Source organism: Athene noctua, chromosome 14 (genome assembly GCF_965140245.1).
Source record: "Athene noctua chromosome 14, bAthNoc1.hap1.1, whole genome shotgun sequence".
NCBI classification, from domain to species: Eukaryota; Metazoa; Chordata; class Aves; order Strigiformes; family Strigidae; genus Athene; species Athene noctua.
The window spans coordinates 21,238,824-21,307,949 of NC_134050.1; the positions used below are offsets into that span (position 1 = coordinate 21,238,824).

General features: G+C 53.2%; 4 protein-coding genes and 2 pseudogenes across 4 annotated transcripts in view; all 6 read right to left on the bottom strand.

Annotated features, from left to right (window-relative positions):
• Positions 1–367: 367 nt before the first annotated feature.
• On the bottom strand, positions 368–7,229 carry LOC141966228 (protein SCO1 homolog, mitochondrial-like; annotated as a pseudogene).
• A 1,100-nt stretch (positions 7,230–8,329) lies between these two features.
• On the bottom strand, positions 8,330–15,018 carry LOC141965843 (fas-binding factor 1 homolog). The gene is made up of 14 exons (XM_074917963.1): positions 14,677–15,018; positions 14,398–14,498; positions 13,802–13,975; positions 13,178–13,285; positions 12,755–12,894; positions 12,341–12,456; positions 12,102–12,209; positions 11,525–11,704; positions 11,030–11,206; positions 10,698–10,835; positions 10,460–10,592; positions 9,988–10,100; positions 9,234–9,358; positions 8,330–8,501 (listed from the first exon to the last, which is right to left on the bottom strand). The coding sequence occupies exons 1-13, from the start codon at positions 14,839–14,841 to the stop codon at positions 9,275–9,277; spliced, it is 1,737 nt and encodes a 578-aa protein (XP_074774064.1). The 5' UTR covers positions 14,842–15,018; the 3' UTR covers positions 8,330–8,501; positions 9,234–9,274.
• A 733-nt stretch (positions 15,019–15,751) lies between these two features.
• Positions 15,752–17,799, bottom strand: LOC141966229 (fas-binding factor 1 homolog). The gene is made up of 4 exons (XM_074918660.1): positions 17,280–17,799; positions 16,925–17,055; positions 16,454–16,556; positions 15,752–16,334 (listed from the first exon to the last, which is right to left on the bottom strand). Exons 1-4 carry the CDS (start codon positions 17,333–17,335, stop codon positions 15,752–15,754), a joined length of 873 nt encoding a protein of 290 aa, XP_074774761.1. The 5' UTR covers positions 17,336–17,799.
• Positions 17,800–32,903: 15,104 nt separating this feature from the next.
• Positions 32,904–39,839, bottom strand: LOC141966230 (protein SCO1 homolog, mitochondrial-like; annotated as a pseudogene).
• Positions 39,840–40,939: 1,100 nt separating this feature from the next.
• LOC141966231 (fas-binding factor 1 homolog) lies at positions 40,940–50,044 on the bottom strand (the record flags this gene model as incomplete). The annotated part of the gene is made up of 19 exons (XM_074918661.1): positions 40,940–41,111; positions 41,844–41,968; positions 42,598–42,710; positions 43,070–43,202; positions 43,308–43,445; positions 43,640–43,816; positions 44,135–44,314; positions 44,712–44,819; positions 44,951–45,066; positions 45,365–45,504; positions 45,788–45,895; positions 46,412–46,585; positions 47,008–47,108; positions 47,287–47,412; positions 47,819–47,839; positions 48,503–48,947; positions 49,064–49,166; positions 49,535–49,668; positions 49,890–50,044. Coding segments are annotated over 18 exons (2,556 nt in total), but the record flags the coding sequence as incomplete, so codon positions are not given.
• Positions 50,045–65,577: 15,533 nt separating this feature from the next.
• LOC141966232 (protein SCO1 homolog, mitochondrial-like) overlaps positions 65,578–69,126 on the bottom strand; it is a 6,860-nt gene continuing 3,311 nt past the window's right edge. Inside the window, 2 exon segments of the mRNA XM_074918662.1 lie at positions 65,578–65,796; positions 65,798–65,878. Coding sequence (XP_074774763.1) covers positions 65,749–65,796; positions 65,798–65,878 — 129 coding nt within the window. The 3' untranslated portion in view covers positions 65,578–65,748.

The following is a 69,126-nucleotide window of genomic DNA, read 5'->3' on the forward strand; positions in this document are numbered from 1 at the left end:
GAAGCTGCTGACACTTTCAGTGCTCTCCACCTTCTCAGACTTGATGAAGAAGTCCTCTTAAGGCTCTCCTGCTTATAATGTTGTAACTGCCCCTCCCAGAAGGCAAAAAAGTGCAGAAAAAAAAAAGAAGGCAGAGGTCCTCTGAGAATGCCATGGTCCACATGACTTTTCATCAAGTAATCCTCCTCCTGCAGTGACTGTCCTTCGCTGATGTCTTGCCAAGAGACACCAATTAATTTTACCAGTGATACACACGTTCTTCTCAAATGAAAAGCGTTTTTTGCTGCCAACAATGTTTCTGAGAAGTCCCGAATTTCATTCTGTAGCCTACCCACTGCTGCACATAATATCCGTCAGGAAGGCTCTACAGAGATTCTTGATAATGGTATTTTGCAGAAGTATGGTTGCCTTTCTCATCTGGAAGAAAGGAAGCATGTGGTGACAGGATGTTACACTTTATGCTTCTGCTTTAACCCAACGCCCAATTACAGCCAAACCCGCAGGTGATGTTCACATCAATCTTTGAAGAATTTGTGTTTTAGGATCTGTACTTTCTCATGTGTGCAGCAACAGAAGCAGAAATCTCAAGCGCTCCTCTTATTCTGGCCGTAATAGTCCACAAAGTCACCATCTGGCCCCAGGAGGTACATTATTATTGTGTGATCCACCTGCAAGAAAGCACATTGTGGCTTGATAAAGGAGATCACAGAATCACAGAATATCAGGCTGAGAGGGACCTCAGGATCATCTAGTCCAACCTTTCCTGGCAAAAGCCCAGTCTAGACAAGATGGCCCAGCACCCCATCCAACCAAATCTAAGTGTCCAACGTTAGGGAACCCATCACTTCCCTGGGGAGATTATTCCAACAGCTGATTGTTCGCTTTGTGAAAAATTTTCCTCGGGTCCACTTGGAATCTCCCCAGGAGTAACTTCTACCCATTATCCCTCAGCTTTTCCATGTCACCCTTTGTAAAATGGGAGTGTCCATCTTCTTTGTAGCCACCCTTTAAATACTGCAACATCCTGCTCATCTCTAGTCAGCAGCACAGTGTCCCACTCAGCCTTTGGTTCAGCTGTCTGACAAGACTTCTCACCAAGCAGCTAAAGCAAGATAAGGAAAACCTCAGCATCACCTCAGCGATCTCTCCCTGTTTTACTCAGGAAAATAAACAGAGAAAACGAACTGCATACTCAGAATGTGAGAAGGAATACTTTAATCAGACAAGTCTTCCCTAAGCTGCAGGCACCCTTCCTGCAGCACACACAAGGCTGGGGCAAACTTGCAGGCTCGTAGTCTTTCCCCTTCACTTTTCCCAATTCCCCTCTACTTCTCATGATGCTCCATGGCCCCCACAAGGTCTTCAAGCTCCTGCTGCTAAAATGATGTAAATCCAATATAAAAAGAGGTAATTCATTAAATCGAGTTCACTGTCAGTGCAAACAATGGGACCGAGAGCATCACTGGGATACCGGAGTTGCACATCGAGGACCTGGTGCAGAGGGAATTACACGTGCTGGGAAGGGGCTCCCTCTACTGTCTGAACTGAAAGAACCTTAAAAAAGGTTCAAAGTCATGATTAACTCCACTGTAAATTTATTTAAAATGCCACTGCAAGTACTGTCTGCATCTAACTGTGACAACATCTTTATGAGCAAAGAGACAAAGTACTGAAAATGGAGGCCATGAATCTGTGATCGCTCAAGTGCCTACATCGTCTCACTGCCACTGGAGAAAAAGAACCGAAATGTACTTATGCACTGAGAGTACAACTGTGTTTGAAGTTAAAAAAAAAAGAAATCACATAAACATTTCCACAAGCTAAAAGGATGCATACAATTAATGGCACTTCTGCCACTGAAATAATGCTTCTCAAAATGTTATTGAAGCAGGTTTAACCCAAATATTTTACTCTAGTTTCCAACCTAGATGATTCTACGATTTTCAAGATAAGATCACAAAATCAAGTTGTAAGAGACATTTTAAGGAAGCTGAATCACAATTTAGAGCCTTCAACTGGAAACTATAAAAAAAAAAAAAAATGCTCTGAGCAGGCTACCTGATTAACTCCCCAGCCCACGGAAGATTAGATACAGTCAGGATGGAGTGCAGTTTGTGCAATGCAGAAGACCACTGTTTCTCAAGGTGTGTCTGAAGCCTGCACTGTTCCCACTGTATAAGATCCCCATTTGAGTGTCAATGCAATCGTGTAAACCACAGAATAAAACAAGTAAATTGGATATCCTGGTGTTGAGAAATATAAAATTGAGATTATTGAATAGGAACTAGTAACATTCAAGTATTACTTGAAAAATTCAGATGTTTAGAAATTATAATTTCCAAATGGTCATCTCAGTGCTCTTTTGAAATCAAAACAAGCAGTGAAGTTTAATGCTGTAGTGGACCTCTTCCTCTTCCCCACCTCCTACTGACAGAGCAGTAATTACCTGGGTAAGTCTCAGGCAGGCACAAACCCAGGCTCAAGCTCTCCCTCCCAGGTCTGTTGCTGGTATCCTCTTTCCATCTTGTTTCAGACATCTGTGTCCTCTGGCCTTCCTGCCTCGAACACAGAGCTCACAGCCTCTCGAAACCAAGAGCCTACGACAAATCCTGAGAGGTGCAAGTATACTCTTCCTCCTTGGTACCACGGCTGGGGCTCCCAGGCTGCTCTCCTGCTCCCAATTCCCTGGCCTGTCTTCCCTGCTGCCCTTCCCTTCTCAGACTCACAACCCTAGCACAGACCAGCAGTATTCTCCCTGGATCCTGAACCCCTTCTCCTACTTCCTTACACCTCTAGTCACATTCTGCAGTTCGGTTTCTCTCCCCAGCCTCCCTTGAAGCTGCCGTCATCTACAGAGTTATTTTCCATGGCTGAGCCCCTGTACTTTCCCTTCATGGCCATGCAGAACCCACATGTGGTTTGCCAGAATCCAGGCGTGGTTTACTCCCTCAGGAGCAGCACTCCTTCAGCTTTTCCAGCCTCCTTCCATCATCTCTCATCAACTTCAGTTCACTGACACAGTGTCAGATTCTACTGATGTTTTTCCCCGCTCCTGAGCGGGTATCCTTTGCCAATCCTGTTCCTGTAACACAGTCTTGCATTTCCACCAGCTCCCTTTTAGAAATCTGATTTTAAGTAGTACTTTTAGATTGATTTCAGATTGATGCTAGATGGATTTAAACTGGTGTTGAATTTCTCCAGCAAGCTTCTCTCCTCCACTCAAATACAGTATCTTAGACACAGACTTCTGTAGCTGCTGACTTGCCGCTTTAAGCCAAAACAGGTTCTTGGTCTCTCAATTCATACCCCTTTCAGTAATGTAGAGCAATGCATATCACCAGTGCGATTCCACCTTCTCTTTACCGAGATCATCTGCTGCTGCTCTCGCTCTTTCTACGCACCGCTTTTTTGTTCCACGTGCATAACTTATTCGCTGCAGTCAGGTGTTTTTCAAAACAGATTAATAACAGACAATACTGGACTAGACCAAAACGGATCTTCCTCAGCATCCTACCTCAAACAGTGGCCAGAAACGGTTGCTTTAAAGAGGAGTATAAAACCAAAATATCCTATCTTCCTCTGTTCCCAGTTTCCAAACACTTTTAGCCCACAGGCTTCCCGAACTAGGCAAAGATCTCTGTGCATTTTGTAATCCTCAACAGACTGCTTTTTCCAAAGACTAACAGGTGTCCCTGTGGACTCCCACAAACTTCTGTCATGGGCATCCATAGGAGGGATGCCACTTCTCACATGGCCACTGCAACAAGAACCATCATCACCTGTTCACTTTTGAACCTGTTTTTAGTCTTCTCTGATGCACTTAGTTCTTGTAATGAAGAAAAAAACCAAAAGATCAGACAACACGTATCCTCACTTGCTGTATCACTTGTACCTCCTTTACTCTTCCAGTCTGCTCAGGATGTGGCAAGTCAGAAAGGCCTTGGCAGCAGCTCTGAGCCCTATAACCAGTCCTATTCACTGCCAGAGGATAAGATTCTGACTGCCCAGTTTAGCCTCACTTAAACCTCCGTTTCCCCTTTCACGCTATTACTCCACATATTTTATGCTAACAATTTAGCATTAACATCCCTTCTCTTCGAGGTCATTTGACACAGGAGGAAGATCTCCACGGTATCTGCAGGCAGGCTTTGCATCACCCAAGTCTCTTGCCAAGATGACCCCGCTCCTTGGTAGGTTTGGCAGGGAAGGAATCGTGACCTGATTTGCCTCTCATTTCTCTCTCTTCCTATTGCCTTAATTTCCCAGTTCTGTTTTTACTTTGGAGCACAGAGGAAAAACAGATGGACAAAAACAGTACATGACAGAAAAAAGTTCAAACTACTGCCAGGCTTGCTAGCTCGTATGCTATTCTGTAGGCAGGCCTGGGATTCCACATTTTTAAAACAGGTTTCAGTGAGGTTCTAAGCTTGTAAGAAGGCATCTCGATCCCGACTGAGACCTCTAAAACAGAGCTCAACACATCAGTGCAACAGGGTTCTATCATGCAAGACTTCAGCACAGACTGCAACAGCTGTCTTCTGACTTTAACATCTAGACGTTGCTCTTATCCAAAGTCCTTCATTAGGCAAAGGCTCTACATTTACTTACTATGTAATCACTGTCTTCATCTTTGGGACCTTCACTGTAATACGCACGGTAAGCTTTGGCCACTTGGTCAATCTGTGCCTTGGTACCAGTCAATCCAATCAGCTTTGGAGAAAATTCTAGATAGAAAGAAGAGATGTACACGTTTTAGTGAAAAGAATCCCATCAAGAGCCTCCTTTTCAGTGCTCTGTATTACATGCTATAAGACATCAAGGAAGAAAAGAGTAATACCTTTAACATATCTGGCAATGGCTTCTTCATTGTCCCTCTCAGGATCAAGGGTGATGAAGGGTCCCGGGTCAGGTTAGGCAAAGATGGAATTCTATCTGTGACATTAACAATTATTGTTTTTCTTAGAGAACTAAAAATCGTTCGTCACCTCCCTTTAAACAAGCTCACAGCCAAACTATCATAACATCAATCCAAGTCCACCCTAAGGCCATTTTGTGCATCTTAATTTATGTGATTTGTGAATGAAGCAAATGCTGTGAAAGCCACCGGTCTGTGCTTGGGCTGGCTGCAGCTACACTTCCAGCCTCTCAGCTGGAGACCCTGCCCTGCTTCGGAGATGACAAATGGGCTCTGATGCAGAAAATACATGATGCATTTATCATTTCAAGACAACGAACGTACCCTTGTGATGGTGGAGTGGGAGGGTGAAGACACAGTTCAGGCTCTTCCCCTCACGTTCCAGCCACAGCTTTCACTCTATGTTCTTCCTATTAGCCCACCCTCCCACCTCCCTCGTTACTATTACCCCTGCTCTGTAACTCTTCAGGGCCTGCAGGCTGAGAAAACCACCTCTATCACACAGCCTTCCCCCAGCCTCTGTTCCACAGCACACTCTCAGAAGGGACTCTTGCAGAGAGTTGTTCTCAACATGAATAAAAGAAAGAAAAAAACCTTAACACACCCCACAACCACTTCTTGGCAAAACTCCAATGCAGTGGCACCGTTCCCTGTAACCTGTCACCATCACGTTTTATTACAAGGCCCCTGTTGCAGAAAGATCAGTACTGTCGTTCTCTACATGCCAGATCCTAGTGACAGGCAGATGGACGGATGTCAGTGTCACCTACCAATTAATTCAACTACTGAGCACCAGGCAAGCTTTTTTTTTAAAAAAACCCATCAGTTATTATTGTTTGAGGTATTTTACCACAACAAACCTGAAGCTCCCATAAAAAGCACCACTATTCCAACCAAATTCCCATACCAATTTCATCTACCACTTCAATCATCTTCTCCAGGTCATCAGGACAGATGTCAGGGCAGTGTGTGAAGCCAAAGTAGATCAGCACCCACTGGCCGATGTAGTCCTTGCTGGTCTTGGGCTGTCCCTCATGGTTAATGAGTGAGAAGGGACCTCCTGGAAGTAGTTTCCCAATGCCTCGGTTCCGTTCCTTCTCCAGGTCTACAAAAAACCAAGAGGGGATCAAACACATCCATGCCACAACCCACGCTGCTTCCAAAGAGAAGCTTCTGAAGCAGCTGAGATTCAGGAAACCTCTCCAAGTCACAGCCCGGGATGCTGAAATGTCAAGATCTACCAACACCCGTTGTGCAGAAGCTCCATGTGGACAAGACTTGCAAAAAGCACTCCATTTTAGTCAAAACTGTACGCATCACTAAACTCCTTTGAAACATAATAATCTCGTTCACTATCATCTGATAGTATTTTTATTTTTTTAGAAAAAAAGACAACAAGGAGAAAGCCAGGTACCTGGCTTGGTATGAAACAGAAGACTAATCATCCTTTGCAAACCGACCATATCGCAGAAGCTGTAGCAGTTCTGATTGGAAACACTAAAAACATGAAAATGAAACCCATGGGCAGCTCCTGCAGGAGAGTAAAATGGGCACACACAGTACCCTGAGTGAAACCAGCAGAAAGCCCCCGTGTGCTGCATCGACTGGCTGCAGCGTGCGTGACAAAAACCCAACCACTCCAACCGCGAACGTGCCTTTAAAAATTTGAGAACGCTTAACCTTGAAGGTTTTTTTGACTTTCTAAAAATTTTCTGCGGCACATCTATACACGTAGGCACAGAGCAGCACTGTGTAAAGCACACCGTGATGCAGTGGGGTGCCCGAGTAGATAAAAGACATCCGAACGCACAAAGTACATCATCTGAATGCAAACTACAACCCTGCGGAGGCTTCTCCCGCCTGGCCGCACGCCGGCAGCCCAGGCCGGGCCCCGCCGCGGCAGCGCGGCCTCCCCGCGGCGGGCCGGGTCCAGTCCCTCCCCGCCGCACTCACCCTCCTCCTTCCGCCGTTTCACCTTCTTCGTGGCGGCCAGCAGCCCCCCGCACAGCACGACGGTGGCCGCCAACGACCGCCACGACACCAGCAGCCGCGGAGAAGCTGTTCAGTGACTGAAAGGGGGGGACGGCGCGGCCCGTCGCGCCCGGCTCCGCCGCCGAGGAAGGACGCGGCTCGCTCCCTCCCTCCCTCCTTCACTCACCCTCCTCTGCCCGCCCGGCCTGGGGCCGCTTCCCGGCGGCAGACGGGACAGCGGGCGGCTGCCGGGCGCGGGCGGCGCGGCCCGGCCCCTCGGCGCGGCCGCCGGCAGCCGCCAGCACAGCCCCGGCCGCCCGCAGCGAAGCGCCGCCGCCGCCATCTTGTGTCCCCCGCGCTTCCCCCTCAGCGAGGGGCGGCCTCCCCAGTGCCGAGCCCAGGGCTCAGATCCCTTCCCTGGCCCCGCTGGCCCCGCCGGTGCTGACACAAGCCAGGATGCCATCGGCCTTCTTGGCCCCCTGGGCACGCTGCTGGCTCATTATCACCCCCCAGGTCCCTCTCTGACCGGCAGCTCTCCAGCCGCTCCTCCCCAGGCCTGTAGCGCTGCTGGGGGGCGTTGTGGCCCAAGGGCAGAACCCAGCCTCTGGCCTCAGTGAAACTCCTCCAGTTGGCCTCAGCCGGTTCTAGGATTTGATTTTCATCTGCACTTTATCGACGAAGCTTAGGAGCAGGGCATGGCACAGCTGAAAGGCTTCTCCCCACAGCACACGTGGAGGGTGATGGAGGCTGGGTGCTGTGTCTTACTGCAGGCCCTGGTATTGCCACACGAGCCCAGATGGACAGTAGCACAAGGCAGAACATAATTTAAAACAATCTATTTAGATCCTAGATTTGTCTTATTTTGCTCTCAAACGTTTCCTTCCTACGTGATCAAATGAAGCGTTTTGGTGAAATATTGAGTGACATCACTTACAAATAATATAAAATCCAACAAAGTGCTTTGGGAACAAAATACCCGAGAAAGTCTAAATTGAAAAATGTGAGAAGAAAAAAAAGGGCATTAGAAAATTTAGATGCACACGCACATAATTCACCGTAATGCCCTCTCTTCTTCAAACAGAATACAAATGATCTAGTCTTTCTTTAGTTTTCATGAGCAAGTGGAGAAGTTTTCCTTCTATCTTAACTTCAAATAATGTTTTTAAGTGTGAAGATCTTGCTCTGATCCCGTGCATCCCAAAGCAGTAGCAGGTTGGCTTCCACAATACAACAGCCCTAGTGCCTGGCTCAGCTTCACTGGCCTTGCACAGGAGGATATAGCACCAATTTTGAATGGAAACTCACAATTCCATTTGAAACATTCTGAAATAGGATTTTGAAAATAGAAGTATATTTAAATACATTAGACACTACTGGTTACAGCACCAGAGGATTTTATTCTGTTTTACATTTTCATGCAACAGCGATGAAAGCGATGGGGGTTTAGTTCATTATGACAACAGCCCCAATAACTCATGCAACTGCAGCAAAGTTCTGTGTTGCTCTAATCCTCCTCCAACATGTAGCCTCTTCAACCAGGCCCACAGAGTGTTTCTTTGTCCAACTTGTGGCAACACTATTTACATTAACTCTGCAGCAATGGAGCTGGGAAGCCCTGGAAATCCAAAGAGAAGAACACATTAACATTCTCACATCTGTGATTGCCGCCTTTGCTCTTTTTCAGCATCTCTTGCTGCATTAGTAATATCTTCTATCTCAGTTTGGACTTGTGCCATCTCAGGTTCGGGCTGCTGCTGCTTTGTATTGAAAAGGCTGCTGTTCTATAAAGGAGAAAAAGAGAGGCTCTGAGTCTCTTACACAGAGAGACTATGAATTACTATTTGTTCTTGCTCTGTGCATCTCTAGACCAAACACAGGTCTGTCTGAGCAAAGCAAACTCCCTGGCTGTGGAGGAGCCGCACACGTTCAGCGGCATCCAGGAGCTCCCGCTCAGCCACTTTCCTCGGCGGCTGGCAGTCAACAGCCGCAGGTCCCTCTCTGACTGGCAAGAGAAATGGAGGCCAAACAAACTGCGGCTCTTGACACAGGCCACTTCACATCTGCTCGTAGCCGTGGTGAAGGATCATGCCAGTGGCTACAGGTACCGCCCCCACGGGAACAAGTATGAGGGTGGGAAGCTCAGGCAAGTGGGACTTTGAAGCATGGTCAAGACAACCTGCACTAGTGACGAGAAATTCATCAAGGATAGACTTTGATCTCCAAACCCTAGAAAAGAAGTGGAACACCCTGGAACATAAAGAAAAGGTCTGGGATTGTGCTGACGATGAAATAGCGGACAACCTGGCACAGCGAACAACCGATTAATTAATGTGGCAATGAAACTAACTTTGGAGTGTCCTGGAAGGGAACCCAAGGGGCGTCACCACTTCAGCCTCGCACAGAAGCGGTGTTGTAGGGCGCTTTCTTCAGGGACTCCAGGAAGAGCTGCTCCTCGTCTAAGTAAGCGCGGTTCTGAGAGGGGAAGGGGGCAAAGGGGAAGGGAAGAGAAAAGAGAGGGATGGATGGAAGAGGTATCAGAGGGTGCCACAGAAGGGGGCTGACAGTCCTGGCTGTCACTCAGGAGGGAGGGAGGGAAGCATCCCAAACCCTCCCTCCTGCAGTCAGCAGTGGGCAGGTACCACCCGTGGCACCCCCTGGGGTGTGGGGGCTCCCCCCGCCCCGAGCCCACAACCTCACGCTCTGAGCAAGACCCACAGCGGAAGCCTCAAAGAGCAGCCCCGCCTGGGGAAGGACCCAGCAGGGAATCGGGGGGCCGACGGGAGAGGACAGGGACATCCTGAAGCCAGAGGCCAGCTGGCTCCTCCCAGCCAGGGACACGGCGAGGACAAGTGCGACCCCACAGTGCCGAGGACCTTGTCCATCAGCCTGAGACCAGCTGTGAGGAGCCACCCGTCCTTGCTTCTGCCATCCCTCCTCTAGGTGCCCGGGTCTTCTACAAGCCCGCCCAGCCCCACAGCTCAGTAATGATCTTAGCCACAGCCTGGGCTGTCTCCCACCAGGCTCAAATCAGGTTTCACCCAGCCCTGCTCCCACCCAGCACGTTTGAAGCCCCTTCCCACCCCAGTCGCCCACCACCTCACCTGCAGGACCCGGAACTTCATCATCGCCACCGTGGCACTGAGCTCGGCAGAGCTGGCAGTGGCCACGAGTTTCTCGAGAGCGGCCTGGAGCGCCTCGACACCTCCCAGGCTCCCTATGGAACAGAAGCCTGATTGTGTGGTGCTGCCACCATCAGAGGATCCGCAGATGGAGACAACACAGCATCCCTTCGGGTGCTGCCTGCGGGTCCCTGCAGCAGGGTCCTCCCCGCGCTCCCAGGGCAAACGGGCTTTAACCCACCACCAGCCTCTCCCTTCCTGGCCCCTCTGCCCTCTCCTGGCACTGCCCTGGCTCAGAGCTTCGCTGAGCTCCTTCACAAGACGAGGAGGCCAACTCCTCCCGTCTGAGGCTGATACGCAGGGGAACTAAAACAGCCCCCAGGAGCAGCCCAAGCCTCCCAAGAAGGGGAGTACAATACGTCCCTCCCCACCAGCAGCAAGCACGGAGCCTTACCCGGCACACTGGAGGAGCCTGTCAGAGGGGCACTCGAGTCCTGCCTTGCGGGCCGCACCATCGTGGGGCGGTTGGACACCTCCTGGCGCAGCTGCTCAAGTCGGCTCATCTGCTTAGCCATGCTCAGCCGACCCTGCCCCGTCCCGGGGAGAAAGGGAGAGAGAGAAGATGTCGGCAAAGGTTCGGGCCCTTGGCACGGCGGCCCCAGGCCCAGAAGGGAAGCCGAGGGGGTACTTGCCTGCTGCAGACACTCTTCCTGCTGCCTGAACTGCTCCAACTGCCACTGCAGGGCCTGCAGCCTGGACTGGTCCTGCGACTCGGCCCTGAGTGCCTCCTGCAGGGCCCGCTGCCCTTCCTCGTACTTCTGGGAGGAGAGCTGCAAGGCAGAGCGGCTGGGGAGGCTGGGGACAGGGACCCTCGCTGCCCTGGGCCCAGCAGGACTCCTTCAGGCGTCCCCTCCTTCCCCTTCCAGGACAGGCTTTCCCTCCCTGCTCTGGGAGGGCAGTGGAAGCCCAGCTTTGCTGCCAGCCCGTGCGCAGCTGGCAACGGCAGCGCAGACGCTCCGCTTACCTTGGTCATTCTTCTCATCTCCTCCTCCTGCAGCCGGATGCGCAGTGCAGCCTCGCTCACATTCTCCCTCTCTGCCTTCAGCTCCTGGCAGAGCTTGTCCTGCAGCTCCTTCTCCCTCGCCAGCTGCTCCTCCTGGGCTCTCAGCGTGTGGGCCCACATCTTCACCTTGGCCCACTCCTAGGATGGGCACAGGGGAAACCAGCGCATGACCTGATCCGTCCTGGATGCTCTCTCGTGTCTTTCCAAGAGATGGGAAACATCTGCCCCGGATGAGCTTCTCGTGTGTGCCCCTCTGGGGCGCAGAGCAACTCCACTAGCTACTCCAGCAGCACCCTCACCCCCCGGCCTCGGGCTCTTCCCGGAACAGCCTCATTCTCACCACCCCAAGCGATGTCTCTGCCTCCAACAACTCGACGACTCCCCTGTAGGCAGGACCCACCCGGCAGCCTGCCAAGCGGGTGCTGGAGGCCATGGGCAGGGGCTCTGCTGCGGTACCTTGGCCAGGCTCCTCTCGGGGCCCTCTCCCTGGGAGGCCACGGGCAGCGCTCGGGCCGTGGCCTGCTCCTTGCTCAGTGGCTGCTGCTGGGCGTCAAATTCAGCCCGCTCGGCCGCCAGCTTCTGCAGCTCCCCCGCGTGCTGCCGCGTCACCGCCAGCCGCTCCTGCAGCAACGCGCTCTGGAGACGTCGCCAGAGAGGAAGAGAGAAAGCACTAAGTCCCAGTTGCTGGAACGTTTTTCTCCTTTAAACCCACCTCTGCCACTGAACCTCGGCCAACACCCAGAGGTTGCTTCAAGCCCCCGGCGCCTGGCAGGAACCCTGCGCGGAAAGCTCTGGCCCCACGCTCCTCCAGAAGCTGCAGCACCGTGCACGCACACGGCAGCCTCTCGCACCCGTGTGCCAGAGGCTCGATCTGAGGGCGATTCGCCACACAACTGGGTGTGGGATTGAGGAGGCAGAGGAAGGACGCTGCAGCCCAGCACCCAGCTCTTTCCTCTACCACACGCCGCAGCGCAGCCCCGCTCAGACTCACAGGACCTGAGAAAAGCACCTGGAAATCTCCGCCCCACCTCACCTTCGCCTTCTCCAGCTCCACTCGCTCCAAGAGCTGCCGGGTCATCGCTTGTTGCGCCTCCTCCAGCGATTCCACTTTGGAGCGCTCCGCCAGCAACCTCTGGTGCTCCTGGGTTCAGACACAGAGGAGACACAGATGCCACTCGCAGGCTCCAGCCCAGGGACCGCCAGTGGGCAAGACCCACGGCCCATCCCCAGACAGGAGGGCTGAGCTGGGCAGAGGGCACAGGGCGGGCTCACCTCCAGCAGCCGAGTCTGCTCATCCAGCCTGGCCTCCAGTTTAGCCACCATCTCCCGGAACCGGCACCCATCCTCCTCCGCCTCCCTCTGCTGCTGACACAGGCTGTCCTGGAGCTCTGGGGAGAGGCAGCAGCGGGGCCGTGAGCAGCACGAAGAGGGAAGTCCCACTCTGTCTACCCCGTATTCACAGAAGAACTGCACGCGCTTGTGCTCAGCACCTTCGGCACATCCCCCAGGACACCATGTTGGAAAGGAAAGACCCTGAGAAGCCCAGTGACCGAGGCAGGCAAGGCTCTGCCAGCCTTGGATCCAGGCCTCAGCCTGACTCGGAGCACCTTCTCCCCATTTCATGGGTGTCCCCAGCCCCGGCGGGGACCCCGTGGCCATTTTGGCGCAGAGGAATGGCAGACATACCCTGGAGACACTTCTCCTGCTTCTGTGTCCCCATGGCCAGCTCCTGGGAGGTCGTCTGCTGTGTGGCCTCCACCTTCCGTAAAACATCACGGAGGGTGCCGCAGAATTTCTCCATCTGATCCACCACACCGTTCAGAGTCCTGCAGAGAGCAGCGAGGGGAGGGTCACCCCGGGGGGACACACCTCATCTCCCCACGATGGAGAGGGGGACGTGTGGTGGGCCAAGGGCCGGGCAGCCCTGCCCCGAACCCTTCTGGGGCAGAGCAGAGCAGTATTCCTGCATCAGCAGAGCTCAGCGTCCCTGGAGGCAGGGCCTGGGAGAGGGGGTGGCCTCTGGTGCCACGGTCCAAGGCTGCTTCCCTGGAGCACAGGGAACACCGTGGCCAGGGACCAACGCAGGGACACAACGGCAGCCATCGGTACCTGGTGTGCGAAGTGGCGCTGGTCACCGCCTCAACCTCCTGGTCCTTCAGACGCTTCAGCTGCTGGAGCTGCTGCTCGTGCTCTCTGCGCAGCTCCTGCACAGACACCCTGCAGGACACGGGCAAGGAGCCCACCACGGGCTGTTACAAACTGGGGCTCCCCAGGACAGGCAGTGGGGACGAGGCTTGGTCAAGGGCCTGGGAACCAGGTCCCAGGAGCTGAGCTGGCACGGGGCTCTGTCCCCGGGCACCCACCGACAGGCATCCGCACTGGGCACGGACCACAGCTGGAAGAGAACGGGCTTCTCCACTAGAAACTGATTTCTCATTGACCCCCAGTGTGTGGGCAGCAGTGACTCACTGACCGGGATAAAAGGGGGTTGGGGGAGATAAAACACTGGGCTCAGCATCTTGCACAATACAGCGCGTTCACTCGGAAAGGACGTCTCCAGCCACGTCTCCCTCTATCCGGCTACAAAGCAAATCCCCATTCCAAACGCCACCAACTGCCCACAGCCCAGTGCTTGTGGAGGCTCCTGTCACCCTGGCCCCAAACCACTCCCCAGTTCCTCTGCCACAACCAGCAGCACCGGCCCCACACCTGCGCTGCTCGTGCCACTCTCACCTCTGCAGCTCTCGCAGACGCTCCAGCTCGGCCAAGTGCTGTGCCAGCAGCTCTGCCCGCTCCCGCTCTGCCTCCTGCCTCTGCCCCTGGAGCTGAGCCACCAGCTGCTCCTTCTCCTGCCGCAGCCTCTGCTCTCGCTGCCTGCAGGTCTCCTCTAACATCTTCGCCTGGCTCCTGCCCGCAGGAAGAAGAAGTGTTACCTTCAGGTAGGAAGAAGTGTTACCTTCAGGGCAGCAGTCGGCCCTCTCCACCCACAGCTCACACGGGGATTTCAGAGCAGAGCGGCGGCGCTGGGGGTGCGGGGAAACACGTGGCTCTCCGCAGCCTGAGCCCTGCCTGGGGACATGCTGGCCCTGGGAACAGCTCCTCCTCCTTCTGCCCCACAGGACAGGGTGGGTGAGAGCAAACCCTGCCCTTGGCTCATCTGTGGGGCTCCTCTCTGCCCACACCAGCTCCACACCCACACAGCTCTGGGCCTGCCCGCCCCAGGGACGGATCTGGGCAGCGCCCCAGCGCTCCCCCCCCCGGGGAGAGGGACAGGGCTGTAGGCAAGGCCCGTTCAAAGGAAGGGAGCACGTGCTCTCGCCTGCGGGTACCTGTGGGTGCTGTCGAGGAGATCCAGGTCCTCCTGGTGCCGCTGCCGGAGGATCTCCAACAAGAGTTTGTCCTGAGCCCGTGCCAGCTCCAATGTCTGCACCTGCCGGGCACCCGGGGAGAAGGTCCTTGTGCCGCCCAAGGGACAGAGACCCCACAGCAGCACTTGCTGGCCGCAGCCTTCTCTGGACGGGCAGCTTCCTCCACTCTGCCTGTGCCCCTGATGCCACTGGGAGCAGGCGTGGCTCCTGCTCCCCCATCCAGCAGGCCATGGGGCTCACCTGGCTCTCCAACTCTGCTACGCGGGCCTGGGCACGGAACAGCGCTGCCCGACAGCCCTCGTGGAGCTGGGCCGCGGGAGCCCCCAGCTTCCTCTCATGCAGCAAGCCCAGGCCTGGAGACTCTGCCTGCAGGGACACAGATAAAAGACACAGGCCCTTCAGCATCCGGGGCTTTGTGCTGTGGCCATCAGCCCCTAAAGGCAGGCACGTGCCCCGTGGGCAGCTCTGCCCGGCCTGTGCCTGGGGAGCTCTCTCAACACTGCGCAGGCAATGCAGGGCTGCAATGCACACGATTTACAAAGCAGCCACAGCACACACGCTTTGGCCTCACAAATACAACTCGGGGCATCTCGGGGCTCTCCAAAGCCTTGGCCTGCATCAACACAGGCTCCCAGGGATGCAAAGCAGGGCACAGCCATCCCCCTGCCCAGGGAGCACAGACAGGGCTGGGTGACCCTGAGCTGGCACGGGAGGGCTCACGATCACCACCCCGATCCTGCACCTCTCGGGGGCACAGGCCCAGCACACCTACCTGAGCCAGCGGGGCAGGGCCCTGTGTCTCCTGCTCTCCCGGGAACAAGGCTGCAGGGACTGAAAAGGGAACAAGTCTGTGATTCAGACAGGCCAAGGGCAACCACTCCCTCCCACAAGGATGAGGGCCTGGCTCTCCTTGGCAGAGCGAGAAGGGTCCTGCTACACTCTGGCAGCTGGGGATGGGGACAGAGGCTCAGATAGGCTCATCCAGACCCGCATTCCTACCCCACCCCACGCACAGTGGTGGGGACTCCGCTCTGCAGAGTAAGTCTGGGGGAAAACCACAGCTCCTCCTCCTCCTCCATCAACTAGGGAGGAGGCTGGGTCCCCTCAGCCACTTTCAGTGGCCTCTCGAGTGGCGCTCAGCCTCAGCCTAGGGCAGGAGGGGGTCTGCCAGCACACAGCGCTAGTGGCACGAGGGTTGGGGCAGCAGGAGGGAAGAGGGAGAGAGAAGGGACAGCACGAACTTAGGCCCACCCATTTCTCCGAGAGAGCAAGTCCCCAGCAGCCCCCTGAAACCCCACAGGCAGCACTGTGGAGCTCAGTGTGCCCCGGCACCGTGTCCCCACCACGCCACAACACGGGCATGGTGGCATCCTGCAGCCTGGCAGCCCCCTCCAGCAACGGCTGGGCAAAGCCCGGGCAGCGCTCGCATGGACAAGGGCGATGCTGCGGCTCTGGCCTTTTTGTGGCTGGTCGTTCTTGCAGGGCCGGGGGGGACCCTCTCTGCATTCTGCTGCCCAAACTCGACAACCACACAAAACGCACCTGGGGCGCTGGCATCTCCGGAGGGATCCCGCTGTGCTGCCTCTGACGGCTGAGCCTGCGCTTGGGCCTTTTTGCGGGATAAGGCAGCGCTCAGCCAGTCCTCCTCCTCCTCCACTGGGGCAGGTTTAGCAGCTGCCTCCTCTCCAGCCGGGAGCTGTCTGGCGGGGCCAGGCCGCCCAGCTGCTGCAGGACTGGCCTTCGGTGGAGATGACAGCTCCAAATCCAGAAAGTCTTCGTCTTTCAAGCCCCGCCAGTCACCTCGATTCCTGCGGCCCTGCACGGGCCTCTGGCTGGCTAACGGGGGAGCTTTGGAGAGGGGCTCTGCTTTAACTTCACCGTTCTTCTCGGCTGAAAACCTGCTGTGAGGAGAAGCAGCTGCACCCCTGCCTGCGAGGGGACACCGGGGACCCTGCCCGCTCCGCTGCAGGGGCAGCGTGGCCGGTGCCTGGAGCTACAGACACAGAGAGCACAATACCTCACAGGCTGCCTTCTTGCCGGCTGGCCCTTGGCTGTGGAGGCCACTGAGGGCTGGTAAGCTCCAAACACATAATCCTCCTTGCGCCAACCCTCTTCCTTCTCTGTTCAGACAAGTGGCCTTGACTCAGCACCCAGAGGAGCAGCCGGCTGCAAAGGCTCCAGCCCTCCTCCTCCTCCTCCCGCCCTGCAATTCCCACTGATGTTGCTGCCTCCGGGAAAACACCGCTGGAAACCTCGTGCCCAGAAACCGGACAGCAAGGGGTCTCCTCAGCACGGCTGGGGAAAACTTTTGTTGGAACTCAGCCCACGGCCAAAGGCAGCCGAGTTACAGACCCTGTGCAAAGGCTGCCAAGCTGCCGCAAGGGCGCAAAGGGCATTTCCCCTGCAAGGGCAGTAGAAATCGAGCTCGCTCGCCCAAGCCAGTGCTGCCACCTCTGCAGCCCGTCCCAGCATCCCTGGCTCTGCTCACCCGGCTGCTTCTGGTGGTACTTCTGTGTGACCTCCCGGCGCTCTCCCAGGCCGGGCTCTTCCAGGATTCTGGACGCGGAGCCTCGTCCCAGCAACTCGTCCAGCATGGCGCGGGCTGGCCGGACCTCCTCTCTGCTGGGGACACAGCGGCAGATGGGTTTCTCCCAGAGGCAGGGCTCTTCCTCCTCACACAGCCTTGACAGCCTGCTCTGGCTCTTCTCTGCCACACAAGGCTGCTCCTGCCCCTTGCGCAGACCCACAGGCACAAGCTCAGCATCCCCCACCCACCATGGTGGCACCATCTCAAGACACAAGCCATCCCCTCCTTTATTCCCGCCCCCCTGCACTGCCCTTACTCTTTTGCCTTCTTGCCATCTCTTCCCGGGCTGCTGCCCAGTCCCATGGCATCCATCAGGTCGCTGATGTCCTCGTCAAAGGGGATCTCCTTCCTCCTCCACGTTGGGGCCGCGGTGCGCAGGGGCGTCTGGGCTGCGCGTGGCTCTGGGGGGGGTGAGGGAGAGAATCACACATGGTAAGAGGTTTGGAGCTAGGCTTGGGGGCTTGTCTCCCTTCTTTTTTTTCTTCTTTTTTTCCCCTCAGCAATGGGAGAACACATGCCCAGCTCCTCCTGGTGTGTCCCTCACCGGAAACCCCCCGTGCCTCAATTCCTCTGCTGAGATCCTACTGCCTCTGAGAGAAGCGTCAGCAACACCCAGGCCGGTGCTTTGGGTGAGGGTCCTTCCTGCGGCGCTTCCTCCCAAGAGCACCCACCAGGGCTGGGCTGCAGCACGACGTGCCCCCCGGCTTTGCTCCAGCTCACCCAGGGCACCCGCAAGCTCTTCTCCCGCCATCCACCCGCTCCCCTGGCCCGGCTCCCCCCCCAGCCATGCCAGACAGGGGTCACCTCTTCAGCCACACCCCGTGGTTCCCCCCGATACCCCACTGCTGACTTGGCTGGGCTGACACCAGGGGCAAGCCTGGCCCCCCTCAGGCCCAGCCCTCAGGGTACCCAGGCTCTCTCCCAAAAGTCGCGTTCACCTCTGCACCTTCCGCGTCCTCTGAAAGTAATCCGTCGAAGAAATAAATCCTCCACTACGTGGGACCTGCGACACAAGCCCGGGGGTCAGCAGCAGCACCTGTGAGCTCAGCCAGGGCGCGTTGGGGACAGCCAGCCCAGGTGGCGGCAGGCGGAGGGCACCGCACGGGCACACCGCGGCAGCCACGTCGGGTGACAGACAAGGAGATAAAAGAGTTCACTTCACCCAGCCAAAAAGGACTCCTCTTTATCAAGGAGCCTGCAGCTTCCCGCTCAGTCACCGGCCACAAGCAGCCCTTCAGCTGGCAGTTCTCACCCCACAGTGTCTCAGAGCCCCTGGGCAACCCCAAAGGTGCCGCTTCAGTGTCCGGGGCTGCCAGAGTGCCCCAAACAGGCACCTGGGCTTTAGGTGAGGCGAAGACCTGAACTAAGGGCAGGTACTCTGCCCCGGTCTGGGGAAAGCCCGCAGGAAAGGCCCGCAGGACCCCCACAAGCAAACCCCCTCGGCGGCAGAGGCAGGCGAGCGTCTCTCTGCTCAGCAAGGAGACGACGCCTCGGCTGCACCTCTCAGACAAGGCCCAGGAACCATCGCCGCGGCCAGGACCCCACCTGAGCCCGCTGCCCCCCCGCCTCTGGCCCCGAGTTCCCACCACAACAAAGCACCGACGGACACCGAAGGGAACGCGCCCCAGGCTACGAAGCGTGGAAACTGCTCTGGGGGTTCGCAGCCTACGGAGGAAGACAAACGCCCTCAGAGAGGGGCGCAGGTCCGGCTCCTCCTTCCCAGAACACGCCGCAGCCAGGGGCACGGGGCTCCAGAGCGCCCCACAAGCAAGAGCAAAGCCCCTCCCGACCCCGATGGCTGGGAAACGGCCCCTCAAACGCCCCGAGAGATCCCAACTCCGGCGGCAGCGGCGAGCACAGCCCCTCCCGCCCCCCGCGGGGTCCCTGCCGCCCCCGAACCGAGGGGCCGGCGCCACAAACCCGCATTCCCCGGGCCCGCCCCGGCACTCCCCGCACTCACCACCGCGGCGGCCCGGCCTTCCCCCGCTCTCCCGCCGCCTTCCCGGCTCCTGCCGCTCTCGCCTCCGCCGCTCCCTGCAGGGGCACAAGGGTCTCCTCAGCGCCCGGCCCGGCCCGGCCCGCGGCAGCCCCCGTCACCTCCGGCCCGCGCGATCTCCCGCTCCTGCCGGGGCCCCGCTCAGCGCGCCCGGCCGGCCCCGCGCCGCTCCGCCTCGCCCGCCCGCTCGGAACAAGGCTGCGGCGCTGCCCGGGAGCGCAGGAAGGAGCGAGTCCCGCCGCCGCCCCGGGGAGCCGCCGCCGCCGCCCCGCTCCGCCTCGCCTCGCCTCGCCGCGCGCCCAACGGCCCAACCGCCGCCGCTCCGCACGCGCCGCGCGGCCGCGCTGCCCTCCCGCGCGGCTCTTAAAGGGACAGGCACCCCCCGCGTGCTGAGGCGGGGGCAGCGCCGGGGGCAGCGCTGCGGCCCGGGGGCAGGACGGGGCTGGAGAAGCTCTCCCAGGGCCGCGTTCATCCAGCCCCCGCCTCGCCATCAGTCTCGCACCCGGTTTTTAAAAGAGGAAATGTCAATCACAGGTGAAGCCTTCAAAGCTTGGGAGTGCCCCAGGTAAGCTCTCCTGCTGGGCACTGCACCAAGAACGTACCGGATTGTTTAAAACCATCTGTAGGCAGCCGTTGTCTCAAATGCTCGGACTCGGGCCGTCCAGTATGTCCACAAGCTGCAGCCTCATTGCCCGCTCTCCCCAGCCCAGCAAGGGCTCGTAGCTAAAAAAATACACATTCATTCCCTTCAGATAAGTCATTCTGGTCCATGAACCGTGCAACCCGCTACAGCAGCCGTTGCTGTTACGCGCCTGCGATGTGAAAAGGCCCCACTTTTCACTACAACAGCCACACTCCTATTTCTAGCAGTTCTCCATCCTTACACGAAAACATTTCTCAAGATAATCGTTGCTGTAAAATCTGATCAGAAGGGAGCCCGTAGCAAGGGCGGAGATGGGTCTGTTACGCTGCAAAGCCCAAATGCTGAGAGGCTCGGGGAGTGCAGATGAATCTGCACATCTAGACTCTGGCCTTTTTTCTTTGCTCTTAAGAGCAGCACGCGTTAGATTTTTCTGGCTCAAGAAACAAGTGAACAAACCTTGCTCTGTTTAGACTTGTCTGTTCCTTGGAGCCTTTGAATGTCTGACAAGCTGCATGAATAGGGATGACAGAGGTTCGTGCAAGTGAAAATCACAAAGTGCCACGATACATCTAAAACTTAAACGTCTTTTCATAAATGACAATGAGAGTTGAATGAGGAGGACACTGCAGGTCTTTCAACCCAAGCAAGGAAATTCCAAAATTTCAGCAAGCACAAGAAAGAGTACTGCTTTTATTCCACGTGTCTGAAGTTTTTCAGAAAGCAACTGCTTCAGAAACACACCGTATTTCACTCTGGCAAAGTGGCTATTTTTCCCACTCTGCAGAGATCACACAGGAATAATTTGTCTCCTCTAAGGGACAGAGGCTGGGCTGCTGGAGAACGGCTTGCAGAGAGCAAGGCCATGGGTCTCTGCAGAAGCCGATTGCAGCCATCGGAGGTAAACGAAGGAAAAAAAACAGGGTACAGTTATGCTAACAAAGGACTGTTATGTTAACAAAGAGAGAAACTAAGGTACATTATGACCTGTGTATGATAAAGGAACGGCCCTGGGAGAAAAATCAGGTTCAGAAGAGGGAAGATGTTGTGACATGTCTGAAATGCCACAAGGGGCTGGGGTATTATAATGTAGCCTGTTACATGTATCCAATAGATTCCTGAGCAGTATGCACGATTATTGTAGAGTGCTTATAGAAGGGGTGATTTCTCTCAATAAAGTAGAAGCTTGCTCTATCATTCACATTGAATCGGCTGCTTGCTTCCTCCGCCCGCCGCACTGGGCCAGACTCAAAGCAGGCTGCGGACATCTGGGTGCCAGCTTCTGGGTACTGGATTCCAGGGTGAAATCCAGACTCTTGGGGCTGGACATGAAGCTCCCTGTGCTGTGCAGAGGATCGTTAAGCACCTCAGGAGGATGGTTCACAAAGTCTGCTAAAAGAAAGGGGGATCTACTGAGCGTGAGCTGAGAACCAATGCTGAGCACTCAAGCCTGGAGTGTCAGTCCCAGAGCCTGTCACTGCCTTCGGAGAGCTTGAGCAGAGCTCAGCCCCTCTGACCGGCTCTGGCTGCCCCCAGCAGGACCAGCAGACAGGACACTGGAGACCCGAAATCAAACCTCTTCTTAGCCTGGGGATTTTGGGCTGATGTTCCTCACCTTCCCAGCAGAAGTGGAGACAGGTGTTAAGAGTCGGTGTCAGAAGCAGGGGTGGCAGAAGGAAACCTGGCTGCGGCTCGGGAGCTCCTGGGCTCAGCTGGTGGACACCTTGCTCCCAGGACGTGTGGGTTTTGGTCCTATTCCTGTAGAGAGACACTTCTTGTTGCACTCCCTGGGCTGAAAGACAGCTCAACCATTTCATCTAAACCCCAGGATCATGCAGGATCAGTCTCCTACCCACAGAGCCATTCCCTACGGCAGGTCACACACCAGTGCCACCTCTGCACTTGTGGAGGATCCTGCCAGCCCTCAGGAAAACCCAAAGCTGCATCTTCTGGGGCTGAGCAGTCCGAGCAAGACGAGCTCAGGTCTTGGGCTTGCTGCTCTGAACCCAGGTCACTGTGGTCCACCACAACTCAATTTGGGTGCCGGTGGCCTGGGAGCGAGGTTTTAGCTGCACACCCATGTTCAGAGCAATGGCTCCCTTTAACAGACACCTTTTCAAATGTGAAAAAAATATAAACTAAGTTAAGAAATGGTGTGGTGCAAATGCAGAGATCACTGGGTGAGAAGCTGTCAGACTTCAACCTGGTCCCATCCCGTCACTGCTGCAAGGCACCCGGAGCAGCGCAGGCACAGCCCAACAGGAGCTGGCCCATGGATGCAGCACCAGTAGGGATGGGGCTGCTGGGCCTTTCTAAAACCAGTCGGGTCTTACAGGGCACTGGAAATTACTCTAGTGAAGATGAAGGTCTAATTACAGAGCTTGTATGTAAATTTGCTAGTTTTTTTCTCAGAAATATATATTACCTGGAAAATGAGCACTCTAAGAAAGCCAGAGGCTGGTGTCACACCCTCTTCTGCACTGCAGCTCTGCATTATAGCGGCTATTTCAAAAGGTAGTAAAACCACCTGGAATAAAGCAGATTATATGTGCATCAAATTGCAACTAAGACAAATTATCACTGCAGCTGTTTTCTGACACAAGGAATTGTGCTTATTGCTGCATTCCTCCTAGGGTTCACCAGCTTCTGGTTTCAATTACTTTCCGCTTTCTTGAATATAAAAGGACTAGGCTGACCTCTTCCCTGCTGGATGTCTACGATGAAAGTTTTCATGAAGAGATCAGCAAAATACATCCATGATTTCTGGGGCCGAGGCTCGGAGCGTGTGTGCTGCAGGGAGCTGCAGGGAGCACACTGCACACATGCACAGTCTAGAGCAGGACGGGATCTTTTCAACAGGGGAAAACAGACCCCAAACCAAAATGAAGACCACAGACTCTGTGCCAATACCAGGCTGTGCCACACTGATCTCCCTGCAAAGCCCTTCTCTCCGATTTCTGGTTCTGATTCACAGACACAGGCTCTACAACTCAAACAGTTATACAGCAGGGATGTCTACTCCGGTGCCAGGGTGCAAGGGGATTTCTCCACAAAGCTTGCACAACCACTGCACATTTGACCAGAAACTGATCGAGTGTGGATATACATATTCATTGGATGACATAGCACAAATATCCATACGCATAAGTGAGGCTGGGTTAGTTCTAGAGCCTGGTGTCAGCAGTTTATGTTCTCCGCCTTGCCCATTGACTCCTGGGGGGCATCTCTGGGCCTGTTGGAGGAAGGCTCACAGTCTTCCTCACCTTGTACTTTTCCACCGAGCATGTGCAGATCCTCTCAGCCAATTTCTTGAACAACAAGAGTGGTTCCAGCTGGTTTACCACCTCTGTCTTATCTAAAAGCACCACTATATCAGTTTCTACTGCCCATGCATGACTATCCAGCCACTACAAAGACTAAACTAGTTAGAACCCATCTGCTTTCCAAGGACACGTTTCTTATTTTTGCCAAACACAGTAATTCTTGCTAAGTTTCCACAGAAAACTGCTGTTTTGATGAAGACAGTAGCCCTTGGTAAGCCTCCACAGAACAGTCAGGGTAGGCAAGATTATTAAGCAATATTCAGAAATCACTGTGAGTTGCTGTGAGTTGCTCTAAGTAAATAAGCTGCAAAGCAGGTGATCACTTCCCTGCATCACTGAGGTGAAGACCACAAGGGTGCTATCACAGCGAGCCGCATTGCCTTGCAAGGCTCTCTAGCCCTGGTGTGGCCAGGAAGTTTTTATTGCTGCCCTTCATTCACATAAGGGCACCCATGGCTCGATATACCCCCCCAATTAAAGGCGGATTTACTGGTCGGTGTCTGTCTAGTTTTGCATAAAGAACTTGAGGAGAACAAGGAGGTTCTCTAAGCTGTAGCTGAGTGAGTCCCCCGGAACGCTGAAGGAACCTACTGTATTAAAGTAGCAATACACAGCTTAAAACACAGAATGAGCTGGTTCTTGCAGAGACAGGTGTCACCAGTCCTGCCCAGGCCTCCCCAGCACAGATCCTCATACTCCCAGGAACACGTACAACTGATGCAGAGCTGCTACAAGTCAGAAGCTAGATACTCCATGAGCAGCATAGCTTGCTTTAAAACAAATCAGTTTCTGTTTGAACCAAAGCAAACCTTTTGAATTCTCTTCTGGGGGGGAAATGGTTACCTTTTTGCTTTTCTTTTTAGGCCACAAAACCTAAGAGCAATCCAGTAAAACTAAGCTGCTTATCAGTTCACATCTAATAGCAAGGACTGTGGCCATTCCCCCCATAGCACGGCCCAGAATATCTGTTCCCTAAGTGCACCCTCGCTGCCCCAAGGCTGGGGAGCTCCTGAGCAGCCCCAGCACACACAGCCCCGGAGCCACAGCTCTGGCATCTTCCAGGATCAGGGACTGGAAAGCCTCGGCTGCAACTGGCAACCTCAGTGCATCATGGCAAGCTGTTCACAGCTCTGTTGGACTCCTCAGCAGTCTGCGTTTTGTTTGACCTGACTGAGGATACGTATACGAGTTTGCAGCTAGGTGGTAAAGAGCTCAACTCAGCGCTCAGCCGTCAGCTCCATCCTGTAGTTCACCAAAGAGCACGAGAGGGCCCCCCCCCGCTTCATCCCACAGTCCTGGCCGTGGGCTGATGGGAGTGCAGCTTCCTAACGCAGGGTCAGTGCTTGGCCCACACAAGTCTGATGGAGTGAGAAAAGGCTCAGCAAATGGAGATACCTGCACACTGGAGAAAGGGAGGAAGAGCTACAGTATCGCAAACCACGCACAGCCCTGACCCAAGATCGAGACGAGGAAGACCTGCTTTCTTCCTCAAGCTGCTCATCGGTAACAAGCAGCAAAGATTAAGTGATTCCGGGTGGCTGCAGGAGGATGCTAAGTTTCAGCCAGCTTTCTGAAATGGCCAGGCATCTTTGCCTCTGCAGTTCAGTGCCACCAGCTGCCGTTTCCAAAGGCCTGCCACAACAACAGCCTCATGGTGCCACAGCCTGCAGTGCTGGCAAACAATGCTGCTCAGTCTGGCATTGCCAAAATGCAGCCAAGCAGGGCTGGCTGTGGCGTTTCTATCAGCACTAAGGCACCTGAACCTGGGGTGCTTCAGCAGCCTGTGTCTCCATCAGCTGAACCCCCACGTGAGCAGCACCACACTGCTCACCCCAGCAGAGGGGGGCAGGGAAAAACAATAGGGCCGAGAAGAACCCAGAGGGATGTAGGGTGTAGGGCAGCCACAGTGGAGGAGACACAAGTTGCATGGCCAGGTGTTTGCTCAGGTGGACCCCTCGGTCTTCCCTGCTCCCCGCTGTTGCCCCCAAGTCTGTCCCTCCCTCGGCCTCACGCTGAAGGGAAATTGCTACATTTACTTTTAACGTTAGACATCAGTTGTGTTTTACTAGCTTTTACTTTTCATTTATAGTTTTTCCTAACTACCCTCTGTAGTCATTACCCGCTTGTAAGATGCTTTGAAACCTGTAACTCCTTGCCTAGGAAAGATAAGACAGACCTTGGACACTCTGAAAAACTCCCTGAGTACATCCCCAATCGCATAAACCTAAAAAACCAAGTGTCTAAGTTGAAGACGCCAGTGTCAAGATAAGTGACTGGAAGCTGGAACAAACAGGAGCTGAAGGACGCATGAAGTAACTCTACGACCAGATACGGACACAAGAAACCTGAAGTTCACCAAGGGACAGTGTGAGAAAGGCTGTGGGGACCCCTAAGGAGGGGAGAAGACCCTCACTCTATGGCTCTTCCCTGCCCTCTCTCAGTCATTGTAGCTTGCCCGGGTCAAGCTGGCTGGTTTGTGCTTTGGAGTGTCTTGGGAGTGCTCCTGAGGCCGTCTCTGTCTCAGAGAAGGTGCTGGTACAAACCTGTGCTGAGTGGAGCGTGGCCAGTGACTGCCCAGCCAGCAACACAGGAGCACCCCACAGCCAGCAAACTCCTTGTCAAGACTCATCAAGCCCTGGAAGCACAGGGGCCCAGCTGGCACCATCAGGAAGTCTTTGCTGAATATGAGTGGTCGGGGAAGACAACTGATGTCTGTGGATCTAGAGCCTACCAGGACACTGTACCTTGTTTCCAGACAGCAGAAATGTCTGTTTTCCCCACCTTGTGTGAGGTACTCCATCAGATGGGGAGTTTATTTGAAGGCAGCAGGTAAATCCAGTACTCCGGGAAATACCTGCACTGGAATTGTCCTGAGAGTCCCTCCAGGGCACAGTAGGCTGCTCTGGTTAGGGACAGTCATGAGCGATTAAAGACACTACCATCATTCAGACACACCACAGGACTGCAGGCACAGCCCTGTGTGAACACACACGCACGACCCAGGCAGTCCTCACCGCCCAAGCACAAGGCATGGCCTGGAGCAGGAGATCCACTCCAAAAGCCCCTGGCCCCATGCTGGGGCAAAGCTCAAGCCGAATACAAGGGAGGAGCAGAGCAGCTCCTGGTCAAAACAAGCTTCTTTGAAATGAACACTGAGGACAAGGCCCTGCCTGGGAGCCATGTCCTCTCTGCTGCACTCACCTGCTCTAGGCACAAGCAAGCTCGTCAGCTGCAGTGCATGTGGTTTCAGAGCTGGGGAGCAGATAAACTCTCATATCACAGGCCATTTGATCCAGGTCAATTCTCCTGAAGATCAAAACTGGATTTGGACTGAGCCCTTGTGGCTGTCATGGCAGGCACACGGAGTATTTTCACACTGGCAGTACACATGACAGTATGGAAAAATAAAACACGATTTGGATTTTGCCCTGATGACTGTGGACTGATGCCCAGTCTAGCTCCCACATCAGCCAAGATAAAGGCTTGCTTTCCTGACAGGTTTCTTTTTTAAGGGCAAAATAAAAAAATGTAACAAAGAGGGAAAGATCCCACAGAAACGTGTTTGGAGCACAATACTGGGCACATAAAAAAGAAGGTGACTGGGAACAGTCAGTGTTGATTTACTAACAGGTGAATCACATCTGACCATCCTGATTGTTTTCTATGATAAAATGACCAGATCCACGGGTGTGGGGAGAGCAGTGGATGCTGCTCAGCCTCAGCTCCCAAAACTGTCTGCCACAATATTCTTGCGTCCAAGCTAGGAGTTTATGGTCTGGATGGGTGGGCAACTAGATGGGTGAAGAACCTGGCTGGGCAGTAAGACTCAGAGGACAGTTGTTAGCGGGTCACATCCATGGGTCAGTCCTGGGAGTTTTCCTGTTTGACACCTTTATCAATGACCTGGCAGAGGCAACAACACACTCGCTTACGAAGTTTGAAGATGGCAGTGTAGGAAGGGGAGCAGCTGATACCCTCTAGGTCAGAGCCGCCATCCTGAGGGACCCAGACAGGCTGGAAGGATGGGCTGACAGGGACCTGAAGTTCAACAAGGACTAATGCAAAGTCCTGCAGCCAGTAAGGAAAATGCCCTTGCAAAAACACGTGCTGGGAGGTGACTGGCCAGGGAGCAGCCAGGAAGGAAGAATCTGAGGTCAAGACGGTCAGGGGTCTGGAGCCAGCCATCACACACAACATGGGCAGAGGCTGAGGGAAGAGGGCTTGTTCAGCCTGGGAAGGAGGCTGCAGAAGGAGCTAACAGCAGCCTTCCAATACCTATGAGGAGGTTATCAGGAAGGTGGAGTCAGGCTCTTCACCCTGCTGCACGGTGAAAGGAGTTAAAATGAGAAATCCAAGCTGGAGAGAAAGAAAAAGATTTGCTCTAGCGGAAAACATGTTTTCACCCATTTAAAGAGGTTGTGCAGCCTCCATCCTTAGAGGTTTTCAAGCCTTAGCTGTTTAAAACCTTGAGCAACCCAGTCTGCCCCTGCTCTGAGCAGCAAGTTGGAGGACACACCTCCAAAGTTCCTTCCCATCTGAGTTATTCCATGATCTGGGCTGCATACGCAACACCAGGCTTTGCACACATTTAAAGCCGCGATCTCTGCACCTCTTCAGTCCCTGGCTCTGCCCATGCTGGTGGCGAGAACATTCCTAAAGCAGCCAGCTTCACCCAGGTGGCTTAAGAATGACTTACTAGTTCAGCTCCTCCATGGGCTACTCACACAGCACACGCTGTGCTGCCTTCCTTGGGTAAACCAACAGAGCTGTTCCTCATTCCTCAAGACACTCTGTCACTAGTCCCCAGCCGGGGATGGCATCAGCTCTGCAGTCGGTATTAGAGGTGCCAGCCACTCTGAAGAGATGCTACTTTCTGCCTGGTATTTTACAGGACAAGTAGGCTGGAGCTGGGTGTGGTGGGGGCTCACACAGCAGTGCTGTGGATTGGGCTCTGTGTATCGTCCATCTGCCCACAGGGTATCCAAGAGTCCCCGTTTGCCCGAGGTAACAGAAGTTCACCCTCACGGCACCAGACTCCACAAATTTCCCAAGTGAAACCCGTAGCCCAGTAAAGTTTCCACAGGGGAGACCCACTTAGGGAGCCAGGCACTCCTCGGCCCCAGCCCAGTGCTCAGCACAGCCACGGGCATGGAGCCCTGTAATAAAACTCCCCCGCCAGACCTGAGCTCCCTCTTTGTGGGCTGGGCACTGCACACTGGGCTACAGGGGGTTTGGGTACAAGGAGTACAGGCGGAGTTTGCTCTACTGACAAAGGGTCTCCAAGCCCTACCCCAGCGTATTCCCTTTCCCCCACTACATATCCACCCCCTGAACAGCTCTGCCTCCTCCTGGTGAGCATTCAGCACAGCCCTTGTTCCTCCTAAACATGCAGGGATCAGAGCTGTGCTCCTTGCTGTCACCAAGGCAGGGTGGTGAAAGCCTAAACAACAGGGTTTTTTTTAAGAAAACGAACAAAACGATACAATCCATTAAAAAAACCCCTCACTTCCAAAGAAAGTTTCCCTCCTGGAAAAGGCCAATGGAAAAGAGATGAGTAGGATCAATTTGGAGGCAGAAAAGCAGGACATCAGCTGCTCCCACTACTCAGAGGCAAGACACATGCTTGAATACTGTGACACGGTCCCCGGGCTGGTCCCTCCATCCAGTATCTTTCTGTGCCCTTCCCAGAGGCCCCCCATTCAGCCACAAGCTTCCTGTATCAGTGGCTCTGCCTTTCAGGACACAGAAAAACAAGTTAAAGGACATGACGCTTACGACAAAACATCTGGGAGAAGACAGAAATCTTACATTTGTCTCTGCAGCAGGAGTCAGCTGCAAATTTGCTTTAGGGAAATAAATGCAGATTGGGTGATCCTTGACAGGCTGCAGCCCACACGCTTTGTACTGAGTTTGCAAAGCCCTGGGACAGAGATTTGGCAGGCTTGCCTCATCCAAATTTCTACCGACTTCTACTTTGTTTTAACTCGGCTTAACTGTAATACCAGTATTTTCTTCTAAGCAGGTGGTTCTGGCTAATTTGGTGTATTTTTACTTACGATTACTTCATACAAGCCTAGTTTTACACAGACTGTACTCTGTGCAGAGTAAGGGATTTGTCACTAACATACTGATGCAATATAAAGAAATACAAGCCTGATGTGACAGCAGAAACCTTGACAAGCACAAACAAAGGAGGCTGTGTAGAGAAGTAAAGCCACAGGATGACGAGACAGGGCAGAGACTTGGCCCTGGAGACTCCACAGCTACAAACAACTCCTGGATAGTCAAATAAAGAAATACAGATCTGAAGGTGTCACCTATGAAAACCAGTTTTGTCCAGAGACCGATGTATGTTAAAAGGTATGAGGGATGAAATGTGGAGTCAGACAATGGAAAAAAGGGGGCATCTGTGGTATGACTGACTTCATTAGAGCCAGTTTTTGTTGCCCAGACACGAGAGGTGAGTAGTAGGTGTTTAACAGCAGTTTACTGTTCTCCAGGAATCCCTCACGAACAGGAGTCGATTTTTCACTATTTCTTTCCTGCTGCCAGTAACAACTGACCAGAACCTACTGAAGATCACTGTGGCAAGGAACCCATCTGCCTAGGCCCTCTCATGACATTTTTGCACAAGCACCTCCTTTACATCAGTTAAACCCCCTCCCTTTAAACCACCTCCTGCCGCAGAGTGTGTACATGCCCCCGTAGAAGGCATACAGAAGCACAGAGCTTCCATTGCATGCAAAACACCACCAGCACAGTGATTCAGGGGAAGACTCAAGGAAACTGCCATGCTTTTTGCACATGCTCCCCTGTGAAAAAGGGAAGGGCAGCAAGAGACCCCACACACAAAGGGAGGCCTCAGTCCCGGGAGGATGCGCGCTGGCGCAGCACAATATGCAACGCTGCATTCTGTGACTGCTGCTGACACAGACCCTACCCAGGCCAGAACAGACAAGCCCCCAGGCCAAGCCCTCTTCCTTGCAGAGGCTACTGCAGACACCAATTTCGAACCTCTCCTCTGCTCAGTGGTCACTTAAGTAAAATGGGGTTTAAAGAAATACACTCTCCCTTAGGCCCATGATAAACCTGCTGCATTTTCAGCTTTGAAATACCAGCTCCTTCCCATTCCTCTTGGAAGACAGGAAATGGCTGAAAAACGTGTATTACGTCTTCTCAGTCCTGAAAGATTCAAATTACAGTATTAAAATTAAGCTTTTCTCCACAGGGTATCTTAAGCTCTTGGAAGTAACCAAGGGGAGCACAAATAGACTTCAAAGAGGCAAGTATCCTCACAGATCAGCCGCTCCATTTCTTAGTCACATTCCCACCAGGTCTTCTACACCAGGATTTGCAAGAAATACAGAACAGGGAGGAACAGACTCTCTAATACAGAAGAAGCAGCGAGACAGTCAGCACAACTCCCCCACAACCCCGCCCCCTAGGAAAAAATATTCAGATTATTTCTGGCTTTTTCAAAAAGGAAAAAAAGTATTTCCCCAATGCAAGTAAGGTAAAGAAGAACTTGGGGACTTACAGCACAAGAGATGGCTTTAGAAAAAGCTGGACGGGACTGCACTTCTAAACACTGTCCCCACTAGCAGTTCTCACTGCTCATTTCTGTTCATTACCAGTTAACATGCATTTGTCCACTACAGACTGACCCTAGCGAATGGCCAGAGTGTCGGGACGCTGACACTGATACAGAGGTGGTATTTCCATGTGGCTTATATCACAGGACGGGATAAATGTAATTTACCACCTTCTCTGTCCTAAGGCACTCTATTGCACAAGTCACCCTCAAACAACTGCATCAGAAGTTCCAAAAGAGGTGATGTCCTGGTTGGAACTCAGCCGGCAGCCAGACACCACGCAGCCTGTCCCTCGCCCAGGAAAACAGGGGAGGGACAAAAAGGAAAAACTTGTAGGTTGAAATAAAAACAGTTTAGTGATGGCAGCAAAACAGTAACAGGCAGTACCAACAGGTAATGCACAGTGTGATCGCTCACCCCCCACCAACCAACACCCAGCCCGACCTCGGCAGCGATCCCGACAAAAGGACGATACACCCCCCCCCACCACCCCCAACCAGAACCCGTCTCCTTCTGATCCCAAGAATAACGTCACAGCAGATGGACTACTCCAACAGCCAACCCGAGCCCAGCACTCTGGCTGTGCCCCCTCCCAGCTCAAGAAAATTAACTCCATCCCAGCCAAAACCAGGCCACCTGGTAGAGGTCACGATGAGAAAAGGGCACACACACTGATCTGGAGCAGGGAGGCTCAGAGAGTCCTGGCAAGATAAGTTTCCTAGAAACACTGAAATGCTGGTTGCAAAGGGGGCTCCAAAGGTTTCCAGTCCAGCTTCCCACAGGACTATCACCGGCAGGTCAAGCCATGGCCTGTCTTGTGGCAAAAAACTGGTGCACAGCCACCCAAAGAAATGCAGAGCTAACAGGTGCCAAAAGTCAGCTCTGTAAAGAAATAAATTACCTCCAGGATTGTGGGGAAGAATAACAAGAAAGGAAAGGCTCTTTAGAAACAGTGCTGACACTTGCAACCACTCCATGAAAATAAAACCGGTATTGCCAGGGTGCCAGTTATCACAGACACCAATATTATTGATAACACCTTGGATCTGACACAGCCTCGAACAGAGGACTTAAAGCATGAAATTTCCTTTCAAAGCCACTCCTATTGCCTACTGCAATCAAGCCAGCCAGCACAACGAGGAAAAAAAAACCACCTGACTTCCTTTTCAGCTCCTGAGTTTAATTCTACTCAGACACTTTTTAGAATCCCCACTGTACACTGGTACTGTCTTCCTTCAAAGAGCTTTATCAGAAGAGTGCAGTCTTAGACATACTCACAGTAACCTTCCTGATACGCCCCGGAGGTCACCGTAGCAGTGCAGGGCAGCTGATGGGGACCTACGCACTGCTTCATCGTAACCGCTCTGAAGCAGGTTAAGTTTACTGTTTTTCAGGATTTGGGAAATAAGGAAGTTTCCCACAGACATTGCACCGTCCCTCAGACAGGAACATTCTCTTCTAACCCCCACACTCAGAAGAACACCAGTGCAGGAACACTTGCATTTAGTCTGAAACACTCCGGGACTTGCACCAAGAGCTTTTCTGTTTTGTCTCCTGTGGGCCATTCTCTGGGGTTCAGCCACCTTAAAAATGCACATTCAGCTTGTGGTTTGCACTACTCTACACACACACTGCTTTTTAGAAAGAGAGAGAGCAGGAAGATGAAGCTTGACCAGTATACAAAGTTCTGATGATATACTGGTCAATCCTAACTAAGGAAAAAGAAAAATATATATTGCTTATACAAAGCAATCTTTGTTTTCAAATGCTGCACTGCATAGAATTTATCCGACAGCCCTATGCATGGCCACAGACCCCCTTTATCCACTCCACTTCACTACTCACCATAGCACAACCAGGCCCAACTACGCATGAAATTATTTAGACCGGAAGAAAAATCTATTCGCAATCCATTATTCACTTCCTTATTAAGTTAACAGAATTCACCTGGAAAAATCACCAAGAAAAACAGCATTTCATTTCCGTATTCAAATGAGGAAGAGATCAGGCACACTACAGGGCTGGTCCTATGTGTGGAAGCTGCTGACACTTTCAGTGCTCTCCACCTTCTCAGACTTGATGAAGAAGTCCTCTTAAGGCTCTCCTGCTTATAATATTGTAACTGCCCCTCCCAGAAGGCAAAACAGTGCAGAAAAAAAAAAGAAGGCAGAGGTCCTCTGAGAATGCCATGGTCCACATGACTTTTCATCAAGTAATCCTCCTCCTGCAGTGACTGTCCTTCGCTGATGTCTTGCCAAGAGACACCAATTAATTTTACCAGTGATACACACGTTCTTCTGAAATGAAAAGCCTTTTTTGCTGCCAACAATGTTTCTGAGAAGTCCCGAATTTCATTCTGTAGCCTACCCACTGCTGCACATAATATCCATCAGGAAGGCTCTACAGAGATTCTTGATAATGGTATTTTGCAGAAGTATGGTTGCCTTTCTCATCTGGAAGAAAGGAAGCATGTGGTGACAGGATGTTACACTTTATGCTTCTGCTTTAACCCAACGCCCAATTACAGCCAAACCCGCAGGTGATGTTCACATCAATCTTTGAAGAATTTGTGTTTTAGGATCTGTACTTTCTCATGTGTGCAGCAACAGAAGCAGAAATCTCAAGCGCTCCTCTTATTCTGGCCGTAATAGTCCACAAAGTCACCATCTGGCCCCAGGAGGTACATTATTATTGTGTGATCCACCTGCAAGAAAGCACATTGTGGCTTGATAAAGGAGATCACAGAATCACAGAATATCAGGCTGAGAGGGACCTCAGGATCATCTAGTCCAACCTTTCCTGGCAAAAGCCCAGTCTAGACAAGATGGCCCAGCACCCCATCCAACCAAATCTAAGTGTCCAACGTTAGGGAACCCATCACTTCCCTGGGGAGATTATTCCAACAGCTGATTGTTCGCTTTGTGAAAAATTTTCCTCGGGTCCACTTGGAATCTCCCCAGGAGTAACTTCTACCCGTTATCCCTCAGCTTTTCCATGTCACCCTTTGTAAAATGGGAGTGTCCATCTTCTTTGTAGCCACCAACTTTAAATACTGCAACATCCTGCTCATCTCTAGTCAGCAGCACAGTGTCCCACTCAGCCTTTGGTTCAGCTGTCTGACAAGACTTCTCACCAAGCAGCTAAAGCAAGATAAGGAAAACCTCAGCATCACCTCAGCGATCTCTCCCTGTTTTACTCAGGAAAATAAACAGAGAAAACGAACTGCATACTCAGAATGTGAGAAGGAATACTTTAATCAGACAAGTCTTCCCTAAGCTGCAGGCACCCTTCCTGCAGCACACACAAGGCTGGGGCAAACTTGCAGGCTCGTAGTCTTTCCCCTTCACTTTTCCCAATTCCCCTCTACTTCTCATGATGCTCCATGGCCCCCACAAGGTCTTCAAGCTCCTGCTGCTAAAATGATGTAAATCCAATATAAAAAGAGGTAATTCATTAAATCGAGTTCACTGTCAGTGCAAACAATGGGACCGAGAGCATCACTGGGATACCGGAGTTGCACATCGAGGACCTGGTGCAGAGGGAATTACACGTGCTGGGAAGGGGCTCCCTCTACTGTCTGAACTGAAAGAACCTTAAAAAAGGTTCAAAGTCATGATTAACTCCACTGTAAATTTATTTAAAATGCCACTGCAAGTACTGTCTGCATCTAACTGTGACAACATCTTTATGAGCAAAGAGACAAAGTACTGAAAATGGAGGCCATGAATCTGTGATCGCTCAAGTGCCTACATCGTCTCACTGCCACTGGAGAAAAAGAACCGAAATGTACTTATGCACTGAGAGTACAACTGTGTTTGAAGTTAAAAAAAAAAGAAATCACATAAACATTTCCACAAGCTAAAAGGATGCATACAATTAATGGCACTTCTGCCACTGAAATAATGCTTCTCAAAATGTTATTGAAGCAGGTTTAACCCAAATATTTTACTCTAGTTTCCAACCTAGATGATTCTACGATTTTCAAGATAAGATCACAAAATCAAGTTGTAAGAGACATTTTAAGGAAGCTGAATCACAATTTAGAGCCTTCAACTGGAAACTATAAAAAAAAAAAAAAATGCTCTGAGCAGGCTACCTGATTAACTCCCCAGCCCACGGAAGATTAGATACAGTCAGGATGGAGTGCAGTTTGTGCAATGCAGAAGACCACTGTTTCTCAAGGTGTGTCTGAAGCCTGCACTGTTCCCACTGTATAAGATCCCCATTTGAGTGTCAATGCAATCGTGTTAACCACAGAATAAAACAAGTAAATTGGATATCCTGGTGTTGAGAAATATAAAATTGAGATTATTGAATAGGAACTAGTAACATTCAAGTATTACTTGAAAAATTCAGATGTTTAGAAATTATAATTTCCAAATGGTCATCTCAGTGCTCTTTTGAAATCAAAACAAGCAGTGAAGTTTAATGCTGTAGTGGACCTCTTCCTCTTCCCCACCTCCTACTGACAGAGCAGTAATTACCTGGGTAAGTCTCAGGCAGGCACAAACCCAGGCTCAAGCTCTCCCTCCCAGGTCTGTTGCTGGTATCCTCTTTCCATCTTGTTTCAGACATCTGTGTCCTCTGGCCTTCCTGCCTCGAACACAGAGCTCACAGCCTCTCGAAACCAAGAGCCTACGACAAATCCTGAGAGGTGCAAGTATACTCTTCCTCCTTGGTACCACGGCTGGGGCTCCCAGGCTGCTCTCCTGCTCCCAATTCCCGGGCCTGTCTTCCCTGCTGCCCTTCCCTTCTCAGACTCACAACCCTAGCACAGACCAGCAGTATTCTCCCTGGATCCTGAACCCCTTCTCCTACTTCCTTACACCTCTAGTCACATTCTGCAGTTCGGTTTCTCTCCCCAGCCTCCCTTGAAGCTGCCGTCATCTACAGAGTTATTTTCCATGGCTGAGCCCCTGTACTTTCCCTTCATGGCCATGCAGAACCCACATGTGGTTTGCCAGAATCCAGGCGTGGTTTACTCCCTCAGGAGCAGCACTCCTTCAGCTTTTCCAGCCTCCTTCCATCATCTCTCATCAACTTCAGTTCACTGACACAGTGTCAGATTCTACTGATGTTTTTCCCCGCTCCTGAGCGGGTATCCTTTGCCAATCCTGTTCCTGTAACACAGTCTTGCATTTCCACCAGCTCCCTTTTAGAAATCTGATTTTAAGTAGTACTTTTAGATTGATTTCAGATTGATGCTAGATGGATTTAAACTGGTGTTGAATTTCTCCAGCAAGCTTCTCTCCTCCACTCAAATACAGTATCTTAGACACAGACTTCTGTAGCTACTGACTTGCCGCTTTAAGCCAAAACAGGTTCTTGGTCTCTCAATTCATACCCCTTTCAGTAATGTAGAGCAATGCATATCACCAGTGCGATTCCACCTTCTCTTTACCGAGATCATCTGCTGCTGCTCTCGCTCTTTCTACGCACCGCTTTTTTGTTCCACGTGCATAACTTATTCGCTGCAGTCAGGTGTTTTTCAAAACAGAGTAATAACAGACAATACTGGACTAGACCAAAACGGATCTTCCTCAGCATCCTACCTCAAACAGTGGCCAGAAACGGTTGCTTTAAAGAGGAGTATAAAACCAAAATATCCTATCTTCCTCTGTTCCCAGTTTCCAAACACTTTTAGCCCACAGGCTTCCCGAACTAGGCAAAGATCTCTGTGCATTTTGTAATCCTCAACACACTGCTTTTTCCAAAGACTAACAGGTGTCCCTGTGGACTCCCACAAACTTCTGTCATGGGCATCCATAGGAGGGATGCCACTTCTCACATGGCCACTGCAACAAGAACCATCATCACCTGTTCACTTTTGAACCTGTTTTTAGTCTTCCCTGATGCACTTAGTTCTTGTAATGAAGAAAAAAACCAAAAGATCAGACAACACGTATCCTCACTTGCTGTATCACTTGTACCTCCTTTACTCTTCCAGTCTGCTCAGGATGTGGCAAGTCAGAAAGGCCTTGGCAGCAGCTCTGAGCCCTATAACCAGTCCTATTCACTGCCAGAGGATAAGATTCTGACTGCCCAGTTTAGCCTCACTTAAACCTCCGTTTCCCCTTTCACGCTATTACTCCACATATTTTATGCTAACAATTTAGCATTAACATCCCTTCTCTTCGAAGTCATTTGACACAGGAGGAAGATCTCCACGGTATCTGCAGGCAGGCTTTGCATCACCCAAGTCTCTTGCCAAGATGACCCCGCTCCTTGGTAGGTTTGGCAGGGAAGGAATCGTGACCTGATTTGCCTCTCATTTCTCTCTCTTCCTATTGCCTTAATTTCCCAGTTCTGTTTTTACTTTGGAGCACAGAGGAAAAACAGATGGACAAAAACAGTACATGACAGAAAAAAGTTCAAACTACTGCCAGGCTTGCTAGCTCGTATGCTATTCTGTAGGCAGGCCTGGGATTCCACATTTTTAAAACAGGTTTCAGTGAGGTTCTAAGCTTGTAAGAAGGCATCTCGATCCCGACTGAGACCTCTAAAACAGAGCTCAACACATCAGTGCAACAGGGTTCTATCATGCAAGACTTCAGCACAGACTGCAACAGCTGTCTTCTGACTTTAACATCTAGACGTTGCTCTTATCCAAAGTCCTTCATTAGGCAAAGGCTCTACATTTACTTACTATGTAATCACTGTCTTCATCTTTGGGACCTTCACTGTAATACGCACGGTAAGCTTTGGCCACTTGGTCAATCTGTGCCTTGGTACCAGTCAATCCAATCAGCTTTGGAGAAAATTCTAGATAGAAAGAAGAGATGTACACGTTTTAGTGAAAAGAATCCCATCAAGAGCCTCCTTTTCAGTGCTCTGTATTACATGCTATAAGACATCAAGGAAGAAAAGAGTAATACCTTTAACATATCTGGCAATGGCTTCTTCATTGTCCCTCTCAGGATCAAGGGTGATGAAGGGTGGGGTCAGGTTAGGCAAAGATGGAATTCTATCTGTGACAGTAACAATTATTGTTTTTCTTAGAGAACTAAAAATCGTTCGTCACCTCCCTTTAAACAAGCTCACAGCCAAACTATCATAACATCAATCCAAGTCCACCCTAAGGCCATTTTGTGCATCTTAATTTATGTGATTTGTGAATGAAGCAAATGCTGTGAAAGCCACCGGTCTGTGCTTGGGCTGGCTGCAGCTACACTTCCAGCCTCTCAGCTGGAGACCCTGCCCTGCTTCGGAGATGACAAATGGGCTCTGATGCAGAAAATACATGATGCATTTATCATTTCAAGACAACGAACGTACCCTTGTGATGGTGGAGTGGGAGGGTGAAGACACAGTTCAGGCTCTTCCCCTCACGTTCCAGCCACAGCTTTCACTCTATGTTCTTCCTATTAGCCCACCCTCCCACCTCCCTCGTTACTATTACCCCTGCTCTGTAACTCTTCAGGGCCTGCAGGCTGAGAAAACCACCTCTATCACACAGCCTTCCCCCAGCCTCTGTTCCACAGCACACTCTCAGAAGGGACTCTTGCAGAGAGTTGTTCTCAACATGAATAAAAGAAAGGAAAAAACCTTAACACACCCCACAACCACTTCTTGGCAAAACTCCAATGCAGTGGCACCGTTCCCTGTAACCTGTCACCATCACGTTTTATTACAAGGCCCCTGTTGCAGAAAGATCAGTACTGTCGTTCTCTACATGCCAGATCCTAGTGACGGGCAGATGGACGGATGTCAGTGTCACCTACCAATTAATTCAACTACTGAGCAGCAGGCAAGCTTTTTTTTTAAAAAAACCCATCAGTTATTATTGTTTGAGGTATTTTACCACAACAAACCTGAAGCTCCCATAAAAAGCACCACTATTCCAACCAAATTCCCATACCAATTTCATCTACCACTTCAATCATCTTCTCCAGGTCATCAGGACAGATGTCAGGGCAGTGTGGGAAGCCAAAGTAGATCAGCACCCACTGGCCGATGTAGTCCTTGCTGGTCTTGGGCTGTCCCTCATGGTTAATGAGTGAGAAGGGACCTCCTGGAAGTAGTTTCCCAATGCCTCGGTTCCGTTCCTTCTCCAGGTCTACAAAAAACCAAGAGGGGATCAAACACATCCATGCCACAACCCACGCTGCTTCCAAAGAGAAGCTTCTGAAGCAGCTGAGATTCAGGAAACCTCTCCAAGTCACAGCCCGGGATGCTGAAATGTCAAGATCTACCAACACCCGTTGTGCAGAAGCTCCATGTGGACAAGACTTGCAAAAAGCACTCCATTTTAGTCAAAACTGTACGCATCACTAAACTCCTTTGAAACATAATAATCTCGTTCACTATCATCTGATAGTATTTTTATTTTTTTAGAAAAAAAGACAACAAGGAGAAAGCCAGGTACCTGGCTTGGTATGAAACAGAAGACTAATCATCCTTTGCAAACCGACCATATCGCAGAAGCTGTAGTAGTTCTGATTGGAAACACTAAAAACATGAAAATGAAACCCATGGGCAGCTCCTGCAGGAGAGTAAAATGGGCACACACAGTACCCTGAGTGAAACCAGCAGAAAGCCCCCGTGTGCTGCATCGACTGGCTGCAGCGTGCGTGACAAAAACCCAACCACTCCAACCGCGAACGTGCCTTTAAAAATTTGAGAACGCTTAACCTTGAAGGTTTTTTTGACTTTCTGAAAATTTTCTGCGGCACATCTATACACGTAGGCACAGAGCAGCACTGTGTAAAGCACACCGTGATGCAGTGGGGTGCCCGAGTAGATAAAAGACATCCGAATGCACAAAGTACATCATCTGAATGCAAACTACAACCCTGCGGAGGCTTCTCCCGCCTGGCCGCACGCCGGCAGCCCAGGCCGGGCCCCGCCGCGGCAGCGCGGCCTCCCCGCGGCGGGCCGGGTCCAGTCCCTCCCCGCCGCACTCACCCTCCTCCTTCCGCCGTTTCACCTTCTTCGTGGCGGCCAGCAGCCCCCCGCACAGCACGACGGTGGCCGCCAACGACCGCCACGACACCAGCAGCCGCGGAGAAGCTGTTCAGTGACTGAAAGGGGGGGACGGCGCGGCCCGTCGCGCCCGGCTCCGCCGCCGAGGAAGGACGCGGCTCGCTCCCTCCCTCCCTCCTTCACTCACCCTCCTCTGCCCGCCCGGCCTGGGGCCGCTTCCCGGCGGCAGACGGGACAGCGGGCGGCTGCCGGGCGCGGGCGGCGCGGCCCGGCCCCTCGGCGCGGCCGCCGGCAGCCGCCAGCACAGCCCCGGCCGCCCGCAGCGAAGCGCCGCCGCCGCCATCTTGTGTCCCCCGCGCTTCCCCCTCAGCGAGGGGCGGCCTCCCCAGTGCCGAGCCCAGGGCTCAGATCCCTTCCCTGGCCCCGCTGGCCCCGCCGGTGCTGACACAAGCCAGGATGCCATCGGCCTTCTTGGCCCCCTGGGCACGCTGCTGGCTCATTATCACCCCCCAGGTCCCTCTCTGACCGGCAGCTCTCCAGCCGCTCCTCCCCAGGCCTGTAGCGCTGCTGGGGGGCGTTGTGGCCCAAGGGCAGAACCCAGCCTCTGGCCTCAGTGAAACTCCTCCAGTTGGCCTCAGCCGGTTCTAGGATTTGATTTTCATCTGCACTTTATCGACGAAGCTTAGGAGCAGGGCATGGCACAGCTGAAAGGCTTCTCCCCACAGCACACGTGGAGGGTGATGGAGGCTGGGTGCTGTGTCTTACTGCAGGCCCTGGTATTGCCACACGAGCCCAGATGGACAGTAGCACAAGGCAGAACATAATTTAAAACAATCTATTTAGATCCTAGATTTGTCTTATTTTGCTCTCAAACGTTTCCTTCCTACGTGATCAAATGAAGCGTTTTGGTGAAATATTGAGTGACATCACTTACAAATAATATAAAATCCAACAAAGTGCTTTGGGAACAAAATACCCGAGAAAGTCTAAATTGAAAAATGTGAGAAGAAAAAAAAGGGCATTAGAAAATTTAGATGCACACGCACATAATTCACCGTAATGCCCTCTCTTCTTCAAACAGAATACAAATGATCTAGTCTTTCTTTAATTTTCATGAGCAAGTGGAGAAGTTTTCCTTCTATCTTAACTTCAAATAATGTTTTTAAGTGTGAAGATTTTGCTCTGATCCCGTGCATCCCAAAGCAGTAGCAGGTTGGCTTCCACAATACAACAGCCCTAGTGCCTGGCTCAGCTTCACTGGCCTTGCACAGGAGGATATAGCACCAATTTTGAATGGAAACTCACAATTCCATTTGAAACATTCTGAAATAGGATTTTGAAAATAGAAGTATATTTAAATACATTAGACACTACTGGTTACAGCACCAGAGGATTTTATTCTGTTTTACATTTTCATGCAACAGCGATGAAAGCGATGGGGGTTTAGTTCATTATGACAACAGCCCCAATAACTCATGCAACTGCAGCAAAGTTCTGTGTTGCTCTAATCCTCCTCCAACATGTAGCCTCTTCAACCAGGCCCACAGAGTGTTTCTTTGTCCAACTTGTGGCAACACTATTTACATTAACTCTGCAGCAATGGAGCTGGGAAGCCCTGGAAATCCAAAGAGAAGAACACATTAACATTCTCACATCTGTGATTGTCGCCTTTGCTCTTTTTCAGCATCTCTTGCTGCATTAGTAATATCTTCTATCTCAGTTTGGACTTGTGCCATCTCAGGTTCGGGCTGCTGCTGCTTTGTATTGAAAAGGCTGCTGTTCTATAAAGGAGAAAAAGAGAGGCTCTGAGTCTCTTACACAGAAAGACTATGAATTACTATTTGTTCTTGCTCTGTGCATCTCTAGACCAAACACAGGTCTGTCTGAGCAAAGCAAACTCCCTGGCTGCGGAGGAGCCGCACACGTTCAGCGGCATCCAGGAGCTCCCGCTCAGCCACTTTCCTCGGCGGCTGGCAGTCAACAGCCGCAGGTCCCTCTCTGACTGGCAAGAGAAATGGAGGCCAAACAAACTGCGGCTCTTGACACAGGCCACTTCACATCTGCTCGTAGCCGTGGTGAAGGATCATGCCAGTGGCTACAGGTACCGCCCCCACGGGAACAAGTATGAGGGTGGGAAGCTCAGGCAAGTGGGACTTTGAAGCATGGTCAAGACAACCTGCACTAGTGACGAGAAATTCATCAAGGATAGACTTTGATCTCCAAACCCTAGAAAAGAAGTGGAACACCCTGGAACATAAAGAAAAGGTCTGGGATTGTGCTGACGATGAAATAGCGGACAACCTGGCACAGCGAACAACCGATTAATTAATGTGGCAATGAAACTAACTTTGGAGTGTCCTGGAAGGGAACCCAAGGGGCGTCACCACTTCAGCCTCGCACAGAAGCGGTGTTGTAGGGCGCTTTCTTCAGGGACTCCAGGAAGAGCTGCTCCTCGTCTAAGTAAGCGCGGTTCTGAGAGGGGAAGGGGGCAAAGGGGAAGGGAAGAGAAAAGAGAGGGATGGATGGAAGAGGTATCAGAGGGTGCCACAGAAGGGGGCTGACAGTCCTGGCTGTCACTCAGGAGGGAGGGAGGGAAGCATCCCAAACCCTCCCTCCTGCAGTCAGCAGTGGGCAGGTACCACCCGTGGCACCCCCTGGGGTGTGGGGGCTCCCCCCGCCCCGAGCCCACAACCTCACGCTCTGAGCAAGACCCACAGCGGAAGCCTCAAAGAGCAGCCCCGCCTGGGGAAGGACCCAGCAGGGAATCGGGGGGCCGACGGGAGAGGACAGGGACATCATGAAGCCAGAGGCCAGCTGGCTCCTCCCAGCCAGGGACACGGCGAGGACAAGTGCGACCCCACAGTGCCGAGGACCTTGTCCATCAGCCTGAGACCAGCTGTGAGGAGCCACCCGTCCTTGCTTCTGCCATCCCTCCTCTAGGTGCCCGGGTCTTCTACAAGCCCGCCCAGCCCCACAGCTCAGTAATGATCTTAGCCACAGCCTGGGCTGTCTCCCACCAGGCTCAAATCAGGTTTCACCCAGCCCTGCTCCCACCCAGCACGTTTGAAGCCCCTTCCCACCCCAGTCGCCCACCACCTCACCTGCAGGACCCGGAACTTCATCATCGCCACCGTGGCACTGAGCTCGGCAGAGCTGGCAGTGGCCACGAGTTTCTCGAGAGCGGCCTGGAGCGCCTCGACACCTCCCAGGCTCCCTATGGAACAGAAGCCTGATTGTGTGGTGCTGCCACCATCAGAGGATCCGCAGATGGAGACAACACAGCATCCCTTCGGGTGCTGCCTGCGGGTCCCTGCAGCAGGGTCCTCCCCGCGCTCCCAGGGCAAACGGGCTTTAACCCACCACCAGCCTCTCCCTTCCTGGCCCCTCTGCCCTCTCCTGGCACTGCCCTGGCTCAGAGCTTCGCTGAGCTCCTTCACAAGACGAGGAGGCCAACTCCTCCCGTCTGAGGCTGATACGCAGGGGAACTAAAACAGCCCCCAGGAGCAGCCCAAGCCTCCCAAGAAGGGGAGTACAATACGTCCCTCCCCACCAGCAGCAAGCACGGAGCCTTACCCGGCACACTGGAGGAGCCTGTCAGAGGGGCACTCGAGTCCTGCCTTGCGGGCCGCACCATCGTGGGGCGGTTGGACACCTCCTGGCGCAGCTGCTCAAGTCGGCTCATCTGCTTAGCCATGCTCAGCCGACCCTGCCCCGTCCCGGGGAGAAAGGGAGAGAGAGAAGATGTCGGCAAAGGTTCGGGCCCTTGGCACGGCGGCCCCAGGCCCAGAAGGGAAGCCGAGGGGGTACTTGCCTGCTGCAGACACTCTTCCTGCTGCCTGAACTGCTCCAACTGCCACTGCAGGGCCTGCAGCCTGGACTGGTCCTGCGACTCGGCCCTGAGTGCCTCCTGCAGGGCCCGCTGCCCTTCCTCGTACTTCTGGGAGGAGAGCTGCAAGGCAGAGCGGCTGGGGAGGCTGGGGACAGGGACCCTCGCTGCCCTGGGCCCAGCAGGACTCCTTCAGGCGTCCCCTCCTTCCCCTTCCAGGACAGGCTTTCCCTCCCTGCTCTGGGAGGGCAGTGGAAGCCCAGCTTTGCTGCCAGCCCGTGCGCAGCTGGCAACGGCAGCGCAGACGCTCCGCTTACCTTGGTCATTCTTCTCATCTCCTCCTCCTGCAGCCGGATGCGCAGTGCAGCCTCGCTCACATTCTCCCTCTCTGCCTTCAGCTCCTGGCAGAGCTTGTCCTGCAGCTCTTTCTCCCTCGCCAGCTGCTCCTCCCGGGCTCTCAGCGTGTGGGCCCACATCTTCACCTTGGCCCACTCCTAGGATGGGCACAGGGGAAACCAGCGCATGACCTGATCCGTCCTGGATGCTCTCTCGTGTCTTTCCAAGAGACGGGAAACATCTGCCCCGGATGAGCTTCTCGTGTGTGCCCCTCTGGGGCGCAGAGCAACTCCACTAGCTACTCCAGCAGCACCCTCACCCCCCGGCCTCGGGCTCTTCCCGGAACAGCCTCATTCTCACCACCCCAAGCGATGTCTCTGCCTCCAACAACTCGACGACTCCCCTGTAGGCAGGACCCACCCGGCAGCCTGCCAAGCGGGTGCTGGAGGCCATGGGCAGGGGCTCTGCTGCGGTACCTTGGCCAGGCTCCTCTCGGGGCCCTCTCCCTGGGAGGCCACGGGCAGCGCTCGGGCCGTGGCCTGCTCCTTGCTCAGTGGCTGCTGCTGGGCGTCAAATTCAGCCCGCTCGGCCGCCAGCTTCTGCAGCTCCCCCGCGTGCTGCCGCGTCACCGCCAGCCGCTCCTGCAGCAACGCGCTCTGGAGACGTCGCCAGAGAGGAAGAGAGAAAGCACTAAGTCCCAGTTGCTGGAACGTTTTTCTCCTTTAAACCCACCTCTGCCACTGAACCTCGGCCAACACCCAGAGGTTGCTTCAAGCCCCCGGCGCCTGGCAGGAACCCTGCGCGGAAAGCTCTGGCCCCACGCTCCTCCAGAAGCTGCAGCACCGTGCACGCACACGGCAGCCTCTCGCACCCGTGTGCCAGAGGCTGGATCTGAGGGCGATTCGCCACACAACTGGGTGTGGGATTGAGGAGGCAGAGGAAGGACGCTGCAGCCCAGCACCCAGCTCTTTCCTCTACCACACGCCGCAGCGCAGCCCCGCTCAGACTCACAGGACCTGAGAAAAGCACCTGGAAATCTCCGCCCCACCTCACCTTCGCCTTCTCCAGCTCCACTCGCTCCAAGAGCTGCCGGGTCATCGCTTGTTGCGCCTCCTCCAGCGATTCCACTTTGGAGCGCTCCGCCAGCAACCTCTGGTGCTCCTGGGTTCAGACACAGAGGAGACACAGATGCCACTCGCAGGCTCCAGCCCAGGGACCGCCAGTGGGCAAGACCCACGGCCCATCCCCAGACAGGAGGGCTGAGCTGGGCAGAGGGCACAGGGCGGGCTCACCTCCAGCAGCCGAGTCTGCTCATCCAGCCTGGCCTCCAGTTTAGCCACCATCTCCCGGAACCGGCACCCATCCTCCTCCGCCTCCCTCTGCTGCTGACACAGGCTGTCCTGGAGCTCTGGGGAGAGGCAGCAGCGGGGCCGTGAGCAGCACGAAGAGGGAAGTCCCACTCTGTCTACCCCGTATTCACAGAAGAACTGCACGCGCTTGTGCTCAGCACCTTCGGCACATCCCCCAGGACACCATGTTGGAAAGGAAAGACCCTGAGAAGCCCAGTGACCGAGGCAGGCAAGGCTCTGCCAGCCTTGGATCCAGGCCTCAGCCTGACTCGGAGCACCTTCTCCCCATTTCATGGGTGTCCCCAGCCCCGGCGGGGACCCCGTGGCCATTTTGGCGCAGAGGAATGGCAGACATACCCTGGAGACACTTCTCCTGCTTCTGTGTCCCCATGGCCAGCTCCTGGGAGGTCGTCTGCTGTGTGGCCTCCACCTTCCGTAAAACATCACAGAGGGTGCCGCAGAATTTCTCCACCTGATCCACCACACCGTTCAGAGTCCTGCAGAGAGCAGCGAGGGGAGGGTCACCCCGGGGGGACACACCTCATCTCCCCACGATGGAGAGGGGGACGTGTGGTGGGCCAAGGGCCGGGCAGCCCTGCCCCGAACCCTTCTGGGGCAGAGCAGAGCAGTATTCCTGCATCAGCAGAGCTCAGCGTCCCTGGAGGCAGGGCCTGGGAGAGGGGGTGGCCTCTGGTGCCACGGTCCAAGGCTGCTTCCCTGGAGCACAGGGAACACCGCGGCCAGGGACCAACGCAGGGACACAATGGCAGCCATCGGTACCTGGTGTGCGAAGTGGCGCTGGTCACCGCCTCAACCTCCTGGTCCTTCAGACGCTTCAGCTGCTGGAGCTGCTGCTCGTGCTCTCTGCGCAGCTCCTGCACAGACACCCTGCAGGACACGGGCAAGGAGCCCACCACGGGCTGTTACAAACTGGGGCTCCCCAGGACAGGCAGTGGGGACGAGGCTTGGTCAAGGGCCTGGGAACCAGGTCCCAGGAGCTGAGCTGGCACGGGGCTCTGTCCCCGGGCACCCACCGACAGGCATCCGCACTGGGCACGGACCACAGCTGGAAGAGAACGGGCTTCTCCACTAGAAACTGATTTCTCATTGACCCCCAGTGTGTGGGCAGCAGTGACTCACTGACCGGGATAAAAGGGGGTTGGGGGAGATAAAACACTGGGCTCAGCATCTTGCACAATACAGCGCGTTCACTCGGAAAGGACGTCTCCAGCCACGTCTCCCTCTATCCGGCTACAAAGCAAATCCCCATTCCAAACGCCACCAACTGCCCACAGCCCAGTGCTTGTGGAGGCTCCTGTCACCCTGGCCCCAAACCACTCCCCAGTTCCTCTGCCACAACCAGCAGCACCGGCCCCACACCTGCGCTGCTCGTGCCACTCTCACCTCTGCAGCTCTCGCAGACGCTCCAGCTCGGCCAAGTGCTGTGCCAGCAGCTCTGCCCGCTCCCGCTCCGCCTCCTGCCTCTGCCCCTGGAGCTGAGCCACCAGCTGCTCCTTCTCCTGCCGCAGCCTCTGCTCTCGCTGCCTGCAGGTCTCCTCTAACATCTTCGCCTGGCTCCTGCCCGCAGGAAGAAGAAGTGTTACCTTCAGGTAGGAAGAAGTGTTACCTTCAGGGCAGCAGTCGGCCCTCTCCACCCACAGCTCACACGGGGATTTCAGAGCAGAGCGGCGGCGCTGGGGGTGCGGGGAAACACGTGGCTCTCCGCAGCCTGAGCCCTGCCTGGGGACATGCTGGCCCTGGGAACAGCTCCTCCTCCTTCTGCCCCACAGGACAGGGTGGGTGAGAGCAAACCCTGCCCTTGGCTCATCTGTGGGGCTCCTCTCTGCCCACACCAGCTCCACACCCACACAGCTCTGGGCCTGCCCGCCCCAGGGACGGATCTGGGCAGCGCCCCAGCGCTCCCCCCCCCGGGGAGAGGGACAGGGCTGTAGGCAAGGCCCGTTCAAAGGAAGGGAGCACGTGCTCTCGCCTGCGGGTACCTGTGGGTGCTGTCGAGGAGATCCAGGTCCTCCTGGTGCCGCTGCCGGAGGATCTCCAACAAGAGTTTGTCCTGAGCCCGTGCCAGCTCCAATGTCTGCACCTGCCGGGCACCCGGGGAGAAGGTCCTTGTGCTGCCCAAGGGACAGAGACCCCACAGCAGCACTTGCTGGCCGCAGCCTTCTCTGGACGGGCAGCTTCCTCCACTCTGCCTGTGCCCCTGATGCCACTGGGAGCAGGCGTGGCTCCTGCTCCCCCATCCAGCAGGCCATGGGGCTCACCTGGCTCTCCAACTCTGCTACGCGGGCCTGGGCACGGAACAGCGCTGCCCGACAGCCCTCGTGGAGCTGGGCCGCGGGAGCCCCCAGCTTCCTCTCATGCAGCAAGCCCAGGCCTGGAGACTCTGCCTGCAGGGACACAGATAAAAGACACAGGCCCTTCAGCATCCGGGGCTTTGTGCTGTGGCCATCAGCCCCTAAAGGCAGGCACGTGCCCCGTGGGCAGCTCTGCCCGGCCTGTGCCTGGGGAGCTCTCTCAACACTGCGCAGGCAATGCAGGGCTGCAATGCACACGATTTACAAAGCAGCCACAGCACACACGCTTTGGCCTCACAAATACAACTCGGGGCATCTCGGGGCTCTCCAAAGCCTTGGCCTGCATCAACACAGGCTCCCAGGGATGCAAAGCAGGGCACAGCCATCCCCCTGCCCAGGGAGCACAGACAGGGCTGGGTGACCCTGAGCTGGCACGGGAGGGCTCACGATCACCACCCCGATCCTGCACCTCTCGGGGGCACAGGCCCAGCACACCTACCTGAGCCAGCGGGGCAGGGCCCTGTGTCTCCTGCTCTCCCGGGAACAAGGCTGCAGGGACTGAAAAGGGAACAAGTCTGTGATTCAGACAGGCCAAGGGCAACCACTCCCTCCCACAAGGATGAGGGCCTGGCTCTCCTTGGCAGAGCGAGAAGGGTCCTGCTACACTCTGGCAGCTGGGGATGGGGACAGAGGCTCAGATAGGCTCATCCAGACCCGCATTCCTACCCCACCCCACGCACAGTGGTGGGGACTCCGCTCTGCAGAGTAAGTCTGGGGGAAAAGCACAGCTCCTCCTCCTCCTCCATCAACTAGGGAGGAGGCTGGGTCCCCTCAGCCACTTTCAGTGGCCTCTCGAGTGGCGCTCAGCCTCAGCCTAGGGCAGGAGGGGGTCTGCCAGCACACAGCGCTAGTGGCACGAGGGTTGGGGCAGCAGGAGGGAAGAGGGAGAGAGAAGGGACAGCACGAACTTAGGCCCACCCATTTCTCCGAGAGAGCAAGTCCCCAGCAGCCCCCTGAAACCCCACAGGCAGCACTGTGGAGCTCAGTGTGCCCCGGCACCGTGTCCCCACCACGCCACAACACGGGCATGGTGGCATCCTGCAGCCTGGCAGCCCCCTCCAGCAACGGCTGGGCAAAGCCCGGGCAGCGCTCGCATGGACAAGGGCGATGCTGCGGCTCTGGCCTTTTTGTGGCTGGTCGTTCTTGCAGGGCCGGGGGGGACCCTCTCTGCATTCTGCTGCCCAAACTCGACAACCACACAAAACGCACCTGGGGCGCTGGCATCTCCGGAGGGATCCCGCTGTGCTGCCTCCGACGGCTGAGCCTGCGCTTGGGCCTTTTTGCGGGATAAGGCAGCGCTCAGCCAGTCCTCCTCCTCCTCCACTGGGGCAGGTTTAGCAGCTGCCTCCTCTCCAGCCGGGAGCTGTCTGGCGGGGCCAGGCCGCCCAGCTGCTGCAGGACTGGCCTTCGGTGGAGATGACAGCTCCAAATCCAGAAAGTCTTCGTCTTTCAAGCCCCGCCAGTCACCTCGATTCCTGCGGCCCTGCACGGGCCTCTGGCTGGCTAACGGGGGAGCTTTGGAGAGGGGCTCTGCTTTAACTTCACCGTTCTTCTCGGCTGAAAACCTGCTGTGAGGAGAAGCAGCTGCATCCCTGCCTGCGAGGGGACACCGGGGACCCTGCCCGCTCCGCTGCGGGGGCAGCGTGGCCGGTGCCTGGAGCTACAGACACAGAGAGCACAATACCTCACAGGCTGCCTTCTTGCCGGCTGGCCCTTGGCTGTGGAGGCCACTGAGGGCTGGTAAGCTCCAAACACATAATCCTCCTTGCGCCAACCCTCTTCCTTCTCTGTTCAGACAAGTGGCCTTGACTCAGCACCCAGAGGAGCAGCCGGCTGCAAAGGCTCCAGCCCTCCTCCTCCTCCTCCCGCCCTGCAATTCCCACTGATGTTGCTGCCTCCGGGAAAACACCGCTGGAAACCTCGTGCCCAGAAACCGGACAGCAAGGGGTCTCCTCAGCACGGCTGGGGAAAACTTTTGTTGGAACTCAGCCCACGGCCAAAGGCAGCCGAGTTACAGACCCTGTGCAAAGGCTGCCAAGCTGCCGCAAGGGCGCAAAGGGCATTTCCCCTGCAAGGGCAGTAGAAATCGAGCTCGCTCGCCCAAGCCAGTGCTGCCACCTCTGCAGCCCGTCCCAGCATCCCTGGCTCTGCTCACCCGGCTGCTTCTGGTGGTACTTCTGTGTGACCTCCCGGCGCTCTCCCAGGCCGGGCTCTTCCAGGATTCTGGACGCGGAGCCTCGTCCCAGCAACTCGTCCAGCATGGCGCGGGCTGGCCGGACCTCCTCTCTGCTGGGGACACAGCGGCAGATGGGTTTCTCCCAGAGGCAGGGCTCTTCCTCCTCACACAGCCTTGCCAGCCTGCTCTGGCTCTTCTCTGCCACACAAGGCTGCTCCTGCCCCTTGCGCAGACCCACAGGCACAAGCTCAGCATCCCCCACCCACCATGGTGGCACCATCTCAAGACACAAGCCATCCCCTCCTTTATTCCCGCCCCCCTGCACTGCCCTTACTCTTTTGCCTTCTTGCCATCTCTTCCCGGGCTGCTGCCCAGTCCCATGGCATCCATCAGGTCGCTGATGTCCTCGTCAAAGGGGATCTCCTTCCTCCTCCACGTTGGGGCCGCGGTGCGCAGGGGCGTCTGGGCTGCGCGTGGCTCTGGGGGGGGTGAGGGAGAGAATCACACATGGTAAGAGGTTTGGAGCTAGGCTTGGGGGCTTGTCTCCCTTCTTTTTTTTCTTCTTTTTTTCCCCTCAGCAATGGGAGAACACATGCCCAGCTCCTCCTGGTGTGTCCCTCACCGGAAACCCCCCGTGCCTCAATTCCTCTGCTGAGATCCTACTGCCTCTGAGAGAAGCGTCAGCAACACCCAGGCCGGTGCTTTGGGTGAGGGTCCTTCCTGCGGCGCTTCCTCCCAAGAGCACCCACCAGGGCTGGGCTGCAGCACGACGTGCCCCCCGGCTTTGCTCCAGCTCACCCAGGGCACCCGCAAGCTCTTCTCCCGCCATCCACCCGCTCCCCTGGCCCGGCTCCCCCCCAGCCATGCCAGACAGGGGTCACCTCTTCAGCCACACCCCGTGGTTCCCCCCGATACCCCACTGCTGACTTGGCTGGGCTGACACCAGGGGCAAGCCTGGCCCCCCTCAGGCCCAGCCCTCAGGGTACCCAGGCTCTCTCCCAAAAGTCGCGTTCACCTCTGCACCTTCCGCGTCCTCTGAAAGTAATCCGTCGAAGAAATAAATCCTCCACTACGTGGGACCTGCGACACAAGCCCGGGGGTCAGCAGCAGCACCTGTGAGCTCAGCCAGGGCGCGTTGGGGACAGCCAGCCCAGGTGGCGGCAGGCGGAGGGCACCGCACGGGCACACCGCGGCAGCCACGTCGGGTGACAGACAAGGAGATAAAAGAGTTCACTTCACCCAGCCAAAAAGGACTCCTCTTTATCAAGGAGCCTGCAGCTTCCCGTTCAGTCACCGGCCACAAGCAGCCCTTCAGCTGGCAGTTCTCACCCCACAGTGTCTCAGAGCCCCTGGGCAACCCCAAAGGTGCCGCTTCAGTGTCCGGGGCTGCCAGAGTGCCCCAAACAGGCACCTGGGCTTTAGGTGAGGCGAAGACCTGAACTAAGGGCAGGTACTCTGCCCCGGTCTGGGGAAAGCCCGCAGGAAAGGCCCGCAGGACCCCCACAAGCAAACCCCCTCGGCGGCAGAGGCAGGCGAGCGTCTCTCTGCTCAGCAAGGAGACGACGCCTCGGCTGCACCTCTCAGACAAGGCCCAGGAACCATCGCCGCGGCCAGGACCCCACCTGAGCCCGCTGCCCCCCCGCCTCTGGCCCCGAGTTCCCACCACAACAAAGCACCGACGGACACCGAAGGGAACGCGCCCCAGGCTACGAAGCGTGGAAACTGCTCTGGGGGTTCGCAGCCTACGGAGGAAGACAAACGCCCTCAGAGAGGGGCGCAGGTCCGGCTCCTCCTTCCCAGAACACGCCGCAGCCAGGGGCACGGGGCTCCAGAGCGCCCCACAAGCAAGAGCAAAGCCCCTCCCGACCCCGATGGCTGGGAAACGGCCCCTCAAACGCCCCGAGAGATCCCAACTCCGGCGGCAGCGGCGAGCACAGCCCCTCCCGCCCCCCGCGGGGTCCCTGCCGCCCCCGAACCGAGGGGCCGGCGCCACAAACCCGCATTCCCCGGGCCCGCCCCGGCACTCCCCGCACTCACCACCGCGGCGGCCCGGCCTTCCCCCGCTCTCCCGCCGCCTTCCCGGCTCCTGCCGCTCTCGCCTCCGCCGCTCCCTGCAGGGGCACAAGGGTCTCCTCAGCGCCCGGCCCGGCCCGGCCCGCGGCAGCCCCCGTCACCTCCGGCCCGCGCGATCTCCCGCTCCTGCCGGGGCCCCGCTCAGCGCGCCCGGCCGGCCCCGCGCCGCTCCGCCTCGCCCGCCCGCTCGGAACAAGGCTGCGGCGCTGCCCGGGAGCGCAGGAAGGAGCGAGTCCCGCCGCCGCCCCGGGGAGCCGCCGCCGCCGCCCCGCTCCGCCTCGCCTCGCCTCGCCGCGCGCCCAACGGCCCAACCGCCGCCGCTCCGCACGCGCCGCGCGGCCGCGCTGCCCTCCCGCGCGGCTCTTAAAGGGACAGGCACCCCCCGCGTGCTGAGGCGGGGGCAGCGCCGGGGGCAGCGCTGCGGCCCGGGGGCAGGACGGGGCTGGAGAAGCTCTCCCAGGGCCGCGTTCATCCAGCCCCCGCCTCGCCATCAGTCTCGCACCCGGTTTTTAAAAGAGGAAATGTCAATCACAGGTGAAGCCTTCAAAGCTTGGGAGTGCCCCAGGTAAGCTCTCCTGCTGGGCACTGCACCAAGAACGTACCGGATTGTTTAAAACCATCTGTAGGCAGCCGTTGTCTCAAATGCTCGGACTCGGGCCGTCCAGTATGTCCACAAGCTGCAGCCTCATTGCCCGCTCTCCCCAGCCCAGCAAGGGCTCGTAGCTAAAAAAATACACATTCATTCCCTTCAGATAAGTCATTCTGGTCCATGAACCGTGCAACCCGCTACAGCAGCCGTTGCTGTTACGCGCCTGCGATGTGAAAAGGCCCCACTTTTCACTACAACAGCCACACTCCTATTTCTAGCAGTTCTCCATCCTTACACGAAAACATTTCTCAAGATAATCGTTGCTGTAAAATCTGATCAGAAGGGAGCCCGTAGCAAGGGCGGAGATGGGTCTGTTACGCTGCAAAGCCCAAATGCTGAGAGGCTCGGGGAGTGCAGATGAATCTGCACATCTAGACTCTGGCCTTTTTTCTTTGCTCTTAAGAGCAGCACGCGTTAGATTTTTCTGGCTCAAGAAACAAGTGAACAAACCTTGCTCTGTTTAGACTTGTCTGTTCCTTGGAGCCTTTGAATGTCTGACAAGCTGCATGAATAGGGATGACAGAGGTTCGTGCAAGTGAAAATCACAAAGTGCCATGATACATCTAAAACTTAAACGTCTTTTCATAAATGACAATGAGAGTTGAATGAGGAGGACACTGCAGGTCTTTCAACCCAAGCAAGGAAATTCCAAAATTTCAGCAAGCACAAGAAAGAGTACTGCTTTTATTCCACGTGTCTGAAGTTTTTCAGAAAGCAACTGCTTCAGAAACACACCGTATTTCACTCTGGCAAAGTGGCTATTTTTCCCACTCTGCAGAGATCACACAGGAATAATTTGTCTCCTCTAAGGGACAGAGGCTGGGCTGCTGGAGAACGGCTTGCAGAGAGCAAGGCCATGGGTCTCTGCAGAAGCCGATTGCAGCCATCGGAGGTAAACGAAGGAAAAAAAACAGGGTACAGTTATGCTAACAAAGGACTGTTATGTTAACAAAGAGAGAAACTAAGGTACATTATGACCTGTGTATGATAAAGGAACGGCCCTGGGAGAAAAATCAGGTTCAGAAGAGGGAAGATGTTGTGACATGTCTGAAATGCCACAAGGGGCTGGGGTATTATAATGTAGCCTGTTACATGTATCCAATAGATTCCTGAGCAGTATGCACGATTATTGTAGAGTGCTTATAGAAGGGGTGATTTCTCTCAATAAAGTAGAAGCTTGCTCTATCATTCACATTGAATCGGCTGCTTGCTTCCTCCGCCCGCCGCACTGGGCCAGACTCAAAGCAGGCTGCGGACATCTGGGTGCCAGCTTCTGGGTACTGGATTCCAGGGTGAAATCCAGACTCTTGGGGCTGGACATGAAGCTCCCTGTGCTGTGCAGAGGATCGTTAAGCACCTCAGGAGGATGGTTCACAAAGTCTGCTAAAAGAAAGGGGGATCTACTGAGCGTGAGCTGAGAACCAATGCTGAGCACTCAAGCCTGGAGTGTCAGTCCCAGAGCCTGTCACTGCCTTCGGAGAGCTTGAGCAGAGCTCAGCCCCTCTGACCGGCTCTGGCTGCCCCCAGCAGGACCAGCAGACAGGACACTGGAGACCCGAAATCAAACCTCTTCTTAGCCTGGGGATTTTGGGCTGATGTTCCTCACCTTCCCAGCAGAAGTGGAGACAGGTGTTAAGAGTCGGTGTCAGAAGCAGGGGTGGCAGAAGGAAACCTGGCTGCGGCTCGGGAGCTCCTGGGCGCAGCTGGTGGACACCTTGCTCCCAGGACGTGTGGGTTTTGGTCCTATTCCTGTAGAGAGACACTTCTTGTTGCACTCCCTGGGCTGAAAGACAGCTCAACCATTTCATCTAAACCCCAGGATCATGCAGGATCAGTCTCCTACCCACAGAGCCATTCCCTACGGCAGGTCACACACCAGTGCCACCTCTGCACTTGTGGAGGATCCTGCCAGCCCTCAGGAAAACCCAAAGCTGCATCTTCTGGGGCTGAGCAGTCCGAGCAAGACGAGCTCAGGTCTTGGGCTTGCTGCTCTGAACCCAGGTCACTGTGGTCCACCACAACTCAATTTGGGTGCCGGTGGCCTGGGAGCGAGGTTTTAGCTGCACACCCATGTTCAGAGCAATGGCTCCCTTTAACAGACACCTTTTCAAATGTGAAAAAAATATAAACTAAGTTAAGAAATGGTGTGGTGCAAATGCAGAGATCACTGGGTGAGAAGCTGTCAGACTTCAACCTGGTCCCATCCCGTCACTGCTGCAAGGCACCCGGAGCAGCGCAGGCACAGCCCAACAGGAGCTGGCCCATGGATGCAGCACCAGTAGGGATGGGGCTGCTGGGCCTTTCTAAAACCAGTCGGGTCTTACAGGGCACTGGAAATTACTCTAGTGAAGATGAAGGTCTAATTACAGAGCTTGTATGTAAATTTGCTAGTTTTTTTCTCAGAAATATATATTACCTGGAAAATGAGCACTCTAAGAAAGCCAGAGGCTGGTGTCACACCCTCTTCTGCACTGCAGCTCTGCATTATAGCGGCTATTTCAAAAGGTAGTAAAACCACCTGGAATAAAGCAGATTATATGTGCATCAAATTGCAACTAAGACAAATTATCACTGCAGCTGTTTTCTGACACAAGGAATTGTGCTTATTGCTGCATTCCTCCTAGGGTTCACCAGCTTCTGGTTTCAATTACTTTCCGCTTTCTTGAATATAAAAGGACTAGGCTGACCTCTTCCCTGCTGGATGTCTACGATGAAAGTTTTCATGAAGAGATCAGCAAAATACATCCATGATTTCTGGGGCCGAGGCTCGGAGCGTGTGTGCTGCAGGGAGCTGCAGGGAGCACACTGCACACATGCACAGTCTAGAGCAGGACGGGATCTTTTCAACAGGGGAAAACAGACCCCAAACCAAAATGAAGACCACAGACTCTGTGCCAATACCAGGCTGTGCCACACTGATCTCCCTGCAAAGCCCTTCTCTCCGATTTCTGGTTCTGATTCACGGACACAGGCTCTACAACTCAAACAGTTATACAGCAGGGATGTCTACTCCGGTGCCAGGGTGCAAGGGGATTTCTCCACAAAGCTTGCACAACCACTGCACATTTGACCAGAAACTGATCGAGTGTGGATATACATATTCATTGGATGACATAGCACAAATATCCATACGCATAAGTGAGGCTGGGTTAGTTCTAGAGCCTGGTGTCAGCAGTTTATGTTCTCCGCCTTGCCCATTGACTCCTGGGGGGCATCTCTGGGCCTGTTGGAGGAAGGCTCACAGTCTTCCTCACCTTGTACTTTTCCACCGAGCATGTGCAGATCCTCTCAGCCAATTTCTTGAACAACAAGAGTGGTTCCAGCTGGTTTACCACCTCTGTCTTATCTAAAAGCACCACTATATCAGTTTCTACTGCCCATGCATGACTATCCAGCCACTACAAAGACTAAACTAGTTAGAACCCATCTGCTTTCCAAGGACACGTTTCTTATTTTTGCCAAACACAGTAATTCTTGCTAAGTTTCCACAGAAAACTGCTGTTTTGATGAAGACAGTAGCCCTTGGTAAGCCTCCACAGAACAGTCAGGGTAGGCAAGATTATTAAGCAATATTCAGAAATCACTGTGAGTTGCTGTGAGTTGCTCTAAGTAAATAAGCTGCAAAGCAGGTGATCACTTCCCTGCATCACTGAGGTGAAGACCACAAGGGTGCTATCACAGCGAGCCGCATTGCCTTGCAAGGCTCTCTAGCCCTGGTGTGGCCAGGAAGTTTTTATTGCTGCCCTTCATTCACATAAGGGCACCCATGGCTCGATATACCCCCCCAATTAAAGGCGGATTTACTGGTCGGTGTCTGTCTAGTTTTGCATAAAGAACTTGAGGAGAACAAGGAGGTTCTCTAAGCTGTAGCTGAGTGAGTCCCCCGGAACGCTGAAGGAACCTACTGTATTAAAGTAGCAATACACAGCTTAAAACACAGAATGAGCTGGTTCTTGCAGAGACAGGTGTCACCAGTCCTGCCCAGGCCTCCCCAGCACAGATCCTCATACTCCCAGGAACACGTACAACTGATGCAGAGCTGCTACAAGTCAGAAGCTAGATACTCCATGAGCAGCATAGCTTGCTTTAAAACAAATCAGTTTCTGTTTGAACCGAAGCAAACCTTTTGAATTCTCTTCTGGGGGGGAAATGGTTACCTTTTTGCTTTTCTTTTTAGGCCACAAAACCTAAGAGCAATCCAGTAAAACTAACCTGCTTATCAGTTCACATCTAATAGCAAGGACTGTGGCCATTCCCCCCATAGCACGGCCCAGAATATCTGTTCCCTAAGTGCACCCTCGCTGCCCCAAGGCTGGGGAGCTCCTGAGCAGCCCCAGCACACACAGCCCCGGAGCCACAGCTCTGGCATCTTCCAGGATCAGGGACTGGAAAGCCTCGGCGGCAACTGGCAACCTCAGTGCATCATGGCAAGCTGTTCACAGCTCTGTTGGACTCCTCAGCAGTCTGCGTTTTGTTTGACCTGACTGAGGATACGTATACGAGTTTGCAGCTAGGTGGTAAAGAGCTCAACTCAGCGCTCAGCCGTCAGCTCCATCCTGTAGTTCACCAAAGAGCACGAGAGGGCCCCCCCCCGCTTCATCCCACAGTCCTGGCCGTGGGCTGATGGGAGTGCAGCTTCCTAACGCAGGGTCAGTGCTTGGCCCACACAAGTCTGATGGAGTGAGAAAAGGCTCAGCAAATGGAGATACCTGCACACTGGAGAAAGGGAGGAAGAGCTACAGTATCGCAAACCACGCACAGCCTTGACCCAAGATCGAGACGAGGAAGACCTGCTTTCTTCCTCAAGCTGCTCATCGGTAACAAGCAGCAAAGATTAAGCGATTCCGGGTGGCTGCAGGAGGATGCTAAGTTTCAGCCAGCTTTCTGAAATGGCCAGGCATCTTTGCCTCTGCAGTTCAGTGCCACCAGCTGCCGTTTCCAAAGGCCTGCCACAACAACAGCCTCATGGTGCCACAGCCTGCAGTGCTGGCAAACAATGCTGCTCAGTCTGGCATTGCCAAAATGCAGCCAAGCAGGGCTGGCTGTGGCGTTTCTATCAGCACTAAGGCACCTGAACCTGGGGTGCTTCAGCAGCCTGTGTCTCCATCAGCTGAACCCCCATGTGAGCAGCACCACACTGCTCACCCCAGCAGAGGGGGGCAGGGAAAAACAATAGGGCCGAGAAGAACCCAGAGGGATGTAGGGTGTAGGGCAGCCACAGTGGAGGAGACACAAGTTGCATGGCCAGGTGTTTGCTCAGGTGGACCCCTCGGTCTTCCCTGCTCCCCGCTGTTGCCCCCAAGTCTGTCCCTCCCTCGGCCTCACGCTGAAGGGAAATTGCTACATTTACTTTTAACGCTAGACATCAGTTGTGTTTTACTAGCTTTTACTTTTCATTTATAGTTTTTCCTAACTACCCTCTGTAGTCATTACCCGCTTGTAAGATGCTTTGAAACCTGTAACTCCTTGCCTAGGAAAGATAAGACAGACCTTGGACACTCTGAAAAACTCCCTGAGTACATCCCCAATCGCATAAACCTAAAAAACCAAGTGTCTAAGTTGAAGACGCCAGTGTCAAGATAAGTGACTGGAAGCTGGAACAAACAGGAGCTGAAGGACGCATGAAGTAACTCTACGACCAGATACGGACACAAGAAACCTGAAGTTCACCAAGGGACAGTGTGAGAAAGGCTGTGGGGACCCCTAAGGAGGGGAGAAGACCCTCACTCTATGGCTCTTCCCTGCCCTCTCTCAGTCATTGTAGCTTGCCCGGGTCAAGCTGGCTGGTTTGTGCTTTGGAGTGTCTTGGGAGTGCTCCTGAGGCCGTCTCTGTCTCAGAGAAGGTGCTGGTACAAACCTGTGCTGAGTGGAGCGTGGCCAGTGACTGCCCAGCCAGCAACACAGGAGCACCCCACAGCCAGCAAACTCCTTGTCAAGACTCATCAAGCCCTGGAAGCACAGGGGCCCAGCTGGCACCATCAGGAAGTCTTTGCTGAATATGAGTGGTCGGGGAAGACAACTGATGTCTGTGGATCTAGAGCCTACCAGGACACTGTACCTTGTTTCCAGACAGCAGAAATGTCTGTTTTCCCCACCTTGTGTGAGGTACTCCATCAGATGGGGAGTTTATTTGAAGGCAGCAGGTAAATCCAGTACTCCGGGAAATACCTGCACTGGAATTGTCCTGAGAGTCCCTCCAGGGCACAGCAGGCTGCTCTGGTTAGGGACAGTCATGAGCGATTAAAGACACTACCATCATTCAGACACACCACAGGACTGCAGGCACAGCCCTGTGTGAACACACACGCACGACCCAGGCAGTCCTCACCGCCCAAGCACAAGGCATGGCCTGGAGCAGGAGATCCACTCCAAAAGCCCCTGGCCCCATGCTGGGGCAAAGCTCAAGCCGAATACAAGGGAGGAGCAGAGCAGCTCCTGGTCAAAACAAGCTTCTTTGAAATGAACACTGAGGACAAGGCCCTGCCTGGGAGCCATGTCCTCTCTGCTGCACTCACCTGCTCTAGGCACAAGCAAGCTCGTCAGCTGCAGTGCATGTGGTTTCAGAGCTGGGGAGCAGATAAACTCTCATATCACAGGCCATTTGATCCAGGTCAATTCTCCTGAAGATCAAAACTGGATTTGGACTGAGCCCTTGTGGCTGTCATGGCAGGCACACGGAGTATTTTCACACTGGCAGTACACATGACAGTATGGAAAAATAAAACACGATTTGGATTTTGCCCTGATGACTGTGGACTGATGCCCAGTCTAGCTCCCACATCAGCCAAGATAAAGGCTTGCTTTCCTGACAGGTTTCTTTTTTAAGGGCAAAATAAAAAAATGTAACAAAGAGGGAAAAATCCCACAGAAACGTGTTTGGAGCACAATACTGGGCACATAAAAAAGAAGGTGACTGGGAACAGTCAGTGTTGATTTACTAACAGGTGAATCACATCTGACCATCCTGATTGTTTTCTATGATAAAATGACCAGATCCACGGGTGTGGGGAGAGCAGTGGATGCTGCTCAGCCTCAGCTCCCAAAACTGTCTGCCACAATATTCTTGCGTCCAAGCTAGGAGTTTATGGTCTGGATGGGTGGGCAACTAGATGGGTGAAGAACCTGGCTGGGCAGTAAGACTCAGAGGACAGTTGTTAGCGGGTCACATCCATGGGTCAGTCCTGGGAGTTTTCCTGTTTGACACCTTTATCAATGACCTGGCAGAGGCAACAACACACTCGCTTACGAAGTTTGAAGATGGCAGTGTAGGAAGGGGAGCAGCTGATACCCTCTAGGTCAGAGCTGCCATCCTGAGGGACCCAGACAGGCTGGAAGGATGGGCTGACAGGGACCTGAAGTTCAACAAGGACTAATGCAAAGTCCTGCAGCCAGTAAGGAAAATGCCCTTGCAAAAACACGTGCTGGGAGGTGACTGGCCAGGGAGCAGCCAGGAAGGAAGAATCTGAGGTCAAGACGGTCAGGGGTCTGGAGCCAGCCATCACACACAACATGGGCAGAGGCTGAGGGAAGAGGGCTTGTTCAGCCTGGGAAGGAGGCTGCAGAAGGAGCTAACAGCAGCCTTCCAATACCTATGAGGAGGTTATCAGGAAGGTGGAGTCAGGCTCTTCACCCTGCTGCACGGTGAAAGGAGTTAAAATGAGAAATCCAAGCTGGAGAGAAAGAAAAAGATTTGCTCTAGCGGAAAACATGTTTTCACCCATTTAAAGAGGTTGTGCAGCCTCCATCCTTAGAGGTTTTCAAGCCTTAGCTGTTTAAAACCTTGAGCAACCCAGTCTGCCCCTGCTCTGAGCAGCAAGTTGGAGGACACACCTCCAAAGTTCCTTCCCATCTGAGTTATTCCATGATCTGGGCTGCATACGCAACACCAGGCTTTGCACACATTTAAAGCCGCGATCTCTGCACCTCTTCAGTCCCTGGCTCTGCCCATGCTGGTGGCGAGAACATTCCTAAAGCAGCCAGCTTCACCCAGGTGGCTTAAGAATGACTTACTAGTTCAGCTCCTCCATGGGCTACTCACACAGCACACGCTGTGCTGCCTTCCTTGGGTAAACCAACAGAGCTGTTCCTCATTCCTCAAGACACTCTGTCACTAGTCCCCAGCCGGGGATGGCATCAGCTCTGCAGTCGGTATTAGAGGTGCCAGCCACTCTGAAGAGATGCTACTTTCTGCCTGGTATTTTACAGGACAAGTAGGCTGGAGCTGGGTGTGGTGGGGGCTCACACAGCAATGCTGTGGATTGGGCTCTGTGTATCGTCCATCTGCCCACAGGCTATCCAAGAGTCCCCGTTTGCCCGAGGTAACAGAAGTTCACCCTCACGGCACCAGACTCCACAAATTTCCCAAGTGAAACCCGTAGCCCAGTAAAGTTTCCACAGGGGAGACCCACTTAGGGAGCCAGGCACTCCTCGGCCCCGGCCCAGTGCTCAGCACAGCCACGGGCATGGAGCCCTGTAATAAAACTCCCCCGCCAGACCTGAGCTCCCTCTTTGTGGGCTGGGCACTGCACACTGGGCTACAGGGGGTTTGGGTACAAGGAGTACAGGCGGAGTTTGCTCTACTGACAAAGGGTCTCCAAGCCCTACCCCAGCGTATTCCCTTTCCCCCACTACATATCCACCCCCTGAACAGCTCTGCCTCCTCCTGGTGAGCATTCAGCACAGCCCTTGTTCCTCCTAAACATGCAGGGATCAGAGCTGTGCTCCTTGCTGTCACCAAGGCAGGGTGGTGAAAGCCTAAACAACAGGGGTTTTTTTTAAGAAAACGAACAAAACGATACAATCCATTAAAAAAACCCCTCACTTCCAAAGAAAGTTTCCCTCCTGGAAAAGGCCAATGGAAAAGAGATGAGTAGGATCAATTTGGAGGCAGAAAAGCAGGACATCAGCTGCTCCCACTACTCAGAGGCAAGACACATGCTTGACACGGTCCCCGGGCTGGTCCCTCCATCCAGTATCTTTCTGTGCCCTTCCCAGAGGCCCCCCATTCAGCCACAAGCTTCCTGTATCAGTGGCTCTGCCTTTCAGGACACAGAAAAACAAGTTAAAGGACATGACGCTTACGACAAAACATCTGGGAGAAGACAGAAATCTTACATTTGTCTCTGCAGCAGGAGTCAGCTGCAAATTTGCTTTAGGGAAATAAATGCAGATTGGGTGATCCTTGACAGGCTGCAGCCCACACGCTTTGTACTGAGTTTGCAAAGCCCTGGGACAGAGATTTGGCAGGCTTGCCTCATCCAAATTTCTACCGACTTCTACTTTGTTTTAACTCGGCTTAACTGTAATACCAGTATTTTCTTCTAAGCAGGTGGTTCTGGCTAATTTGGTGTATTTTTACTTACGATTACTTCATACAAGCCTAGTTTTACACAGACTGTACTCTGTGCAGAGTAAGGGATTTGTCACTAACATACTGATGCAATATAAAGAAATACAAGCCTGATGTGACAGCAGAAACCTTGACAAGCACAAACAAAGGAGGCTGTGTAGAGAAGTAAAGCCACAGGATGATGAGACAGGGCAGAGACTTGGCCCTGGAGACTCCACAGCTACAAACAACTCCTGGATAATCAAATAAAGAAATACAGATCTGAAGGTGTCACCTATGAAAACCAGTTTTGTCCAGAGACCGATGTATGTTAAAAGGTATGAGGGATGAAATGTGGAGTCAGACAATGGAAAAAAGGGGGCATCTGTGGTATGACTGACTTCATTAGAGCCAGTTTTTGTTGCCCAGACACGAGAGGTGAGTAGTAGGTGTTTAACAGCAGTTTACTGTTCTCCAGGAATCCCTCACGAACAGGAGTCGATTTTTCACTATTTCTTTCCTGCTGCCAGTAACAACTGACCAGAACCTACTGAAGATCACTGTGGCAAGGAACCCATCTGCCTAGGCCCTCTCATGACATTTTTGCACAAGCACCTCCTTTACATCAGTTAAACCCCCTCCCTTTAAACCACCTCCTGCCGCAGAGTGTGTACATGCCCCTGTAGAAGGCATACAGAAGCACAGAGCTTCCATTGCATGCAAAACACCACCAGCACAGGGATTCAGGGGAAGACTCAAGGAAACTGCCATGCTTTTTGCACATGCTCCCCTGTGAAAAAGGGAAGGGCAGCAAGAGACCCCACACACAAAGGGAGGCCTCAGTCCCGGGAGGATGCGCGCTGGCGCAGCACAATATGCAACGCTGCATTCTGTGACTGCTGCTGACACAGACCCTACCCAGGCCAGAACAGACAAGCCCCCAGGCCAAGCCCTCTTCCTTGCAGAGGCTACTGCAGACACCAATTTCGAACCTCTCCTCTGCTCAGTGGTCACTTAAGTAAAATGGGGTTTAAAGAAATACACTCTCCCTTAGGCCCATGAGAAACCTGCTGCATTTTCAGCTTTGAAATACCAGCTCCTTCCCATTCCTCTTGGAAGACAGGAAATGGCTGAAAAACGTGTATTACGTCTTCTCAGTCCTGAAAGATTCAAAATACAGTATTAAAATTAAGCTTTTCTCCACAGGGTATCTTAAGCTCTTGGAAGTAACCAAGGGGAGCACAAATAGACTTCAAAGAGGCAAGTATCCTCACAGATCAGCCGCTCCATTTCTTAGTCACATTCCCACCAGGTCTTCTACACCAGGATTTGCAAGAAATACAGAACAGGGAGGAACAGACTCTCTAATACAGAAGAAGCAGCGAGACAGTCAGCACAACTCCCCCACAACCCCGCCCCCTAGGAAAAAATATTCAGATTATTTCTGGCTTTTTCAAAAAGGAAAAAAAGTATTTCCCCAATGCAAGTAAGGTAAAGAAGAACTTGGGGACTTACAGCACAAGAGATGGCTTTAGAAAAAGCTGGACGGGACTGCACTTCTAAACACTGTCCCCACTAGCAGTTCTCACTGCTCATTTCTGTTCATTACCAGTTAACATGCATTTGTCCACTACAGACTGACCCTAGCGAATGGCCAGAGTGTCGGGACGCTGACACTGATACAGAGGTGGTATTTCCATGTGGCTTATATCACAGGACTGGATAAATGTAATTTACCACCTTCTCTGTCCTAAGGCACTCTATTGCACAAGTCACCCTCAAACAACTGCATCAGAAGTTCCAAAAGAGGTGATGTCCTGGTTGGAACTCAGCCGGCAGCCAGACACCACGCAGCCTGTCCCTCGCCCAGGAAAACAGGGGAGGGACAAAAAGGAAAAACTTGTAGGTTGAAATAAAAACAGTTTAGTGATGGCAGCAAAACAGTAACAGGCAGTACCAACAGGTAATGCACAGTGTGATCGCTCACCCCCCACCAACCAACACCCAGCCCGACCTCGGCAGCGATCCCGACAAAAGGACGATACACCCCCCCCACCACCCCCAACCAGAACCCGTCTCCTTCTGATCCCAAGAATAATGTCACAGCAGATGGACTACTCCAACAGCCAACCCGAGCCCAGCACTCTGGCTGTGCCCCCTCCCAGCTCAAGAAAATTAACTCCATCCCAGCCAAAACCAGGCCACCTGGTAGAGGTCACGATGAGAAAAGGGCACACACACTGATCTGGAGCAGGGAGGCTCAGAGAGTCCTGGCAAGATAAGTTTCCTAGAAACACTGAAATGCTGGTTGCAAAGGGGGCTCCAAAGGTTTCCAGTCCAGCTTCCCACAGGACTATCACCGGCAGGTCAAGCCATGGCCTGTCTTGTGGCAAAAAACTGGTGCACAGCCACCCAAAGAAATGCAGAGCTAACAGGTGCCAAAAGTCAGCTCTGTAAAGAAATAAATTACCTCCAGGATTGTGGGGAAGAATAACAAGAAAGGAAAGGCTCTTTAGAAACAGTGCTGACACTTGCAACCACTCCATGAAAATAAAACCGGTATTGCCAGGGTGCCAGTTATCACAGACACCAATATTATTGATAACACCTTGGATCTGACACAGCCTCGAACAGAGGACTTAAAGCATGAAATTTCCTTTCAAAGCCACTCCTATTGCCTACTGCAATCAAGCCAGCCAGCACAACGAGGAAAAAAAAACCACCTGACTTCCTTTTCAGCTCCTGAGTTTAATTCTACTCAGACACTTTTTAGAATCCCCACTGTACACTGGTACTGTCTTCCTTCAAAGAGCTTTATCAGAAGAGTGCAGTCTTAGACATACTCACAGTAACCTTCCTGATACGCCCCGGAGGTCACCGTAGCAGTGCAGGGCAGCTGATGGGGACCTACGCACTGCTTCATCGTAACCGCTCTGAAGCAGGTTAAGTTTACTGTTTTTCAGGATTTGGGAAATAAGGAAGTTTCCCACAGACATTGCACCGTCCCTCAGACAGGAACATTCTCTTCCAACCCCCACACTCAGAAGAACACCAGTGCAGGAACACTTGCATTTAGTCTGAAACACTCCGGGACTTGCACCAAGAGCTTTTCTGTTTTGTCTCCTGTGGGCCATTCTCTGGGGTTCAGCCACCTTAAAAATGCACATTCAGCTTGTGGTTTGCACTACTCTACACACACACTGCTTTTTAGAAAGAGAGAGAGCAGGAAGATGAAGCTTGACCAGTATACAAAGTTCTGATGATATACTGGTCAATCCTAACTAAGGAAAAAGAAAAATATATATTGCTTATACAAAGCAATCTTTGTTTTCAAATGCTGCACTGCATAGAATTTATCCGACAGCCCTATGCATGGCCACAGACCCCCTTTATCCACTCCACTCCACTACTCACCATAGCACAACCAGGCCCAACTACGCATGAAATTATTTAGACCGGAAGAAAAATCTATTTGCAATCCATTATTCACTTCCTTATTAAGTTAACAGAATTCACCTGGAAAAATCACCAAGAAAAACAGCATTTCATTTCCGTATTCAAATGAGGAAGAGATCAGGCACACTACAGGGCTGGTCCTATGTGTGGAAGCTGCTGACACTTTCAGTGCTCTCCACCTTCTCAGACTTGATGAAGAAGTCCTCTTAAGGCTCTCCTGCTTATAATGTTGTAACTGCCCCTCCCAGAAGGCAAAAAAGTGCAGAAAAAAAAAAGAAGGCAGAGGTCCTCTGAGAATGCCATGGTCCACATGACTTTTCATCAAGTAATCCTCCTCCTGCAGTGACTGTCCTTCGCTGATGTCTTGCCAAGAGACACCAATTAATTTTACCAGTGATACACACGTTCTTCTCAAATGAAAAGCGTTTTTTGCTGCCAACAATGTTTCTGAGAAGTCCCGAATTTCATTCTGTAGCCTACCCACTGCTGCACATAATATCCGTCAGGAAGGCTCTACAGAGATTCTTGATAATGGTATTTTGCAGAAGTATGGTTGCCTTTCTCATCTGGAAGAAAGGAAGCATGTGGTGACAGGATGTTACACTTTATGCTTCTGCTTTAACCCAACGCCCAATTACAGCCAAACCCGCAGGTGATGTTCACATCAATCTTTGAAGAATTTGTGTTTTAGGATCTGTACTTTCTCATGTGTGCAGCAACAGAAGCAGAAATCTCAAGCGCTCCTCTTATTCTGGCCGTAATAGTCCACAAAGTCACCATCTGGCCCCAGGAGGTACATTATTATTGTGTGATCCACCTGCAAGAAAGCACATTGTGGCTTGATAAAGGAGATCACAGAATCACAGAATATCAGGCTGAGAGGGACCTCAGGATCATCTAGTCCAACCTTTCCTGGCAAAAGCCCAGTCTAGACAAGATGGCCCAGCACCCCATCCAACCAAATCTAAGTGTCCAACGTTAGGGAACCCATCACTTCCCTGGGGAGATTATTCCAACAGCTGATTGTTCGCTTTGTGAAAAATTTTCCTCGGGTCCACTTGGAATCTCCCCAGGAGTAACTTCTACCCGTTATCCCTCAGCTTTTCCATGTCACCCTTTGTAAAATGGGAGTGTCCATCTTCTTTGTAGCCACCCTTTAAATACTGCAACATCCTGCTCATCTCTAGTCAGCAGCACAGTGTCCCACTCAGCCTTTGGTTCAGCTGTCTGACAAGACTTCTCACCAAGCAGCTAAAGCAAGATAAGGAAAACCTCAGCATCACCTCAGCGATCTCTCCCTGTTTTACTCAGGAAAATAAACAGAGAAAACGAACTGCATACTCAGAATGTGAGAAGGAATACTTTAATCAGACAAGTCTTCCCTAAGCTGCAGGCACCCTTCCTGCAGCACACACAAGGCTGGGGCAAACTTGCAGGCTCGTAGTCTTTCCCCCTCACTTTTCCCAATTCCCCTCTACTTCTCATGATGCTCCATGGCCCCCACAAGGTCTTCAAGCTCCTGCTGCTAAAATGATGTAAATCCAATATAAAAAGAGGTAATTCATTAAATCGAGTTCACTGTCAGTGCAAACAATGGGACCGAGAGCATCACTGGGATACCGGAGTTGCACATCGAGGACCTGGTGCAGAGGGAATTACACGTGCTGGGAAGGGGCTCCCTCTACTGTCTGAACTGAAAGAACCTTAAAAAAGGTTCAAAGTCATGATTAACTCCACTGTAAATTTATTTAAAATGCCACTGCAAGTACTGTCTGCATCTAACTGTGACAACATCTTTATGAGCAAAGAGACAAAGTACTGAAAATGGAGGCCATGAATCTGTGATCGCTCAAGTGCCTACATCGTCTCACTGCCACTGGAGAAAAAGAACCGAAATGTACTTATGCACTGAGAGTACAACTGTGTTTGAAGTTAAAAAAAAAAGAAATCACATAAACATTTCCACAAGCTAAAAGGATGCATACAATTAATGGCACTTCTGCCACTGAAATAATGCTTCTCAAAATGTTATTGAAGCAGGTTTAACCCAAATATTTTACTCTAGTTTCCAACCTAGATGATTCTACGATTTTCAAGATAAGATCACAAAATCAAGTTGTAAGAGACATTTTAAGGAAGCTGAATCACAATTTAGAGCCTTCAACTGGAAACTATAAAAAAAAAAAAAAATGCTCTGAGCAGGCTACCTGATTAACTCCCCAGCCCACGGAAGATTAGATACAGTCAGGATGGAGTGCAGTTTGTGCAATGCAGAAGACCACTGTTTCTCAAGGTGTGTCTGAAGCCTGCACTGTTCCCACTGTATAAGATCCCCATTTGAGTGTCAATGCAATCGTGTAAACCACAGAATAAAACAAGTAAATTGGATATCCTGGTGTTGAGAAATATAAAATTGAGATTATTGAATAGGAACTAGTAACATTCAAGTATTACTTGAAAAATTCAGATGTTTAGAAATTATAATTTCCAAATGGTCATCTCAGTGCTCTTTTGAAATCAAAACAAGCAGTGAAGTTTAATGCTGTAGTGGACCTCTTCCTCTTCCCCACCTCCTACTGACAGAGCAGTAATTACCTGGGTAAGTCTCAGGCAGGCACAAACCCAGGCTCAAGCTCTCCCTCCCAGGTCTGTTGCTGGTATCCTCTTTCCATCTTGTTTCAGACATCTGTGTCCTCTGGCCTTCCTGCCTCGCACACAGAGCTCACAGCCTCTCGAAACCAAGAGCCTACGACAAATCCTGAGAGGTGCAAGTATACTCTTCCTCCTTGGTACCACGGCTGGGGCTCCCAGGCTGCTCTCCTGCTCCCAATTCCCGGGCCTGTCTTCCCTGCTGCCCTTCCCTTCTCAGACTCACAACCCTAGCACAGACCAGCAGTATTCTCCCTGGATCCTGAACCCCTTCTCCTACTTCCTTACACCTCTAGTCACATTCTGCAGTTCGGTTTCTCTCCCCAGCCTCCCTTGAAGCTGCCGTCATCTACAGAGTTATTTTCCATGGCTGAGCCCCTGTACTTTCCCTTCATGGCCATGCAGAACCCACATGTGGTTTGCCAGAATCCAGGCGTGGTTTACTCCCTCAGGAGCAGCACTCCTTCAGCTTTTCCAGCCTCCTTCCATCATCTCTCATCAACTTCAGTTCACTGACACAGTGTCAGATTCTACTGATGTTTTTCCCCGCTCCTGAGCGGGTATCCTTTGCCAATCCTGTTCCTGTAACACAGTCTTGCATTTCCACCAGCTCCCTTTTAGAAATCTGATTTTAAGTAGTACTTTTAGATTGATTTCAGATTGATGCTAGATGGATTTAAACTGGTGTTGAATTTCTCCAGCAAGCTTCTCTCCTCCACTCAAATACAGTATCTTAGACACAGACTTCTGTAGCTGCTGACTTGCCGCTTTAAGCCAAAACAGGTTCTTGGTCTCTCAATTCATACCCCTTTCAGTAATGTAGAGCAATGCATATCACCAGTGCGATTCCACCTTCTCTTTACCGAGATCATCTGCTGCTGCTCTCGCTCTTTCTACGCACCGCTTTTTTGTTCCACGTGCATAACTTATTCGCTGCAGTCAGGTGTTTTTCAAAACAGATTAATAACAGACAATACTGGACTAGACCAAAACGGATCTTCCTCAGCATCCTACCTCAAACAGTGGCCAGAAACGGTTGCTTTAAAGAGGAGTATAAAACCAAAATATCCTATCTTCCTCTGTTCCCAGTTTCCAAACACTTTTAGCCCACAGGCTTCCCGAACTAGGCAAAGATCTCTGTGCATTTTGTAATCCTCAACACACTGCTTTTTCCAAAGACTAACAGGTGTCCCTGTGGACTCCCACAAACTTCTGTCATGGGCATCCATAGGAGGGATGCCACTTCTCACATGGCCACTGCAACAAGAACCATCATCACCTGTTCACTTTTGAACCTGTTTTTAGTCTTCCCTGATGCACTTAGTTCTTGTAATGAAGAAAAAAACCAAAAGATCAGACAACACGTATCCTCACTTGCTGTATCACTTGTACCTCCTTTACTCTTCCAGTCTGCTC

Excerpts from the sequence above, each read along its gene's own strand:
- LOC141966229 (XM_074918660.1), bottom strand. The coding sequence starts at position 17,335 with ATGGATGCCATGGGACTGGGCAGCAGCCCGGGAAGAGATGGCAAGAAG. Across the intron at positions 17,056-17,279 it reads GATGGCAAGAAGGCAAAAGA|AGAGGAGGTCCGGCCAGCCC; the intron begins GTAAGGGCAGTG and ends TGTCCCCAGCAG. Across the intron at positions 16,557-16,924 it reads GTACCACCAGAAGCAGCCGG|AGAAGGAAGAGGGTTGGCGC; the intron begins GTGAGCAGAGCC and ends TTGTCTGAACAG.
- LOC141965843 (XM_074917963.1), bottom strand. The coding sequence starts at position 14,841 with ATGCTGAAGGGCCTGTGTCTTTTATCTGTGTCCCTGCAGGCAGAGTCT. Across the intron at positions 13,286-13,801 it reads CGTCTGCGAGAGCTGCAGAG|GGTGTCTGTGCAGGAGCTGC; the intron begins GTGAGAGTGGCA and ends CGTGTCCTGCAG. Across the intron at positions 11,207-11,524 it reads CCGAGAGGAGCCTGGCCAAG|GAGTGGGCCAAGGTGAAGAT; the intron begins GTACCGCAGCAG and ends TGCCCATCCTAG.